Source organism: Lactuca virosa, chromosome 3 (genome assembly GCF_052849685.1).
Source record: "Lactuca virosa cultivar CGN04683 chromosome 3, Lactuca_virosa_CGN04683_v6, whole genome shotgun sequence".
NCBI classification, from domain to species: Eukaryota; Viridiplantae; Streptophyta; class Magnoliopsida; order Asterales; family Asteraceae; genus Lactuca; species Lactuca virosa.
In genome coordinates, this window is record NC_136428.1 from 312,085,269 (window position 1) to 312,157,357 (window position 72,089).

Below are 72,089 nucleotides of genomic sequence, written 5' to 3' on the forward strand. Positions count from 1 at the left end.
ATGTGGATTGTGTGTGGGGTATGATCTTTGGAACTCACTAAGCATTAGCTTATAGTTTGTGGATTTGTTTAAGGTACATCTGAGCCCAAGGGCAAGGGCAAGGCTTGATGTGAGTAGAGCAAATCTTAGGATGGCCTGGGATTTGAGATATGAGATAGTATGTGGTATATGATTTATTTTTGGAACGAATTAGAGTTAGTAGGTAGAGCCTTTGGGAAGGTACAGGTAGGTGTGGAAGGTAGTATTGGGCCTACTACTGAAAGCACAGGACATGTACCCGAACCAATGTTAGATCTATAATATCTAAGGAGGGCCTGTGTGAGAGAATCCTCTAATTATGTATCCTGATTATTATGATTCATGACATTTCAGTTTAGCATGGTGGTGAAATGATTTGGAGGAGGGGGATCATGATCAGGATCGGGATTTGGATCCGGGTCGGGCAGTGGCACTGAGCCCATTGATGACAGGTTGCGCGAGCTCATTGCAGCCGAAGTGACGAAGGGCATCCTTGACGCTACCCCAGTGATCTTTGGGACAGTCAAGGAGGGTATGATGGAGATTATGGAGGAGAGGCTCAGGTCATTCAGAGCCGAGATTGTTGTGGGCCAGGTCGGGACCCGAACTCCCTTGTTCTGGGAGTTCAATGCGTGCGTGGCGCCAAAGTTTTTCGGGGTCAAGGACCCCATTGTTAGCCGACGCAGGGTGGCGGATATTGAGAACGCCCAGCGCACAAGTTCTTGCCCTGATGCGGCAAAGGTGGGTTTTGCTTCATGTATACTGAGGGACACAGCCCGAGATTGGTGGGGAGAGGTGACCAGCCAGGTGGAGGCAACCGGTGTTGCTGAGATGACATGGGTCGAGTTTGTTCGGCGATTCGATGCGGAGTTTGCACCACCTATTGAGGTGCAACGGCTTGTGTAGGAGTTTAATGACCTTCAGCAGACTACCGAGACTGTGGCAGAGATCACCGCCAAGTTTCGGGAACGAGCTTTGTTGATCCCACAGTATGCTACGGATGAGGATATGAGGCGGACGAGATATCATTCCGTGCTAAGGGATGATATCCGGGAGTTTGTGAGCTTTACAGGGTGCAAAACCCTGAACGAGATGGTGGAGAAGGCCCGTGAGCGGGAAATGGAGTTGGACTTCCGCACCAAGCGGAAGCCTGAGCAGGCACAGACGGCAGTGGGTCATGCTAAAAAGCCTAAGACCTCGGATCCTTCCAGCAGGGGCCAGCAGGGCCGTGGCCGGTGTGACAAGTGCAGTAAACCGCACATTAGGGCTTGTCAGGCGGCAGGCTCGGGATGCTATGCATGTAGCCAATTGGGCCACGTGATCAGGGATTGCCCTATGAAGGGCTTGATTTGTTTTCACTACAACCTGACCAGCCACAAACGGGTCGATTGTCCGAAGTTGCAGGGAGGGGGTGGAGCAGTGGCGGTGCCTGCACCCGCCACACTGAGGATCACCGATGGCCGCCCTGCTAAGGCGGATGCTCCAGCAGTAAAGAGTCGCACCTTTCAGTTGACTACCGAGGAGGCTCGGGCAGAGCCAGAAATAGTGGTCGGTATGTATTTATTCTTTTCTACTCTATATTTATTTGCACTGCTTATGTGTACATTATGCTTATGTATAGGGACCTTTTTAGTCAATGGTATGTCAGCTCATGTTTTGTTCGATTCGGGAGCTACCTGATCATTCGTGTCTCTTGCGTTTAGCAAGAAGTTTCGGGATACATCAGGAACTTTGGATTCCCGGCTCGAGGTGGAGAATGTAGATAACTGCACTGTGAGTGCTGCGAGGGTGTATCGGGATTGTGTCCTGAATGTGCTTGGAGAGAGGTTTTGTGTTGATCTAGTCCTGATACCATTGCGAGGGCTGAAGGTGATTGCCGGGATGGATTGGTTAGGGGCCAATGGGGCCATGATTGATTGCGATCGCCAGTTAGTGAGGGTTCGAACCCCAAGTGGGGGAGAAATTGATATACATGGTGAGAGGGCCTCACAGGGGCCGACCCTCTGTTCGGATGCGAGGGCTAGGAGATTTCTGCAGCAGGGATGTATGGGATTTCTGGCTTATATCTCGGATACGAGGGTTGAGCCTACAACGGATGTGGATAGGGTGCCGGTTGTACAGGATTTTCGGGATGTATTTCCAGAGGAGTTGTCGGGAGTGCCTCTGGAGAGGCAAGTGGAGTTTTGCATTGATTGTCACACCCCCAAACCAAGGATGGCGGAAACGCCCGGGGGTGGGAATGACTTCATGTATGGTATCATAACAACGAGTATAATAGTGCTCATAGTAAAAACAACCATCATAAATATAATTGAAAAAGTTACACCATAGTATGAGCTTACATGTTTCAAAATCAATTACATTATGATGACAAAAATGTATAAATTGACGTCTTGCGTCCCATCCTCAAAAGCAGTTGGTTACCTGTTTCACTGGTTTCCTGAGAACACAAGTAGTTTTGAAAGAATGTCAACAATTAAGTTGGTGAGTTCATAAGCTTTTGGATGAAATGTTGGAAAAACCTTTGTTTGTAAATGTAAATGAATACTCAAGAAAAATCCAATATTTTCCTTATAAAATATTATGTAGCCTTAAATCCCAAGACCGAGAGTATGTGCGTATTTTGTACTTATAATGTGTTTGAAATGGTAATGTGTATCCAAGAAAAATCCAATATTTTCCTTATACAATGTCGTGTAGTCTTAAATCCCAAGACTGAGAGTATGCAGTTTTAGATAGATAAAACCCCTTTTTGTAAAGTAGCATTTTCCCGTAAACTTGAAATGCTGTTAACTCCCTATATGAGTCGTTATAACCATACTACAACTAGATGACCTGCTACAACGTTTCTCAGGCGTTAGAATTTGTTATGAATTTTGTCACCCGTAGATCTGCAGGTCCCGCTGTAGCTAGCAGCAAGGTGTGGGGTGTCAATCCCAATATAGATTTATATACAATTATCACGCTCTCCCTACAAGAGATTCTGGTTATAACTTACAGGAATTTTTAACCCGTACTTTAATAGTACAATTGGAGAATTGTCTCATAACTTACGTTAACGAGTTTACGTGTGGTTTGAGTATAAAACCTTTTTGAGTGGTGGAAATAAATCCCCTCTTTACGTAGTATGTTTAAAATGATAAAGGACTCTTATAATTCAATAAATCATTTCTGTCATTTAAATGTAACTCAATAGAAAACACATGTAAAAGATAGAGTCATCAATGATAGACACTTTGCTCAACATGTTACAAAGTGTAAGTAGTAAACTGTTAACTAGTTTTTAACCTTTCTACACTGTTTTAAAATGATCACAGAAAAATCATACGATGTCAAAAACTGAATCCGTAAACTCTGAGAGTTTTGTAAATGTATCTAGTTTATTTATAATATTTATTATGATTTTTAGAAGTCTCTAACTTGTGTGAAATTGTTCATATTCACAGACTGGTCCGAATTCATTTCTGAAGTGATAGGCAGTTTTGTAAAAATCACCATAAATTGTAGAAAAATCGTATGGAGATGTGCAAGTAGTCATTAGAAAGGTATAAACCTGAACTACTAGAATAGAAAAAAAAATTGAAAGATATTAAGTTTAAGATGGTCAAAACAGTCTGTGAATGGGACTCAACTTTTCTGATGAAAGCTGTTGTTTGAGCTTAGTTAAGTTTTTGATGTATTAACTTGTATTCCCCCCCCCCCCCCTCCCCCCTTAAAACTAGAAGAAAACATGAAAATGTAGGGGTATGAACTCACCTTGTGTGGTTCTCTGAGATGAATGTCGAAGGAAAGGAGTTTCCAAGTCAAGAACACTTGGAAGATGCTTGAAGGCTTGAAGATCTAGGAACAAATATGTCGATATTTGTGTAAGAATTCCATGATTTTAGTGAAGTAGTGTAGAATGTTTATGTGTGGGAAGGAAAAACTTACCAGCAATAGGGGAAGAACTTGTGACTCCTGGAGGAACTCGAGTTTTTAGAGAGAAGTATGAGAGGGTGTAAAAAGTGTGTCTTGGGAGGAGGAGAGTGGGGTTTTATAGGGAGGAGAGTGAGGGATTAGAGAGTACGTTGATGGAAGAGATTTGATAGAGGTATGGGGAGATCTCGATTTGACTAAGGTAAGGTGGGAATAGTGGCATGGAGTGGTCATGGAGTGGGTGGGTGGTTGGTGTCATAGATTATTGGCAAAGTCAACACTCCAAAGCCATACCTTGTACAAGATATTGTCAAAAGATATGATTTTCCCTCAAAGATATGATTAAATTATGGGTCTATGGAGTTTAATACATTAAAATATGGGTTTGGGTGAAAAATCCCCGTCAAAATCATGAAAAGCAGGCTTAAAAGATGAAACTAGTCGAAAACCGGGAAAAAGGAGCGAACTTGCGAGACCAGACCGAAGGTTCGGTCCCATAGAGTAAGAACCGAAGGTAGGTTCGGTCCTATAGCCTTGCACGCGAACTTGGTCATGAGGGAACCGAAAGTGAGTTGGAGTGAAATGGACCGAAATAGACCGAAAGGGCTTGTCCGGACCGAAAGTGAGTTCGGTTCCTAGGATCATGCGAAGGCAAGACATGTGAAACGAAAGTGGCTTCGGCCCGAAAGTCCGATCCGGACCGAAAGCAAATAGGAGCGAAGGTACCTGAAAGCGAAATGGACCGAAGGCTCGGTTCATTTCGGTCCTAAAGAGGTTTCGGTCCTGAGGCTGGTTTCGGTTCCTAAGAGGGGTTTCGGTTCTTTAAGATGTTTCGGTCCTCAAGAGGGTTCGGTCCTTTAAAAGGGTTCGGTTCTCATTAGAGTTTCAGTTCTCAAGAGGGTTCGGTTCCTTAAGGCTGTTTCTCCATTTATCTTCCCGTTTCGAGTTGTTTTCGAATAAATTAAGGGTCGGGATGCCCCAAGTGATTATAAAAAGTTGAAAGAGATTTTGAGAGAGATTTGGGAGAGATTTGGGAGAGAGAGAGAGAGAGAGAGATAGCGAGAGAGATTGAGAGAGACTTTGTCTGTGACCTTTGCGAGTGTTTAACTTCGAAACGCAAGGTTTGTAAACCCCGTTTTGCCTTGTCATGAGTGTTATACGCTCCTGTAAGGTATGTATTAATGTTCTATCGAGTAGTTACATCATTTTATTCTGATTAGGATCTAGGTTTTTTTTTCAACACGTGATATCCCAAAATGAAAACTTTCATTAAAATAGTGAGTTGTACAATAGTAAGCATAAGTAGACCCTAATATACGAAGGTTAATTGAGTTGACCGGTTTGACTTGTTGACTTCATTTGACTTTTACTTGACCAGAAATTGACGGTTATCACATCATCCCCCCATCAGAAGGAATTTTGTCCCGAAATTAGCGTTTCGATTGGGACTTCAGGCGTTGGGGAAAAGATGTGGGTGCTTTTGTTTCATCTGATCTTCGTGTTCCCAGGTGAACTCGGGTCCTCGTTTAGCGTTCCAACGGACCTTCACTATAGGGATGCGACTCTGTTTGATCTCTCGGTCCATAATTTCTACCGGTTCTTCTACGAAGTGGAGACTCTCGTTGACCTCAATTTCCTCGAGTGGGATCACAAGAGTCTCATCAGACAGACACTTCTTTAAGTTTGACATGTAGAAGGTCGGGTGTACGTTGTTATGTTCTTGGGGTAGTCGAAGTTTATATGCCACCGGGCCAATCCTGGCAAGGATTTTGAACGGCCCGATATACCTTGGATTTAGTTTACCACGTTTACCAAAGCGTATCGTTCCTTTCCATGGTGAGACCTTCAGTAGCACCCGGTCCCCAACCTGGAATTCCAAGGGTTTGTGTCGCTTATCGGCGTAGCTCTTTTGTCGATCTCGAGATGTTGTCAGTCTTTCTCGAATTTGAACAATCTTTTCCGTAGTTTCCCTTATGATTTCAGGGCCAGTGAGGGTGCTGTTAGGGACTTGCCCTTTTGCTAACTGTGTATCTCCCACTTCAGCCCAGCATAGTGGTGATCTGCACTTGCGGCCATAAAGGGCTTCAAATGGCGCGACCTTGATGCTAGTATGATAGCTGTTGTTATACGAGAATTCAATAAGTGGTAAGTGGGTATCCCACGCTTGAACGCAGTCAATAACACAAGCTCTTAGCATATCTTCCAAGGTTTGAATAGTTCTTTCACTCTGCCCGTCGGTTTGTGGATGGTAGGCCGTACTCATGTCTAGCCTGGTCCCTAGAGCTTTCTGTAAGGACTGCCAGAACCGTGAGGTGAATCTACTATCTCTGTCAAAGATAATGGATATCGGCACACCATGTAGTCATACTATCTCTTTGATGTACGTCCTAGTCAACTTTTCCATCTTGTCGGTCTCCTTTATTGGCAGGAAGTACGCGGATTTGGTCAATCTATCAATGATTACCCAAATGGTATCAAGACCACCCGTTGTCTTAGGCAGTTTGGTTATGAAGTCCATGGTTATTCGTTCCCACTTCCATTCGGGTATCGTAGGTGGCTGGAGTAGACCTGAGGGCTTTTGGTACTCTACCTTAACTTTGGTGCAAGTTAGACACTTGCTCACGTAGGTAGCGATCTCGGCTTTCATGTTCGGCCACCAGTAGATTTTCTTTAGGTCCAGGTACATCTTGTCCGGACCGGGATGTACGGAGTAGCGAGTTTTGTGCGCTTCGTTCAGTATGACGTCCCTGAACCCGCCGAATTTTGGTGTCCAAATTCGCTTCATGAGATAACGAGCTCCGTCGGCCTTGACTTCTAGATTCTTATCCATTCCCCTTAAAGCCTCACCTGCCACATTCTTAGGCTTCAAGGCTTCCAGCTGGGCTTCTTTGATTTGCATGGACAGGTGCGAATGGATTGTCATGGTTAATGATTTTACTCGGCGACCCGAGTATTCTTTTCAACTTAAGGCGTCAGCTACCACGTTGGCCTTGCCTGGGTGATAACGAATCTCACACTCGTAATCATTCAGTAATTCTACCCATCGTCTCTACCTCATGTTGAGCTCTTTTTGATTGAGGATGTGTTGAAGGCTTTTGTGGTCGGTAAAGATAGTACACTTTGTTCCGTAAAGGTAGTGCCTCCAGATTTTTAGGGTGAATACTATTGCTCCCAATTCAAGGTCATGTGTGGCGTAATTGATCTCGTGCGTTTTTAATTGCCTCGATGCGTAGGCAATGACCTTTCCTCATTGTATTAACACACATCCTAGGCCCTCGTTTGATGCGTCAGAGTAGACCACAAAGTCTTCGGTTCCCTCTGGCGGGGATAAAATCGGGGCGCTACACAGGGCCTGTTTTAAGTTTTGAAAGGCGGTTTCTTGTTTCTCTCCCCAGCTGAAAGTTACACTCTTTTGGGTTAGGGTGGTAAGTGGTTTGGAAATCTTGGAGAAGTTTTGGATGAACCTCCGGTAGTAGCCAGCGAGGCCTAAGAATTGGCGGATTTCTGTAGGCGTCTTTGGTGCTGACCAGTTCTCAATTGCCTTGATTTTGGAGGGATCCACGTGTATCCCTTTCTCGCTAACCACATGGCCGAGGAATTCCACTTCTCGGATCCAAAATTCACACCTCGAAAATTTTTCATATAATTTTTCCGCCCTTAGAGTCTCCAATACATGTCGTAGATGTTGGCTATGCTCTTCCTTACTCCTTGAATAGACTAGAATGTCATCTATGAAGACAATCACAAACTTGTCTAGGTAAGGCCGGCACACCCGGTTCATTAGATCCATGAACACTGCGGGTGCGTTTATTAACCCAAAGGGCATCACTACAAACTCGTAGTGACCGTACCGAGTTCTGAGCATCGTTTTGGGGACATCCTCCTCCTGAACCCGTAGTTGATAGTATCCCGATCTCAGATCGATCTTTGAGAAGTAAGATGCTCCTTGGAGTTGGTCAAATAGGTCGTCGATTCGGGGTAAAGGGTATCGGTTTTTGATGGTAAGCTTATTTAGCTCGCGGTAGTCGATGCACATGCGAAACGATCCATCCTTCTTTTTCACAAATAGAACTGGTGTTCCCCAAGGCAAGAAGTTGGGTCTAATAAACCCTTTGATCAGTAGTTCGTTTAGTTGGCTGGATAGTACTTTTAGGTCTCACTTATTAAAATACAATATCATCATATATTGAAAATCATATTTGAATATAGTTTAATATTGACTTTTTTTAAGTTTTTTTATTTTATCAATATATTTTTATTGTCTATCTTATAAACTCGTTGTTTCCACGGGTCTCAAACCTAATGTGCGTGTGCGTGTGTGTGTGTGTGTGTGTGTGTGTGTGTGTGTATATATATATATATATATATATATATATATATACGGCAAACTGCATCGTTTTTATTTAAGTAATCATGTGAAATCATTTATCAATCATTTCTGATATTATATTAATTCATAAAACCATTACGTCGTGTCTCAAAACATATCATCGGATAATAGTATTAATCAGAGTACAATCACAGAAAACTCTATGCGAAAATCATGCGTGAGTGTGATGTGTTGCTACCGCGCCGGCTCCTTCCTCTTCGCTGAAGAGGTACCTGAAACAAAACTGAAACTGTAAGCACGAAGCTTAGTGAGTTCCCACATCATACCACATACCATAACAACACATAACATACATACTGCCATGCATATCTGGGTGCCCGACCTACCCCTTCGGTCCTCTCGTCCGGTGACCTTGCCTAGCATATCCGGGTGCTAGCCTACCCCTTCGGTCCTCTCGACCGGTGACCATGCCTAGCATATCTGGGTGCTGACCTACCCCTTCGTCCCTCTCGACCGGTCTATCACACACAGTCACGTATTCATAATCTAACATAGCTGGGTACTAAACCACCCCTTCAGCCCTATCGGCCGGTAACTTGAGGACTATCTCCCCCCTACTACTACCATCATCACGTAACATCATATCATGCTAGCACATAAAAAATAACAGGTAGTATCAAACCTAGATGAATATCACAAAGACAATCATCTTACATACAACTCCTACTGGTGGGCCGGCATTATGGCCGTATACCCACCGCTACTAGAAGGTAACTCACCTCGATGTCGTGTACTGTCTGAACTGTCCTCGGCGCGAAGGTCGGCCCTCCTCGACTCCTTAATCCCTACACGACAACCTTCACGTCATCAAACTGAACATACAACCCACCCAGGGTCAATACCAAAACCAGGCAAGTCAACTTTGGTCAAAGTCAACGCCCAGTTGACCTGACTCGCCGAGTTGGTCTACCAACTCGTCGAGTCCATGCCCCAATAACTCGATCCAACCCCGTCACCACTCGTCAATCCTTGTGAGAACTCATCGAGTTCTCCTTCATTCAAACCATCAGGACTATCTTCATCCGATTCGCTGAGTTCTTCCTACAACTCGGCGAGTTCGTCTCCCTCATAAGAACGTGTCTAGTCTATGACTCGCCGAGTTGTATGAACAACTCGTCGAGTCCATCTTCAAAGGTTGGGATATTACCTTGGACTCGCCGAGTCTGTTCATACACTCGTCGAGTCCCATGATTCCCAGGTCCCTTTACGAGTCTAAACATTTACGGGACTTCCTTCCTGAACCACTAGTCCAACCACAGAAGGGATTTGGTGGTTAAAACACACCGACTCGCCGAGTCCCAAGAACGACTCGTCGAGTCCATCCATGACCATTACTATCCAGTCGATTTAAATGGGTCTTAACACCTCAAAACCATATATCTGGCTTCCTAATGTCCATTTTATACGTAAAGTTCCAAACTTGGTTCACATGCATGGGGTTTTTGGCTCAAAAATCCATAAAAGGTACTCTACAATGTGCATGGGGCTCTCATGGCCATAGAGTTGGCACCTTTATGCCATGATACTTCTCCAATGACTCAGATCTGAAAGTAGAACCCCATAAATCACCTTACAAATCCGAAAATGGCTTAGAAAGCCCTAAATGCACCCATAATCTAAGCTCTAAAGATGAACAACCAAATGGAAGACCAAAACATGGGAAATTTACCTTGATTGAGCTGAAGATGGAATAAGATCTCTGGATCTACAAGCCCCAACTCGAATTCCCAAGCTTCTTCCTTCCTTTCAAGCTTAACAAACCACCCAAAAGCACCAATAATGGCCTTAGATCACTCAAAGCGGCTAGGATTTCGATATGAGGTGTTCTGGGAGCATAAGGGACGATGGAGGCTGCAATAAGACGTTTAAATAGGGTGCAAACCCTCAAATTTAGGGTTTCACCCAAACAACACCTACTCGCCGAGTCAGTCCCCGACTCGTCGAGTAGGTCACTTAAACTTCCCGCAGATCCCGTCTCTACTCGACGAGTTGGGCCATCAACTCGTCGAGTCCCAGAGAAAATACATAAAATTCATAAATAAAATACATAACAGTAATCCGGTGTTACAAATCTCCCCCACTTATTTTAGACTTCGTCCTTTAAGTCGGCTGCTCGGTCCTGAAAAAGCTCTGAGTAATGCTCCATCATCTCGTCCTCCAGCTCCCACGTCCATTCTGAGCCCTTTCGGTGCTGCCATTGCACCTTCACCAGCTCGACCCTCTTGTTTATCAGATCCTTCGACTTCCGGTCGAGAATTTCTATTGGCCACTTGATGTAGTTCAGGCTGTCATCCACATGAATATCCTCCAAGGGTACAACTGCCGATTCGTCCACCAGGCACTTCCGTAACTGAGAGACGTGAAACGTTTATCTATCTAAAACTGCATACTCTCAGTCTTGGGATTTAAGACTACACGACATTGTATAAGGAAAATATTGGATTTTTCTTGGATACACATTACCATTTCAAACACATTATAAGTACAAAATACGTACATACTCTCGGTCTTGGGATTTAAGGCTACATAATATTTTATAAGGAAAATATTGGATTTTTCTTGAGTATTCATTTACATTTACAAACAAGGGTTTTTCCAACATTTCATCCAAAAGCTTATGAACTCACCAACTTAATTGTTGACATTCTTTCAAAACTACTTGTGTTCTCAGGAAACCAGTGAAACAGGTAACCAATTGCTTTTAAGGATGGGATGCAAGACGTCAATTTATACATTTTTGTCATCATAATGTAATTGATTTTGAAACATGTAAACTCATACTATGGTGTAACTTTTTCAATTATATTTATGATGGTTGTTTTTACTATGAGCACTATTATACTCGTTGTTATGATAATATACATGAAGTCATTCCCACCCCCGTACGTTTCTGTCATCCTTGGTTTGGGGGTGTGACAGTGATTTAGTGTCGGGTGTCGCACCGATAGCAAAGGCACCGTACCGGCTAGCACCGCCCGAGATGCAGGAGTTATCTACGCAGCTTCAGGAGCTGCTAGACCGAGGGTTTATTCGACCGAGCAGTTCCCTGTGGGGAGCTCCAATCTTGTTCGTGAAAAAGAAAGATGGATCACACAGGATGTGCATTGATTATTGAGAGCTGAACAAACTAACGGTGAAGAACCGTTATCCGTTACTGAGGAACGATGATTTAGTCGATCAACTGCAGGGCGCGTCTTGGTTATCCAAGATTGATCTTCGGTCGGGATACCACCAGATGAGGATTCGGGATAAGGATATACCGAAGACAACTTTCAAGACTCTATATGAGCACTATGAATTCGTGGTGATGCCATTTGGGCTCACCAATGCCCCAACAACGTTTATGGATCTCATGAACAGGGTGTGTAGACCAATGTTGGATCGGTCGGTGATCGTTTTTACTGATGATATTCAAGTCTATTCTAAGACCAGGGAGCAGCATGAGCAGCATCTGAGGGAGGTATTGGAGATCCTGAGGGCGGAGAGGCTGTATGCCAAGTTCTCCAAGTGTGATTTCTGGCTGAGGGAGGTATTGGAGATCCTGAGGGAGGAGAGGCAGTTGAAGCCTCATGAGGCAAATTACCCCACTCACGACCTGGAATTGGGGGCAGTGGTATTTGCCCTCAAGATTTGCAGGCACTACTTGTATGGATTGCGGTGCACCATCTATACTGATCACAAGAGTTTGAAGTATTTGATGGATCAGCAGAACCTCAACATGCGACATAGGAGGTGGTTGGACGTACTGAAGGACTATGATTGTGAGATCCTATATCATCCAGGGAAGGCCAACGCGGTGGCCGATGCTTTGAGTCGCAAGGCGGCAGGTCCCCCGGTTGGGAACGTTTGTTTGAGGATGACCGTGATCTCTCCATTGTTGGATATGATCAAGGAGGCACATGTCTAGGGGGTGAAGAAGGAGAATTGGAAGATAGAGCGTATTCAGGGACGGTATCCTTTGTTTGTTAAGGATAGTCATGGCCTTCTGACACAGTGTGGCCGGATGTGGGTACCGGTGACTGGAGGAGTGAGACAGAAGATATTGGAGGAGGCACACAAGTCCAAGTTCTCTATACATCCGTGGGCTACGAAAATTTATAGAGATTTGAGACTGAGTTACTGGTGGCCCTGCATGAAGCGGGAGATCGCCTGGTTTGTGGAGCGGTGCCTGACCTGTAGGAAGGTCAAGGCCGAGCATCAGCGGCCTCATGGCAAGGTTCACCCATTACCCATTCCTATATGGAAATGGGAAGAGATCACTATGGACTTCATCACGAAGTTACCGAGGACGGCGAAGGGTGTGGACGCCATATGGGTGATTGTAGACAGACTGACGAAGAGTGCCCATTTTATTCTGATATCTGAGAGTATATCTGCTGAGAAGTTGGCGGATATTTATGTACGAGAGTTGGTGGCTAGACATGGGGTACCAGTATTGGTAGTCTCTGACAGGGATGTTCGGTTTACATCGAGATTCTGGAAGAAGTTCCACGAGCAACTGGGCATTCAGCTGCATTTTAGTACGGCGTACAACCCCCAGACTGATGGCCAGAGTGAGAAGACGATCTAGACACTTGAGTATATGCTTCGTGCATGTGTGTTGGACTTTGGAGGGAATTGGGATACGTACCTCCTACTGGCAGAGTTTTCATATAATAACAGTTACCACGCCAGTATCGACCGACCCCGATTTGAGATGTTGTATGGTAGGAGATGCAGGACCCGGTTTGTTGGGGCGAGGTTGGATACCGGGTCATGGGGAGCACTGAAGTAGTGCTCAAGACTACCAGGTTGATTCAGCAGGTGCGCAACCGGCTGCGGGTCGCGCAGAGCCGTCAGAAAAGTTATGCTGACCTGCGGCGATCGGATGTAACAACGTAAATTTTCAAAACAGTTTTTCATTTTTCAAACACAACATGTCTCATAAGGTAATCTCAAAACTCAAAATGTGTCACATGTTATCACAGTAAAACATATCCCAGGATCTCAAATACATAATACTCTATCAATGTGTACAAATCATGTCGGCGCCTTCCCGTGATCCTCGCTAGTACCTCAAACACATATCACATAACACGGTAAGCATAAATGCTTAGTGAGTTCCCCAAAATACCACATACGTCATTCGAGGCTATAACTCGGTACGACCCTCCGGTCGATGTGTCTCAGCGGGACCCTCCAGTCCCGTAGCTCGTTGGACCCTCCAGTCCGGTCTAGCTCATTGGACCCTTCGGCCTGGTCTAAATCGTTGGACCCTCCGGTCCGGGCTAAATCGTTGAACCCTCCGGTCCGGTCTATATAAAACATAGCATACATATAACACAATGCACATAATCTCAATCATACACATAACACATAAGACCCTCCGGTCTGCACATAAATACCACTCTAGGTAATGTATGGTGAGAAGACTCACCTCGTATGATGTCTAGTAAACTCTCGTGCTCGATATCCTCGATCTAGCCTCCGCCTATTAAATGATAATATCTCTAATCAATACTCTTTTATATTCTCATATCTAAAGAATGGGTAGAAGACCCTTCTACCCCTCCATTCATTAATCTTAGTCATCAGTCGCGATCCTAGTCGACGAGTTTAGGCGTCAACTCGTCGAGTCCCTCTTCTTGACTCAAAAATAAATACTTAAATTATGATACCTGGAAATCCGGATGTTACATCGGATCTTGAGTTCCAGGTGGGGGGCTTTGTGTTACTGAAAGTGTCACTATGGAAGGGGATCATCAGGTTTCGAAAGAGGGGAAAGTTGGGACCACGATATATAGGCTCGTTTAGGATTATGGCCCGGGTGGGCAAGGTGACATATTGCTTGGATCTGCCGGATGAGCTTCGCCAAATTCATAACACCTTCTATGTGTCATAGAATCGGAAGTGTGTCACTGACGAGGCTGCAATCGTTTCTCTGGACTGCATTGAGAGGCTAGTTGCAATCTTAGATAGGATGACCAAGGTTCTTCAAAATAAGGAAGTGAAGCTGGTAAAGGTGTAGTGGCAGCACCGCAGGGGCTCCAAATGGACTTGGGAGCCGGAGGACGAGATGCGAGACCACTACCCGGATTTGTTTGGACCAGCAGACATCGAGGACGAAGTCTAGTTCAATTGGGGGAGACTTATAACACTTGTTCCAAGTATTGATTAATTTTTATAATGTTTAGGGTTTTGTGCATGGACTCGGCGAGTTAGGGTACTCCAACTCGTCGAGTAGAGACTGTTAGGGGACACGGGGTTTGGGTCCTACTCGACGAGTCGGAAGGCCCCGACTCGACGAGTAGGAGCTGTAAAGAGAAACCCTAATTTTTAGGTTTGCACCCTATTTAAAGAACTTAATGCGCCTCTTGTGGCCTCCCTTATCACCCTAATAGCCAGAGAAAACCCTAGATCGACCTTGAACCTTCTTGAGTGATAGAAAGAGCTTTTGTGAGAAATTTTGGGGTATTTGTGAAGGATTCTAGAGCTTGAAGAGGAAGGAACAAGGAGAGAAGCAGTAGATCCGGCATCTACTCTGTTTTTTCTATCATCTTGAGGTATAAAGTCATCACCTTGATCTCTAGTTGATTAGATCCGCTTTCTTGGAAGTAAAGGAAAATATTTGGTGCAAAATGGAGTCAAACTCGGATCTGGACTTATCACAAGGATATGGTTCCAGATCTGGACCTCTCTAGGTCCCCAATGACATAAAGTTGCTCACTTTATGCAGCCTAGCCCCTTTCTATGCACAAAAACCTTGTAAGAAGCCTAGTTTTGAGGTTACGGCCTTGTAGGGCCTTGCATGCACGTAAAGTCTGCAACTTTACGTGGAATGTGCACTAAGGGGGTTTAGATCTGTATTTTGGGACCTTAGATCCCACTAAAAAGGGTTGAACTTGGAAATGACTGAAGGAACTCATCGAGTCCCTTAGCTGAATCGAGGAGTCGGGGTTGGGTCTGCCTGTTTATGGGTTTCTGGATGAGTGTAGTGAAGGATTAGGGTTTTAGTCTGACCAAACATTAGTTTTCTGGACATATGATGAACTCAATGAGTCACTAGGGTGACTCGGCGAGTTGATGTGGGATTCAGTGGAATGGACTCGGGAGGAACTCGGCGAGTTACAAAGGTATCTCGGCAAGTTAACGAGTCATACAGGAACCCGACGAGTTGTTGAATGCACTCAACGAGTTGAGGCCAACATGGACTGTTGACCTTGACTGTTGACCTTGACTTTGACCAGGGTTGACTTTGAGGGTAATTATGGGACTATAACAAGTTATTCACATGTTGGTTATAGGCAGTTGAGGAGGAGCAGTGTGTGGGATACATCTGACCTTAGTTATTCAGCTCAGCACTCAAGAGGTGAGTCTCCTCACCATACCAATGGGTCTAAGGCACCAAGGCCAGCCCATTTTATGATATGGGGTATCCTGGTTGAGGTAGTATTATGTGGCATGTTAGTTGGTATGAGCTAGGAAGTATGCTAGTAGTATATATCAGATGATTGTATGGAAGACCATGGGAGATCCCATGGCACTTGGATGTAAGACCATGTGGACAGCCCATGGCATGTAGGTGTAAGACTATGTGGGGAGCCGATGGCATCCTGGAGTAAGACCCTGGGGATGAGCCCAAGGCATCCCTATTTGTTGTATGCATGGCTTATGTGATATATATGTAGCTTCTATAGCTAATATGATATGTGTTATGTGGATTGTGTGTGGGGTATGCTTTGGGGAACTCACTAAGCATTAGCTTACATTTTGTGGATTTGTTTAAGGTACATCTGAGCCCAAGGGCAAGGGCAAGGCTTGATGGCGCGACGTGCACTCTCTCTCATGCGTTTTATGGGACACTCTGATGTTTAGACATAATTTGAAAACAATTGTATTGAGATTTCATGATTTATGGAAAAGTGTTTGACTATTTAAAAATAAAAATTTTCTTTTGAAAAATTGGGTTATTACACTATGCATCAGATCTCTCTTGCTTAGGTATCCTTTATCACAAAAGATTTCCGATCAAATCATCCAATTTGAAAAACTTGTGTAATCGGCATATAACTTGGTTATAGAAATCGCGAAGACACCCCGGTCATCAAAAGACAACACTGAGCGGTTAGGTATCATTTATCCCACTAGTGCATACAAGAGATGTGCGAGTGTTCTTCAAAAGGATTACATAGATTTGAGGTTTGTAAAAAGGGTATTTATATGTTTTATAATTCTAGTTTAAAAGCATATGATATCATGGTTATTACATGTATATAATAAACCATGGTATTTATTTTCAAAAGAAAATCACTTTTAAAGGCTCTATATAAAAAGCTAGTTTTTATATAATTTGACGCAATTCAATTCTAATAACCGGTATTAACTTTGAGTGCATTTGAACATTATATATCTTTAATAAAACTTCATTTTATTACTTATATATTTGGAGTTTGAATAAGTTACAAAAATCATCATTTTAAAACTTATAATGGAGTATTTCAAAATTTGTCGTTATTAACGATTTTATAAAACTGGGTTTATTTTTAAAATAATAACTTGTTACATCTTATGTCCAATTTTGAAAACCCAAACTCCATGTGATGTTTATTTTGTTCATAATTATTTTAGCATGTGAATAACTAGTTTATCAACCACACATAATAATTGCATAAAATAAACAACACAAAAGATGCATAAAATGATATGTGCATAAACATAACCAACTAATGACATTTTTGTGTGAGCCAACACAAAAAATGTCAAGTCCATTCCTAAAGGGACATTTAAGGGGACCAAAAAACTTCTTGTAATGTTGTTGATCAAGAAGCTCCCACTTGAGTAAACACCAATTGCTTGCAAAGGATTGGAAAAATTTCTTGAAGACTGAAATTCAGCAAATGTCGCTAAAAGTCTAACAACTCTTTGTAAACAGCATTAGTGACACTTTTAAAAAAATGTCACTGAAAATCCGACACACCTTTTAGACTCGAAAATTTCTCTTTTGTCTTCAAAAAAAGGTTCCAACTTCATCTCTTGTTACATTTTTGTACAAATAAATTAATTCTAAAAACTAATCTATTACTTAAAAAAAATAAACTAAGAAAACTAATCTATTAAATTTACTACATACCATATGAATAAATAAATTATTACAACCATTTTTATAAAAACAACCAATACAACAACACAACAAACACAATGGTCATTGGCTAGTTTATGCACATCATATACATCAACATACACATAAAACAACATTTGTTTTTCTAAGACAACTTTAAATGACAAAAGATGCATGAAACTTAAACAAGTTATCTATATTCTCCAAAAACTAAGATTTCCAAAAATCAAAAAATCTAACCAAACTTGCAAGGTGGCAACAGAAGACTTGCAAGGTGATACCAATTATTGGGTTTTAGCTCAAAAATAATTTCATAAACTAGAAAAATATGGCAACAGAAGACTTCAAATTTTGAACATAACATAACATTTTATACCCATCAAGGATCTCCTTGCAAGTTATAGAAAGATTAAAACACCAACCATAGAAAGGATGAAGAAATAACAACCTTTGTTGTTCTTTGGGTCCTCTTGGGAAGCTTGGAAGTTGATGAAGAGTGTGGAACCTTTGAGACACCAACAATGAATCAACTTGATGTAGATGCTATTCCATAAACTCTTAAACCTTTAAGCTTTAAGTTCATAACCAATATGAACTTAAAGAGGGCATGAAAATGCAAGTAATCTTCAAGAAGAGATGAAGAAGAAGAAGAAGAAGAAGAAGAAGAAGAAGAAGAAGAAGAAGAAGAAGAGAGAGAGAGAGAGAGAGAGAGAGAGAGAGAGAGAGAAACCTCCTCTAAGGAGGTTACGGTTTTGGGAAGCAAGAATGAAGCCCCAAATTCAAGAGTGGAAGTCTCATATTGTCACACCCCCGAACCAGACGGCGGAAACGTCTGAGGGCTCGCGTGACTATCAATTGAAATATCATCACAATGAATATACATGAAACATAACACATTCATCACCAAACATTACATAGTACAACTGGTATTGTTCACATCAAGTACATTGCCATAGATTACATAAATCCAAAGTATTAATAGCACGATGAGTGGCATTACATAAAATAAATCCATACACACTTGAAAATCCTCTTGATTATCGATTACCTGAGAATACAAGTTATTTTGAAAACGGTCAACATATATAATGTTGGTGAGTTCATATGCATGTTTGAATAAAAGTCTTTGTATCATTTGTAAAACCCAGAAAATCCGATATTTTCTATAAAAAAAAGTCTGAAAAATGATGTGAAAATTGAGTATAAATGCATGTGTGAATTTCATAGTAGTAACATATAGGAATGCAACTCAAATTTCTTTGCATTCTTTCTGTTGTAAGTAAGTGGTATTTGAATAATAGTATTTCCCCAGAAAATCCGATATTTTCTGATTTATAAAAATGTCATGGCCTTTGCACTGTAGAAATGTTTTGTATCATTATGAATTACGAGTTATTAATTTTCCGTAATGTCTTAATGGGAATGGATCTCTATATGAGTCGTTATAACCATACATGATAGTGACTGATTTGCCTGTCTTGGCATTTTTCCAAACGTCGGATTTTCGATCAAGGTTTTGTCACCCTAGACTGGCCTAGTCTAACTGTAGCGAACAGCTCAGGTGTGGGGGAGTCACCCCCGTATAGATCTATACACAAACTTTCGCTCTCCCTCCAGGAGACTCTGATTATAACTACAAGCTACGACCATACACTTAGTGGTGTCAACCGACACGTCTCACTAGATCCCATTTGTCTCCACATGAATTTGTATAATGTTATATGTATTTAGAAGTTCGAACACTAGATAATGTATGAAATGACAAGATAAGGCCCAACAAACATGAAAAATAGGCAACTATGGCCCATTAGACATGTAAGTTATTTTCAGGCTAAATTAGCATGTAAATGGTCCACTAAGGCCCAATAGCATGTAAATGCTAAATTAGGCCCATTTAGCATGAAATTGGGTCACTGAGGCCCAACAGACATGTGATGAATACATTGGGCCCAATAAACATGTAATTGGATCACGAAGGCCCAATAAACATGTATAGCAAATACTAGGCCCAATAATCGCACCATTGTTGTATTTCGTTTAATCGAATTATTTATCAGTAGCGTTATAAAAAGTCCAATGTTTTGTTATAATGATATTTTTAGTTTGATACATCAAAATTCTATAATTTGAACCAGTATTTATTAAAAATTACACTTGAGGTCCCTTGAGAACTAATTTGAACATTTAAGGGCTTATTTTACATAAAATGTCATTTTGGTCTATTTTAAATTAAAAATAACATTTTAGTCCATAAATTTATAAAAATCTATATTTTCGCCCCAAATGTTTAGTGATTGACGGGTTTGGCCCAAAAATATATATAATGACATTTTCAGTCCATTTTGGCAGAAATTGACAATTTCAACCCTTATTTGCATAAAATAACATTTTCGGCCCAATTTTTATAAAATTAACATTTTTGGTCCAAATCTTGAGATAGTATCATTTTCAGCCCCTAATCTCGTTTATTCTCATTTTGGGCTCGATTTTTGATTAAATAACATTTTAATCCCCAAAAATTGATATTTTTGCAATTTGAGCCCAATAGGCCGTGAGGCCCACATTAAGGCCCAAAATACCAAATTTTACACTTTTAACCCTTAGAAAAATATGGTTGTTATACAAACTCATTTTTAAGTTAATAATACCCTTTTAGCCCCTATACAACCGTAGGTGTCACTCTTGACCCCAAACCTTTGTTTATTTGCCAAAAATTATCCTTATAAAGATTTTGTTTGGTTTTTCACAACTTAGGCATTTATAACACTTTTAACTTTGTAGTATAGTGTCTAGAGTGTTTTTGTTTGTGATTCTCACTTATTTTTGTTAGAGTTTTATAGATCCATCGAGTTTAACACAAAAACACAACAAAAGCAAAAAAAAATCACACATAACATGCATAAATACATAGATCTACACATAAATACTTGTATTCTCCCCCAAAAACAAGTGAAAACCGAAAACAAGGGGGTATGAACTCACCTTTCTTGTTTGATCTCGATTTGAAGAAAAATTGGAAGAGGTTTCGGCTCTAGCAAGCCTTCCTTGGATAGATCTCGAGCTTATGGGGTTTTCTAAGAGTGTGATCACCAAAAATGTTTAGGAGAAGTGTTCTTAACATAAGAATGAAGTTATATAACATGGATATGTAGGTACTTACCAAATAAAGATGATTTTTGGTGGAAATCTCCTTGAACAACCCTAGATCTTCGAAAATTTGGAGAAGAGAGGAGGTTTTCTAGAGAGAGTGTTCTTGAAAGATTTTTGAAAGAAAATGAGGTGGTGAGGGTGAGGTTCGGCCGAGAAGAAGAAGAGAGAGGAGAGACGGAGTAAGGTGATGTGCATGGAGATCCACCATGCAATAAAGAGGTGGCTAACTCTCATTAATCCTCTAATTTCCTTTTATTTTTCTTTTCTTTTACTCATTGGGCCGAGAATGGGCTAAAGAGAAAGGAGGTGGATTAACTTGGCCCATTTCTAGCCTTGGTTCGAAATTATGAGGCCTACTAATTACTTTTCGGCCCATTAGGCTCATTAGATGGTCCACGGCCCATTTGAAAGAAGAAAGGGAGTTTATGGCCCATTAGGGCAAATTAATTCATTTATGGCCCAATAAGGCCCATTAGGGTTAGAATGAATCATTCTAGGCCCAAATGGTCTAAAATGTTATAGATTTATGAATTGGGTCCATTTAGAATCCAAATAGGGTTTCTAATTCCAATGTAGTTGAATTGAATGATTATTGGTCCATTAGGCCCAATAAAGAAATCCTAGTCTATAATGAACTTGAACCAGGGTCTCTAGGGTTTTCAACTCCCCAATTGACTATTTGATACTTTGTGTAGAGTTTTAAACTTCACTTGTGAATCTTGATTAAGTTTGTGGTCATAGAATAAACATAGTGTATGATATCAAGTTAATATTACAAGTATTATCATAGATGACGTTTACATGATCACATAATTTCCTGGCAAAAATGCCAGTTGTGACACATATTTATATTGTCTTAAAGTGAAGTCTTTAACCATTAGGTCCTTCCACTTTAGACAAGCATGTCCCTAAAGCTTACATGTCTCTCATGCTTCATTTCTTTTGAATAAACAAATGGGAAAGTCATCCCTCCTTTTAAGATATAAAAAGAAGTCAAACTTTTATAAAAACTCACAAGCTTTTTTATAAGTTATAAAGTTTGACTTTTGGCTAAAAGACAAAAGTCTTTCTAGTCCAAAATAATGTACATGAGTTATAAATCATACCGTATGATATATATTATGTTACTTGCTAATGAAAATTATTATTTCCATGAAATAAATAATTTCCAATTTAATTATAAGAGTTTATTGAATATTTATTAAAATCAATTTTAATAAACAATCAATTATATCAAGTTGTTGTTAGTGTGGCCCATTAGTATCATATGTTAATTAGCAACACCACTTTAATATGACTCTTGAGCATAATAGACTTTTCATATTGAACAGTTGAATAGAAGGTGTAATAAAAAAGTTGTGGATTTTTTAAGAATTGACTGAATATATGTATTCTCTTTCCCACTTGGCAATTTATTCAACTCTCCATGGGTTTAATGCATTAGATATGAGCTTAGTATATATTTAATGAAAAGGCGTAATCCAAGATTATGGGAAGTATTTGTTTGTAACACACTTCAAGATACATGAAAATCTATATTTTTTTCAATATTAGAAAATATATAAAAATAAAATTGCATCATGTCTTAGACTTATACAAATTACCATTATCATTTCTAATTAAAACTCATGCCTACCTAGCTCTCTCATTAGTCATTCCATACCATTTAAACATGCATTCCAAACCACACTCTAACTACCATAAATTAAATCCTTACAAAAATCAAAGAAACAAAACCAAAAAAAAAAAAAAACAAACCCCATTTATTCCTTCTTCAACCTCTACATTCGCTTCTGCCTCTTTTCATTCCTCTCATGAATCACGCTGATGAATTTAGCCAACTTTTCCATCACACGGACATCCATGCTTCTTTCACATATCAAGAAAAATGCCGCATGCATTTCTTTGACAGATGATTTCATGCTAGTGGCGCATTGAACCATCTCGTCCTTCTCTTCGTATTCCTTGTAAGTATTAACGATCATGGACCGGATATGAGCTTTCAGTTCGAGATCATTCTTGATGACGTTCTCAATGATTTGAGAAGAACTTCTTTATCTACAGTGTCGGGTTGGGCAGCCCTTATCATTTGATTTGTTAATTACCTGGATATGTGATGATCATACTTTTAAAATAAAGTTATATAAAACAATATGAAAGTGCAGAATAAAAAGGATATTTTGATCATATATATATATATATATATATATATATATATATATATATATATATATATATATATATACACACCCTATGCATATGATTGTATTGAAGTTGTTATTCTCCCGATGTTGGGTTGAGGCATACGATTTTGGGTTGAGGCATTGAAGTTTCAACATTATACTTCAAATTTGTATTATTTTATTGCAGTACTTTTAAGTCTCATTTATTAAAATACAATATTATCATATATTGAAAATCATATTTCAATATAGTTTAATATTGTCTTTTTTTTTAATTTTCTTAATATATATATATATATATATATATATATATATATATATATATATATATATATATAACACCCTATGTATATGATTGCATTGAAGTTTCAACATTATACTTCAAATTTGTACTATTTTACTGCAGTACTTTTAAGTCTCATTTATTAAAATACAATATCATCATATATTGAAAATCATATTTCAATATAGTTTAATATTGACTTCTTCTTTTTTAATTTTCTTATTTTATCAATCTATAATCTATATATATATATATATATATATATATATACATATATATATATATATATATATATATATATATATGATTTCATTGAAGTTGTTATTCTCACGATGTTGGGTTGAGGCATACGATTTTGGGTTGAGGCATTGAAGTTTCAACATTATACTTCAAATTTGTACTATTTTATTATAGTACTTTTAGGTCTCACTTATTAAAATACAATATCATCATATATTGAAAATCATATTTGAATATAGTTTAATATTGACTTTTTTTAAGTTTTTTTATTTTATCAATCTATTTTTATTGTCTATCTTATAAACTCGTTGTTTCCACTGGTCTCGAACCTAATGTGCGTGTGCGTGTGTGTGTGTGTGTGTGTGTGTGTGTGTGTATATATATATATATATATATATATATATATATACGGCAAACTGCAATAACGTCCCTACATATTGTTCTCATAGTCGATTTAGTCCCTATATATATTTTTTTATTCAACTAAGTCTCAAATACCGGTAATCGTATTCAATTTAACCCTTTGACCAGGTCAACAGGTCATCCAACTTTCAAAAATTACATTTTTGTCCCAGTTTTCAAAATTTATTACAAATTTGGTGCAAAATTTACACTTTTGGCCTAGATTTTAAATTTTGTTACAAATTTGGTCCAAACTTTACCCTTTTTGCCCAAATTTTAGAATTTTATCATGAATTCATCCTAACTTTAGTTTTATTTACAACTTTTTTTTCTCAAATAATTGTTTCTAAAATGTTTTTTCTTTATAAAATCATATTTATACAAAAAAAACGTATTTTCACAGAAAAATCTTATATTTTCTATATAAAAACTTTTTTTAAAAAGTTTTTTGTATATGAAATAACTAGTTATAAAAATAGGTATTTATTAAGTATATAAATATATACAGATCCGTTTTTATAAAAAAATATATACCAAAACGTATTTTACAAAAAAAAATGTATACAAACACCAATTTTATCTATATTTTTTTTTATAAAATCGTGTTTGTTTACATTTTTTATAAAAACATGTTTTAATAGTTTTTTATATAATACGTGTTTATATACATTTCATAAAATATATACAAATACGATTTTATAAAATATATACAAACACGTATTATATAAAAAATTATTCAAACACGTTTTTATAAAATGTATACAAACACGATTTTATGAAATGTATACAAACACGTATTATATAAAAAACTATTCAAACACGTTTTTATAAAAAAATATAAACAAACACGATTTTATAAAAAAAATATAGATACACACCTATTTGTGTGTATATATATAAAGGTGATAGGTGTTTGTATACATTTTTTTTTTTGTAAAATACGTTTTTTCTATACATTTTTTCATAAAAACGGATTTGTATATATTTATATACTTAATAAATACTTATTTTTATAACTAGATATTTCATATACAAAAAACTTTTTAAAATTTTTTTTATATAGAAAATATAAGATTTTTATGTGAAAATACGTTTTTTTTGTATAAATATGATTTTATAAGGAAAAAACATATTAGAAACAATTTTTTGAGAAAAAAATTTGTTAAAAAAACTAAAGTTAGGATGAATTCATAATAAAATTCTAAAATTTGGGCAAAAAGGGCAAAGTTTGGACCAAATTTGTAACAAAATTTAAAATCTGGGCCAAAAGTGTAAAATTTAGACCAAATTTGTAATAAATTTTGAAATCTAGGCCAAAAATGTAATTTTTAAAAGTTTGATGACCTGTTGACCGGGTCAAAGGGTTAAATTGAATGCGATTACCGGTATTTGGGACTGAATTGAATAAAAAAATATAGGGATTAAATCGATTATGAGACCAATATATAGGGACTTTATTGCAGTTTTCCCTATATATATATATATATATATATATATATATATATATATATATATATGTGTGTGTGTGTGTGTGTGTATTAGAAGAGGTGGCTTATGAACAGTACTCCGTTGAGTCGGGTACTGTTCATCATCTTAGGGCTATCATCGGTTTCTTCAAGACACGTGTATTCTTCTCATTTACCATCGCTTCCTTCGCCTATTGTTTTCTTCCATTTAAACATCGAAGCTTCTCTCGCATCTACCCCAGTTTGGGATTAAACTGTAAACTGACCTAAGATATTGAAATTTTATGAAGATTTTCCAAAAATATAAATTGTTAATTAGACCATACAATGCAACTAGAAAAATACATAAAACTATAAATAAAAATCTTTAACAAAGAAACATATATTGTGATGGCACACCATGATGCAAATCAACGTTTTGTAAGCAATACTCCATTTTTCACATTCAATATTAACAACATATGCATATTATATATAAATTTACTCCTTCAAATTGTATCCTGGTAGATACTACGTAAGTACTACATCTCGTGAGTTCTTAATTCGCTTAGCAACATTTTATAAGTCACTCGACGTAGTCTCACACGTTGCGTAGGTTTGCAATCATATAGTTAAAATGGTCATTATGAAATTTTAAAATTTTAAAATTTAACCTTGTTTTTTGGTCAGTATATGTATAATCCTAATTTACAAAATAAAAATTATACATACATATATATATATATATATATATATATATATATGCTTAGGTTATTTTGTTTCTACTAACTATTGTGTGCCAGAATGCACAGATCTGGACCATCGGATGGAATATAATCAAAGGTCATGATCTGAGGGTCTATGATATTACAATTGACAGCATGTACCATATAATCACACAAATTTTAGTAAAAGGGTATTTTGGACAATTAACTACAATTATAAAAGGAAATTTTCGAATTTTTAGGGATAATTAATTCTCCTAATTTTAAAAACTTGAATTTTTTTTAATTAATTCAATTTTAATTCTAACGTAATTTGTAAAAATAATCGATTTTATTCTGTCAGAATACTTTTTTATTAGAATGATGTTCTTTCAGAATTTTATTCTATTAGAATATTATTGAGAAATAACAAAATTATTGAATGCGATGTTGAAAAATAATAACATTCTAATATATTCTTATACATCGAACTTAAATACAAATTCATACATATTCTTACAACCTAAAAGCCTTATACATTGTAATATAATTATACATATTCTAAAAGAATATCAACAAAAATGAATAAAATTCTTAAAAAATAACAACATTCTGCTAGAATACTCTCGTTCTCCTTGTTTTCTTCATTTTCCACATCAATGGCAGCCCCTTCAAAACCGAAATAAAAAAAAAACATGATCAACTTTAAAATATTATAACTTTCAGTATATTCTAAAAGAATAATGTCACACCCCCGAACCAGACGGCGGAAACGTCCGAGGGCTCGCGTGACTTAAATTGAAATATCATCACAATGGATATACAAGAAACATAACACATTCATCACCAAACATTACATAGTACAACTGACATTGTGTACATCAAGTACATGGTTTACATTACATGATTCCAAAATATAAAGTGTTTGGTGATTAGCAACTACAAAAGAAACTTTCAACACACTGGATGCTTCCTCGTTCTAACGATTACCTGAGAATACAAGTTATTTTGAAAACGCTCAACATATATAATGTTGGTGAGTTCATAAGTATGTTTGATGTAAAATAGTTTATGTCGTTCGTAAAACCCAGAAAATCCGATATTTTCTGTAATAAGACTTTTCATGAAAATGTTGTGATGATCCTGTAAGTATATGCGTGAATGATTTCAAAACGTGTATAAATGAGAAGTTTTGCATTATAGCTTTTGAAAGTATAAGTGAGTAAGATTGGTTTCCCCGGAAAACCCGATGTTTTCCGATAAAATATTATGATTGTTTTGTATTATTGTATCGCCACAACGAATGAATATGATTTCCCCTGATTACTTAGATGGTATTGGATCTCTATGTGAGTCGTTATAACCATCCATGATAATGACTAGTTCGTCGGTCTTGGCATTCTAATGAACACCGGAATTGATCTTAAGATTTTGTCACCCTAGACTGGCCGAGTCTAACTGTAGCGAACAGCTTAGGTGTGGGGGAGTCATCCCCGTATAGATCTATACACAAACTCTCGCTCTCCCTCCAGGAGACTTTGATTACAACTACAGACCACGACCGACACCTATTGGTGTCGCCCGTTATTACTCACTTAATCCAAATGAATTTGATTAACCATGATTAATGACCTGATTTTAGTTTACTTGAAGTGAAGGTAAGCCTAACAGACTAGGAGAAGATGACTACTAGGCCCTACTAATTACGTATGTTATTTAAGGCTATCGAGTATACGAAAGGCACGTTGGCCCATTTCGCATAAGATTTATTTGGACCTTACTAGCAATGTTAATGGGCCACTGAGGCCCAATAGCACGTAAAAGCCATTGAGGGTCCCTTAAGCATGTAGTTGGGTCACAATAGGCTCAATAACATGTATTATTTACGTTGGGCCCAAAAGTCATGTTAATGGGTCACGAAGGCCCAATAAGCATGATTAGAATCTCTCAAGCCCAACAATTAGAATGTTTACTTGTTTTGTATAGTATTAGTGTAGCGAAGTTGTTTAATCGATATGTCGTAATAATCACCAGTTTGTTTTATAACGATTCATAGATTTATAAAAATAGTTATTTTTCTATTTAAAACCCATAAGTTATAAAGTTTTGTATATTTTGACCCAATTATTTTATTATTAACATAATTGACTAAAAGTATTAGTTTGACCAATTCAGCCCCTTATTTTGGTAAAGTTGGCAATTTTTAGCCCTTTTTATGAAAAATGACATATTAGGTCCTTGAACTATTTTTCTTGACATTTTTGACCTAAACACTTAATTAAATGATGTTTTAAGCCCAAAATTTTATTTAGGACAGTTTCAGCCCCTTAGTTAAAAGATTTGCATTTAAATCTACACTTTTCGCAATTTTTACAGTTTTTACCCAAAATCCAAAATCTTTGCATTTTTAGTCCCTTTTGATAAATAAGGCCATTTTAACCCCTGAAATAGGTTTATTTACGTTTATAGCCCCTGTTTTGAGAAAACTTTCCATTTCAGCCCCTGAAATTTGATTTTTCGCATTTTTGGGCCTAAATAGCCGAAAAGCCCAAATTTTAGCCCATTAGGCTAAAATTTACATTTTTAGTCCTTTAAAAAGCCTAATATTTATAAAAACTCTTATTTTAGCTGTTTTGACCTTTTGATCCTTGTAGAAACCGTGAATGACATCTTTTTCCCCATCTTTTGTTTATTTATCAAAAATGGTCCAATAACAAATTTTTATGTTGTAGTGTGTTATTTTAAAGCTTGTATAGTAGTTTATCTTGACATGTTAAGTGAAATATGACCTAGATCACATATTTTTCCTTCTTGAACTATAGATCTCGAAATATCTTTCATTTTTAGCACATATTTACCACAAAAACACAAGAAATCACACATAACATACAAATACACATAGATCTTCACATTTTACTTGTATTCTCCCCCATAAATCATATGAAAACCGAAAATAGAGGGGTATGAACTCACCTGCTTTGATGTTCACGGTTTTGAAGAAGAAATGATGAAAATGATGAGATCTTTCGGCCTAACAAGCTTCTTTAGAAGTCCTTGGGCTTAGATTGCTTCTAAGGAGTATGATCATGAATTTGAATGAATTAAAAGATGATTTTTGATGATATATAGAAGTTAAACTTTGGATTTAAGTAAAAACTTACCAAAGATTTGTGTTATGAGTGAAAGATCTTCTTGGCATGTAAGCAAGTCTCGAAATTTTGAATGAATAATGGAGATGTTCTTGAGAGAATTTGATAGTATTGGAATGGAGTTTGGTATGTGTGTGTGTGTTACTACCTTCGGCCATAGATAAGAAGAGAAGGAGAAGAGAGAGATAGGTGAAGGGATGGATGCATGGAGATATGTGAAATTGCATGGAAGTCCAATATGTAATAAGGAGGTGGCTAACCCTCCTTAATTCCCTTAATTTCCCTTTTTTTTGTTTTCTACTTGGGCCGAGAGAGAGAGAAAGAGAGAGAGAGAAGGAAGAGAATGGCTTGGGCCTTTTGTGCTTGAGTCCATAATATGATGCCCAATTTGATAATTTTCGGCCCATTGGGCCTTTAGAGTACTTCACGGCCCAAATCTTACATAAAAGAATGGATTTGAGTCCATTAAAGCTAACTGGATTTGTTATGGCTCAATAAGGCCCATTAAAGATAAACTAGTCCATTTTAGGCTTATAAAGCCCAAAAAGGTTAAGTCTCATGAGAGTGGGTCCAATGAGAGCCCATTTAAGAGTTCTAAGCCCAAAATAGTCAAATTGGAAGCTTATTGGCCCATTAGGCCCAATAAGGAAATCCTAGTCCATATTGGACTTAAACCGGGATTTTTAGGGTTTCCAATCTTTTGTTGACCATTTGAAGTCTTTGTATGGTCCCAACAATGGATGCGACATCACATTCCATGATCTTGAAATTCAAGTTGATCAAACTCTTTTTCTTGATCTTGAAATCAACACCGGTTACAAATATAAAGGATCATATACCAAAGCATTATAAACAAATTAAAAACATGTAACAAAGAACTTCCATTTCTATCACCTAAAAAACAAACATACAATCGGTTAAAGATATTCCAATCAAGCCCAATGTACCAAACACAATCTAAGGGATTATACTACACGGTAATCTATGTGAGCACAATATCATTTAGTCAATGAAATTATACACTTCAAGTTCAAGTTTTGTCCCCAAATACGCCTTTAAACATGTAAAAAAACAACATATAATTAATTTCACCTAAATAAAAAACACTTAAATTAATTTCCCCAAATACGCCAAGTATGTTTTTACCTATGTTTGTCAGTGAACATTTTAGGCTTGCGAAACCATTTTCCCCCAGCAGCCTAGGTGTGTCAAGCACGGTGAGTAGAAACATAAGAAAACAATAACCAAACTATAAAACCACTTATCAGTAACCAATCAATCAACCATTGATTACAGGTCCAGATGTTTATCTTCCCATCTATCATTTCTTTCTTCATAACACCAGCTAAACCTACAACAAAACATGGAAAAATAGAATTTACCAATATGCCCCCATCTAGATATAACCATCAATTCTCTGCATTTAACATTACATTTTCTAATTATTCTAAAACTTTTGCAAAATTCAGTCATTGGCTCATCAGAGGAGTATAGCCATCTCCAGGTTCCAATCTGAAAGCATATTTTAGTGTAAGAATGAACATTATTGTTTGAAATTCCAAACTATTATAAACAACTAACACCAAACATATAATGCTTATCTTATTTAACAAACAAAATCCCTTTTAAAAAAAGAACCTGATCGGCAAATGACATCTCTGCAATGTGAAAATGCTCTTCAACGGGTAGCAAATATCATTTTTGTTGTTATAAAATAAAACTTTCGTGCTTCAAGTAACGTGCATTTTTATTGGTAATCATCACTTTCTTGCTTCCATAAAATTCAACTCCATGAACACCCTTCAAGTACAGTGTGATTCCATATAATATTAAATTTCAGATGTCGATCTTTGATTTACCAAGTCGTATTCTAGATCTTCTGGAAGGTGTCATCGGTTTAGCAGGGCAAGGTAGACAAACTAAATAGTAAAATGAGACATATCAGGAGGAGTCATGACACAACAAATATTTCAGAAAGCTTAAACTTATTCAAAAAACTATGAAAACATCAAATTTCATTATAAATCCAAACAGATTCATTAAAACCTGAATTCAAAAATTGATACTTTACTATCATAATAATCCTTGTATGAAACTCTATTAGAAGAAATCTAAAGAGCAGCAACAAAGAATCGACATAATGAAAACATCAAAGATGGATTAAAGTCTCATACCGTTTATGGGATGCATGGCTATCAAAATAAATGGAATCTAATTTGATGATGATATAAAAATATCATTACAGAACGAAAAAAAAAAACAAAAAGATGTCCAAACCTTGAATCAAATGGAGTTTCATGATGAGTAAATTGAAGGAAAACCTAGGAGGACTGAAAAACAAAACATAACCACACCTGATGCCAGATAGATGACTGGAGAAGAGAAAGGAGTTCAGATGATAATCGTATCTAAAAAAAATTAGGGTTAAAAATTGTGGGATTACCTTCAACAAATCGAATAATAAATAGGGAATTGACGAATAATCATTGGAATGGATTATCTTCATAATGCTAATTTAGTCAAGATTTTCGATGAGTACTCCCTGATAGGTTGAATGTGAATGATAAGTAGAAACTTTATACTGATTTCGTGTACATGTAATCGACAGTGTTATATGAAGTAGGGGCAAAAATGGAATTTAACATTGAAGGGAAATCGGTGTTGTAAGTGCAACGTGGCAAATACAAATCTTTTATTAAGAAGGTATATATATAGGCTTAGGTTATTCTATTTTAACTAATTATTGTGTTATTGTATGCATCAATGTAGGCCAATCATTTTACTTATTTTAAGAAAGTGATTTACCTATATTATTAAATAAAAGAAAAATAGAATAATGCCATTTAATTAAATGAAGGATAATATTGTACATTTGCATTGCCTTAAAATTAGGAAACCCAAATTTAAAAAAAGAAATTTACATATTTTAATGGATCTTTGATTATCTTAATTTTTGAATTTTGATTTTTTTTAAATTAATTTAGTTTAAATAATTCTAACATGATTTTTAATCATACCCGATTTTATTCTGACAGAATGACATCCTTTTTATAATGATATTCTATGAAAATGCAAGTCATAAATTAATAAAGAGTCTTACTTCTCGCAGAATAAACAAATTTTTAGATACAAGTTAAATTTTTTCTATCACATCCTTGCAAAAAAAACTTTATATTTTATTCTATAATAATGAAACACTACCTAATAACAAACAAATATAATATGTAGATTATTCTATTGGAATATACTATTACATATACTCTTATCATTCTATTATAGATTAATCTAACAGAATATGACAATGAGTAGTGCATTTTTGTGGAAGATCGGTGACCATTGAGGATTGTTCATGTCTATCCCACACACATTCATCCAACCTTCGGGCCATTGATCATCATGTACTTCATTCATTCTATGAGAACAACTGTCATGAAATTGAATTATGTAAGAATACAACTATGTGAGAATGCTTTTATACAACAAAAATAAAACAAATTTTATGTTCTTCAAGAATTTGAACATCAAGTTCTCTTTCAGGCATTTCTACAAACACCTGGTGTGCAATATTCTCATAGAATTATTTTTGTGTTCTTCCATATGTATCCACGGTTCTTTAAGCACGCTAATGATCCCTTCATTTCAAAAGGACAAAATCACATACAGTTAATTAGTTGAAACCCAACCACAAATTAATTAGATTAATTAATATATCTTACATTGAAGGTGTCTTTCCCGACGGAATCGTAGACTACTTCCAGCCCTTTGCCTGGTGTTATCTCCATAACTCGATCCACAAAGTTCTCTTCTTTGTAAAGAATCACATGGTGAAGCTTAATACCTCCAGGTGTTCAAAAATTTACCAGCTTGTTCAACTCAAATGTGTGAATTGATCCATTCAGCCCTTTAGAAGCTTTATTTATATGAATACCAACCTTCTTGAGAAACACATCCTTTCCTTGAGAAACACTGGTAAAATAGTTTGTGAAAAAGGGCATCTTTTTAATCACAAGATTGTCATTCAATTTGAGTTGAAAAGGATAGACTTTGATGTATCTTGAATTGAGATTTATCTACCACTCATTCATCAATAATGAAGTTACAAAGATTAAGAATAGGATGTTTTGAAAATGGAGACCCCAATTCTAACCGTAATTTAACAAATCAACAATTGAAAACGTTTGAAATGGGGAACCAAATAAGAAAGCATACATATCTCAATTCAAATTATTGAACACCAACGTAAAAAAGCCAAAAAAAATCAACAATCAACTGATTCATTGAGAAAGAAGAAGAAGAAAATGTACCTAATGCTAAGAAGAAGGTTAAAACTGTAGGAAAAACTAAAGAAATCTTTGATTTTTAAAACCAAATTTCCAAATGAAAAACCAGAAATCTATGAAGACGAAGGAAGAAGATGAGATGGATATGTGTAAAACTTCAATTTTGAATCAGCTGCTAAGAGGTTTCTCTAAAGAACTTCAATTGTATGTTATGATCAAAAGATGCGGAGATGGTTGTGGTGGATTCTTGATCGAGAGTGTGAACAGGGGCGTACAACGTTGAATAGAATGAGAGAGCGAGAGCAAGTTGGGGAAAAATGGAGATGAAGGCTTTTGTTCCTAATCCTTCACATATTTCTTTAGGACGAATTAGCAGATTCTAATGGATGTTTGGACCAAGTTATACTAGAAGCTTAATACCTCCAGGTGTTCAAAAAATTACCAACTTGTTCAGCTCAACTGTGACATCCATCTTCTTTCGCCTGCACAGCCTTCTCCTTGGTCGACACCGTTCCGATGACGGTGGCTCCAATCGCATTTGCCCATTGACAAACCAAAGATCCTACGCCACCTGCCGCCGCATGTACGAGGATCGTATGTCCAGGTTCAACCTATAAGGAAGAAGACGTGATGATCAGTAAGGAAGAAAGGGAGAACATCGATTACCACCACCAAGACCACCTCTGTTCGATGCTTGATCGCTCGATTCTTCCCTCTCCCGATCTATGAAGAAGACGATGAAGGGCAACCCCACAAAGGGTCGCTGGTGTCGATTTGTTCAATTTAGGGTTTTCAGAATCGGGTTTTAGATAAAGAGGGAAACGAGATTTAAACTGGAGAGATACCATGATTATAGGGATTATTTTTAGAAGTATTTAAACAAATTACTAAATTACCCTTATTTATTTATTTAATTATTTAATTTTTTATTTAATTTTGAATGGCCCACATTTATGCATACAATAACACAATACTTAGTTAAAATACCTGAACCTATATATATATATATATATATATATATATATATATATATATATATATATATATATATATATATAATACATAAAACCACACCTCGCTAGTAATTTGAAAACTTGTGATTCTGATCTTGATTCACGGATGTATGTTTTCTCAACGTTACAGTATCCACATTCACGACATCGTTGATGTATGCATATGTTACAAAAAAACCATGATATCTTACAAAATGATCTAAAATGCTATTATCAACACTTACCATACCTAGACGGAATAAGGATTACTTAATTGTATTAATGTCATTTATTGGCGAGTCGCAAAAAACTATGAGTACATTGGTGCGAAAGTGAGACTTCAATCGATTTACGCGGGAAAGCACGGATTAATGTCGAAGAGGACCGTTTGTCTCCAATCACGAGTCGTGAGGTATGGTTCAAATGCCGAAAATCAAGAAACTAGCAAACATATATGCTCGGATGGACCCTGTTCACATAATGCCCAAAAAAATTGAAATTCCATACTACCAACATGATCATCATTTTATAATAAAAGATTGATCGTGAGATGCATAGGGTTTAAAAAAAAAGAGTTTTTTAGTGAGCAAGTCATTGTTGTATACGGAATATCAACCGAGTACCAAAATGGCATAAAAATGCCATAAATGAGCTTAATATGGATTTGTTTTGTTGTATTTCCCCTCCTTCAGCAGTGCTGATTTGTACGGTACAAACTAATCCTGCGTAATAGAAACATATGCCAACCGCTGGCTTGCTCTTTATCTGTAACCAGAATCTTGATCGGAGTGATCTGACCAAAACTTCTTCCTTCTCTTCTACGCCAAATAATAACTTCGATCGCCATCGCCATCGCCGTCGCCGTCCAACTGTTATCATCACCACCCACCCTGCTAATTTCTTCCTCTTACGCTACCAATCAAACCCTCTTTTTCTCTCTCTCGGTTGAAATTTATTAGAACCCTTTTTAGTCGTTTCTATCACATTTCTCCCACCCTGTTTATATACTCATCTGGTGCGAATCAGTAACATCGGATTTAAGGTACTCATATGTTAGTATTCGTGCGTGTATGTGTGTGTGTATTGAACTAGTTCTTATCCCCACCCCTCTTCTTCCCCCATTGATGTTTTTTAGTTATACCAAGTGTATATGTATTGCCCAAACTATAGTACTGCCAGTTGACCGACTATATATGAGGACATTGTTTTCCTAATGGTTAAATGGTGATTGGATTTATATTTTTGAGCTTTGTGGATTAAGGATCTTCGGCTTAATCTATATGTTGTGGCGCTACAATTTTTTAGTTTTTATTCCTGGTTTTTTGTAGTCGATTTCGTAGTCATCTTTTAATTTCATATCTAGGATTTGACATTAACCTTTTGATCCGAGTAAGAAATTTGAGAGAAGTGCAGTTGGTTGTGCTATAATGTTCGTCGGCATATAGTTATTCAAAAACGGCATCTGTGAACTAGATCGCACAATGAGATGCTTATATCCGTTTGGTGCATTGACGTTTCTCACTATTTAAATCCCATCGACGAAATCATTTAGAGATTCAAGTCATCTTCTTTAGGGTATGCAGGATCATACCCTAGCCCCAAGGGCTTAGCACAGTTGGTTCCATGGTGGTATTTTGCAAAATTGATCAAGTGTTTTGAGTCTCAACAGCCATAGTGTACCTGATCTACATCTCACATGATGCTCTCTCTTGGGGGCATTGTGGGAGGGATCCTTTTGCAGAAATTTAAAAGAAGTCGAGGAAGGATTACAAGAGAGCTTGATTGAAATATAGAATCTCCATATGATCTTCCAAGCATTAAGATTTGTAGAATGCTGTGTCCTGAATTAGCTCATTTGCTTATGCGCCTCTTGTCCTTAGTCCTTAGTTATGACTTAATGGGGAAAGCCTCGTTTCCTTTACTTTCTCTTTATTAAGTCGTTCATTCTGCATTAAGTCAAAAAGAAACACCCAATATAGCTAGCTTACTGGATTAACTCATGTCCCCATAAGTCAAAAAGAAACAACATCTTAGTTGAGGTATTACATGGATTTGGGCAATTCAGGTGTCTAAGTTTTTTCTTGATAAAAAAATTGGATTTTGTTTTTGTTAATATAATCATTTTATTTCAAAGTAAAAGACATATTATATTATATGAAATCATCATGTCCAGGAGGAGGTGTAGTGTGATGGAGACAAGATCTATCTTGTAACTAAACAGAAGTGGTTCAAGTGAAGATGGCAGTTTCTAAGAAGACAGCTTTGGCATTCAAGTCCTACCAGAACCATGCTCAGGTCCTGGTTAAAACCTACCTTTTAGCAGATGCATTTATGCCCTACACCTCTGTCCTAGGTGGCATATTTGCTACTAAAATGGTATGTTTAATCTTTCCCTTTTTTCCTTTATTTGTTCATTATAGCAACTTGCTTTCGTTTCCTTTTTTGTAAACCATCGTAATTTCAATTTTTTTCTTATCAAGAGTCGAGACATTCTACTTTGAAAAATCTACTTAATTATAGCAGGCAAAATTGGTTTCTATAATTGGGTTGATTTTTCAAAGTAGAATGTTGTAATAATAGGAAGAATTGAAAGCAAGATGCTGTAATAAGCACATATGAATATATCTTGCATTTAACCCAAATAATTACTATATGTTTATTTTTCCATCAAGTTATGGGTTGTTGTCTAAGCCTTGAGAAGATTATTATGTACAGGTTTATGATCTTACACAGTTGATAAGCACTTTTTACTTCAGAACCTATGCTGGCCTTACAAAAATTCAGCGGATTGAATGGAACAACAGGTAAATGCAAATGACGTGAATGCCCTTCTTTTGATTCTATCTTTAGTTATGTCTTTTCTCCTTTTGGATTGATAATTATTTGTTCCACTTCCAGGGGTATGTCGTCTGTTCATGCCATCTTCATTACAGCAATGTCTTTGTACTTTGTGTTCTGGTCAGATCTTTATTCTGATCACTATACTGTGGGTCCTGTTACTTTCAGGAGCTCACCACTCTCCACATTTGCATTAGGGGTAAGTCTTAATAATTTCAATCTGTTAAATCAATATGAATCTGAATAGTTTGTTGATTGTAAATTTATATAATTGAATATTATGTCGAGGGTATTTTAATGAAAATAGGATAATGGAATTGAATTCTTTCGACCCTCCCCTATGAAACAAATTTTAAAATTAAAAATTCAAGGGCATGAATATGATGTGTTTGGCAATTCGAATGTCTGCTGTGGTTTCTTAATCTTTGAGCAATGTAACGTATGTGGTCCCTCTCAATATTTCAATTATTATTATTATTATTCTTTTTTTCACAGGTTTCTGTTGGCTACTTCCTATCAGACCTTGGAATGATCATTTGGCTATATCCTTCTTTGGGTGGATTAGAATATGTAAGTTGATGATGAAGGATGAATCGGTTGATTAAAACATTATATGCTATTTCCTTTTCTGTTTGCATCAAATCTGTGATCTTTCTTCTCCAAATGGAAACAAAAACCACCTCCAATTTGAACAAAAGCTTTCAGTCTAGATTGTTTTGTCCTATTATGTGAGAAATTTTGGGTGTATATTCAAATCCAGTTTATGTTAGTGATGCTAAATTTTAATGGTGGAATTTAGGTTGTTCATCACACACTTTCAGCAATTGCAGTAGGATATGCCATGTTTACAGGAGAAGGGCAGCTTTACACATTCATGGTCCTTATATCTGAGTTAACAACACCGGAGATCAACTTGAGATGGTATATGTATATATGATGTTGTTTTACGTATATACCCCTCATGCTAATTTAATCTTTTAATGGTGTTAGGTACCTAGATACAGCTGGTTTAAAGAAGTCGAGTGCATATCTGATTAATGGTGTGGTCATATTCTTTGCCTGGATGGTGAGCATTAAAATGCCTTGTTAAATGCATGAAATAGCAACCTACTTTAATGCTTTCATTTCATCCGATTATAGTCTTGTACTTTGAAAAATCTGTTATCCAAATACATATAGTTGCCAGATTTTTCAATCTACAATATTTTAATAAGGAAAAAATAAAAAATGAAACTATAATCGGATAGAATTATCAAAGTACAATACCTTAATAAGGAAAAATTGAAAATACAATGTCGTAGTAGAGAAAAATAGAAGTAGGATGCTATGATGAACAAATAACATTCTTGTTTTTTTGCATCTTCTTCTTCTTCTTCTTCTTCTAACTCTAATAAATAAAGATCTTTTTGCCACATGTCATTTTGTGGTTATTTTAAATTAATTTTTGTCCACATGTCATTTTTTGGTTTGTTTTTTTTTTTCCATTTTATTAAATTCCACATAATATTTACATGTAATAAATTGTAATAAATAAATGGATATCAATTTCATTAATGGGTTTACCTTCTAATTTCAAAATTCCTAAATTAAAGTCCCATTAATTTCCTTTGTTTATTTGTCTAAGTTGTTTGTTTAAATTTAAAAGAGAAAAAAAACACTTCAATTTTAATAATTCAATATTTGTCTAATAAATTCAAATTTCTCAAATATTTAGACTTTTATATTTAACTTAATAAACCCATGTAATAATACATGGGTCTCACAACTAGTTTAGCCATTAAATGACTTACAGCCTTGGGGAAGATGACATACACATGCCAATCAAAAGTGCTACTTATTTTCCAAATTGTATTTTTGCCTCAAGTTTCACTTTTTTTGGTGACTTTTGAAGGGGCATTTCAAACATATATGACTTGAATCTATGCGTGTGGTACTTACTTTTTTGCAATTATTGATGCAGGTGGCCAGAATTTTGCTGTTTGTTTATATGTTTTACCATGTGTATTTGCACTACCATCAGGTAAATTTATAGCATCCTACTTTTTATTATTCAACCACGTTAAAGTTGTGGATTCTTTATGGTGCCAATTTTGATGTAAAAGATAGGATTAAATGCAAGAAATAGCAACTTACTACCATATTTTTGCTTATTATAGCATCCTACTTTGAAACATCTATCCAGTAATAGCTAGATCATCCAAAATACAAGGCAATTTTCACTGCTATAATTGGGTAGATTTTTCAAACTACAATGTGCTAATAACAACATTTTGGTAGTACAATGCTTTAGTTGGATACACTCGAAAAAAGTGGATATACAAATACAATACTGTAATTTAAGAGATACATGAGTATATAGAGTTTCCATAACAAAAGTATAGCTTTTTAACTGAAACCATATTTTTTTTCTGAATTGTGAAAACATTGAGAAGGGATCTAGATGCATCAAATAGGGTTTCTTTGAAGGGTTAAACACAAGAAATAGCAATGTTTATATAACATCCTAATTTTATCTCTTCCTGTTATGTTACTGTATCTGGGTAGATTTTTCAAAGTACAATTGAAAGTACACTGCGGTAATAGAAAAAAGAAAGTAGAATCCTATAGCAAACAAATAAAAGTAGCAAAAAGTTTTCTTGAAACTATATATTTTTTTTATGAAGGGATCTTAAGGTAACCAATTGGGTTTCTTTAAAGGGTTAATTGCATCTTACTTTGAAAAATCAATCCAATGGTAACAATGTCATCCAACTGTCACTACTAAACTATATAATTGGGTAGGTTTTTCAAAATATATTGTCCTAATAAGAAAAAAGTTGAGAGTAGATTTTTTTTTTCAAAATAAGAAAAAAAAAAACACAAATAAGTGAAGGTAGGTTTGGTATTTGTTTGTTGCATTTAGGAGTGATGATGATTGATGAGTATGGTGGCAGGTGATTGAGATGCATCCGATCGGGTTTCTTTTGGTGTTTACGGTTCCATCGGTGCTTGGAGCCATGAACTTGATGTGGTTCGGGAAGATTATAAAGGGGATGATGAAGACTTTGGCAAAGAGGCAGTAATTTTCAAATTATCATGTCAACTTGATTGCTGTATAAAAAAAATTGCTAGAAGAAGCAGAGAGAGTGAGAGAAATAGCAAGGTAGTGTGTTGTAAATCATCTGGTTAAAAATGTTGCTGCGTTTCTTTCAAGTTTTTGGTAACGAACACAAATTGCAAAAGGAGGAGGAGGAGGGTGTGTGGATATCTTAAATCTGTTTCGATATACTTTTGATATTTTGATTTAACATACATTATATTTATCATACGGCTAAATGCAACAAACAACCTACTCTTACTCTTATTTATTTATTGTTTATTACAACATTTTGCAGTATTGTTTCTTCATTTTTTTTGTTATCTTTTGAAGAATTTCATATTAATAGTCATATAAAATTTTTTTATTTTATTTTTATGAAATCATGGTTTGATGAGTTGAGTTTGAGAACCTCCAACCGACCAATACGCGTAGGACAAATGTCTTCCAACGGACACGTATTTCTTATTAGGCTAAGGGGAGTGGTAACACTCCTAGCACCTTGCCACATTAGCTTTTGAGTGTCATCTTATTTTTCTCCATTTAGCATCTAATCTTAGCATTTGGTAGGGAGTGGTAACACTCTTAGCATTTGGTAAAATATTAAATAAAAAAATGTTTTTTTTTATTTAAATCAAATTGCAATCCAGCAAATTCCCTTTCCACCAATCACATTGCACAACTCATTTCTCTCTTTTCTCGCCAAGATTGCAACGAGTCGGAGGTAGCGAGCCCCCTAGCGAGCGTTAGGGGGTGGTGTTCTAGCGTGTTTGGCAACCCGAGGTAACGAGCCCACTCCGTTTAGTCTTAAAGTAAAATGGTATATAGCCAAAATTTGATGCGTTATAATTGCGTACAACAATTTTGGGGTTCTACTTTTATAACCACCCCTTCTATGGCGATTTTTTACAGCAAAAGAATGTACGGAGATGATATCGCTGGTGAGGATGAGGGGCTTTGTCTGAGTGTGCAGTGGCAGGGCAGACGCATGATTATATAGTAGGGTGGCACGAAAAATTTAAGTAGTGTCACGATAGTAGAAAAAAATCAAATTTCTTTTGCATTGCGTATACAGAAGTCAGGATTGTCGGTGGCACTATGGGATACCATATAGAACCACCCCTGTGTAGTATTTGCCACGGGTGAGGAAGAAAACACGATACAATTATTGCCTATTTGTAGTAATTATGATATATTGATTTTTGTCAAGTAAGTAATGGTATGAATGTATTGTGTGTATGACACATAGGTCAATGATGCATAGTAGCATCCAATATATGTTTTTAAGGTATGTATCTTTATAATAATGCAATAATATAGAATACTATGTGTAATTGACTAGTTAGTCAATGTCTATATAAGGATTGTTGATCCCATGAAATAAAAGAGAACAAAAATCTATGAAATGAGCTTACTCTCAAATTTGTGTGTTGAAGTTCCTAACTTCTGAATAGCAGATCACCTACCCTAAAATTTTTATCCAAATAATACCATCCAAGAATTCGACAAGCAGACAAATATCATATAATTCGAAGATCACGATCAAGTACCCTCTTATATATCATATAATTCGAAGATCACGATTAGGTACCCTCTTATTTATCATTTTTAATACTTTATAATTTTTATTTTTTATTATTATTTTGAGAAGTTATTGTATTTTAAATGCCATTATGGGACACCATATAGAACCATCCCCGTAGTGTTGTAGTGGTTGTCATAAGTGAGGAAAGGCATCAATTGGGGAAGGGGGGGGGGGGGGTAAGGGAGGTGTATGCCAGTGGATCTTGTAAACCCCGATTCCAGTTTTAGGGGAATTGTATAAATGAGTAATCGATCCATAGAAAACCGAAACAAACAGAAAGTGAGAATCATGAAGAAGACATGGGTTGTGGACAGGTGGGTTATCCTCCGGATTTCAAATAACTTTATATCAAAATAATAATAATAATAATAATAATAATAATAATAATAATATTAATAATAATAAACAACTACAATAATAATAAAGGTTTTTATATGTATGAATCACTTAGGGCCGTTTGATAGTTATTGATTGAGTACTGAGTCAGATGTCTGATGACTGAGTTCATATCTAACTGAAACTATGTTGTTTGAATATAGATCTTATTGGTTATCCTGAATAATAAAAATGACCATTTTACCCTTATATTTGCAACACATTATGTATCACATTACTTTTCATATTTTTATTTTTTATTAATTTTTTATTTAGCTTTTACCAATTAGGTTTTTTTACCAATTAATTTCTTATAAATATCAATCTTATCAATTTCTTTCTTAATTTATTTAACATTTTATTTATTATTTATTATTAATAAAGCATTGTTTTGAACAGAAACAAAACACGTTGACTTCAAGCCCCACCACCTAAACAATCTCTCTACTTTTATATTTTCTCACCTTTAAAATATGGAAACCTAAACCATAAAAATCATATGCCGACAATATACACCGTCAGTCTTCATATCCTCTGTTTTCTACCCTTACTCCCGTCATGGTATACATCTTATATTATGCATTTGAGATTAGACTACAGGATATATCGATCTCACTATCATACAAAAAATGTTATCACCTCAACGAAACATCAACACAGTTTCTCCACCACTTATATGCAGTGGCTGATGTAGTGTAGAAACAGTGGGGTCTATGACCCCACTTGAAAGTAGGACCCATCTTATATATTAGGAAAAAAATTGTTCTTTTAAATTTGTGCAGATGCCCCTCTCTTGGCACCCACTTGACCATCTTCTCTTATGTAAATGTGTGCTCTAATGGATATATTTTTATCAAATTTCAGTTTTCACCACTAGATGTTTTTCATTTCTTTTGAAAAACCCATCAAAAACTCCGTCTACTTTTATAATTCTTAAGAAAACACGTCAATTTGTTGCTTTCTTCTTGCTGCCACCATTGCCGGAGGAATGCTACAGTTGTTGCCTGAGGGATCTCCGGCCACCGTCGCCGGAAGGGACTATTGTTAGTTATAGGGTGGACCCCGGTTGATATTTATCCTGGATCAACCACTCCTTATATGGTAGGTACTCACCACTCTACTCTACTATGTGTTATATGAGAGAGAGAGAGAGAGAGAGAGAGAGAGAGAGAGAGAGAGAGAGAGAGAGGGAATGAATGATAAGTCATGGGTGAGGTTACGTTTGACCACCTCAAATCACCGCCATATCATATGTATGTCCTGTATACCTCACATCTAAAATATCTCTTACAACAACTTTGAAATCAAACTCAAATCTTCGTTAGCTGAGCTCGAACATAAAGGTCCAATGATCTATCCAATGAGTTCAGCAGCTGGTTTACAACCCTATAATGAACTAATTATAGTTTATTTGACTAGAACTACAAGAAAAAAAAAATCAAATAATTTATGTAATCTGAGCCATAGTTAAGGGCTAGTTTTGTAACATTTTCCTGTTTAACTCGGCTATAACTTTCTGAATCTTATCCCTTTCCTCTCTAAAGTGCAGAAATGACCACCACTGTCCCCTTCTCTCTTCTGTCTCCTACACCCATCAAATGCTCCTCCTCCGTGTCCTCCTCCTCCTCCCCACCACCACCATCCCACCTGCACCACCGCACCATCAATATAGCATCTTCATCCTTTTCCAAATCCAGTAACCACCACCTGTTGAAACACAAAGAACAACTCAACATAAGCAGAAGAGAAGCCATTGGATTTGGGCTATGTCTCAAGTTTCTGGATGCCGTTGTATCGCCTCAACCGGCCTCCGCTGCACCAGAATCGACCACTGCTACACCATGCGAGTTCACGGTGGCTGATTCCGGCCTTGCCTTTTGCGATAAACTTGTGGGATATGGCCCTCAGCCTGAAAAAGGTCAACTCATCAAGGTCGAATCAACTCCTTTCCCCAATCTATCGATCCTGTAAAACCAAATCAAGCTAATTGATACCACCACTGCTACTGAAACAGGCACATTATGTAGGCAAACTTGAAAACGGAAAGGTGTTCGACAGCAGCTACAATCGAGGGAAACCTCTTACGTTTCGTATCGGCGTTGGTGAGGTAACAAAACCCACAACTTATATGCTTTAATTTGGTTCCGAGATCCTCAAAAACTCTAGATTTGAAAATTGAAATAGGTGATTAAGGGATGGGATCAAGGAATTCTAGGCGGCGATGGAGTTCCTCCTATGCTTGCTGGTATGAAAATCACTTTAATTCATAAAATCTCATACAATTGATCGATTGAATGAATGAATGTTGATTGATCAAATATTCAAAATAGGAGGAAAACGGACGTTGAAGCTTCCCTCACAACTTGGATATGGCATGCGAGGAGCTGGTTGTAAAGGAGGTAAACACACTTACCCACACACACCAACAAAATTATAATCAAAAGGGGGCTATTCTCTCATTTTATTTATTTGTGTAATTTTGTTTCCTACATATATATTTTTTAATAATCTCTTCTGTTATTTAAAAAACTTTTTGCAATTTAAAAATCGAGCAAATTGTAGCACAAAGACTTATTATGCTTTGAATATTCTAATTTTGTTTTGTATTATAACATTGTATTAAATTTTTTTTTTATAAAGACATTATACTTTGAAATTACTAAATTTGTATATTGGACTTTCAACTCTTTTTCTTGTTAGCTATTGGAGAAATCTAATTGTTTTGTATTTGAATGAATAATGATATTACTATAAATGAATATACTTTTTAAAATACAATGATGCAATAGAAGAAATGAAAAGAAGATGTTAATAAATAAAAGTAGGTTGTTATTTCTTTCATATAACTCTAACGAAAGCAGTGAAACTTAGCATGTTCCAAATGGTGCATTTGCAGGTTCTTGCATCATTCCACCGGATTCAGTTCTCTTGTTTGACGTCGAGTTTATTGGCAAGGCATAATTTTTAGTTTTTTTGCCCAATTTCATGTAACACTTAATATTTTTGCCATTATAGCCCATAAAGATCACAATATTGTTATCATTTATCAATGTAGCCATTTTCAACTGCAAGAGACAAGTTTTCTTCTCTCTTACTATTTTACTATGTCTGTAAAGATTAAGATGTAAATCAAGTACACAACAAGTTATTGTATGTATGTATGTATGCATATAAATATGATTTGTTCATATAATACGAAAAATCAGTTAATACAAAGTACCAACGTTTAAAACGTTCAATCCTACGGGATGTCTCTCTGGATCACACTTAAAATCTCAACTCTACTAACAAAATGCATCCTATAACACATACTAAAAAAACCGAATCACATCACAATCTATAAACTTTAACAATTGGAAATGGAAATTGTGGGTTTTATATTTAAGTTTTGACTTGTCACAATAGCCGGCTGAGTGATTTGATGACCAATTTCAAGTTTTTCCTGGTAGCTTCATCACCCGTGAATCCCAAAATGTCGGAGCTTATACTCTGAAAATGCCAAAATATTATCAAGAATTACAAGTCAAGAAACTTGGAACGAAAGAAAAAAAAAAAAGTTTAAATACATACCTCAATGTTCTTCAAAGTAAATACAAGGGTATATATGGACTTCTGAATCAACTCTGTGTTCTCCGGAGTCATAATTGACGAATGCGCCTTTCTGCAAAATCAAAAATGGAAAATATCAATGTTAACTGAAAATTTTTTTATTCTTTCAGCGATATATATATATATATATATATATATATATATATATATATATATATATATATATATATATATATATATATATATATATATATATGAAGTAAGTGCAGTGCCTCAAATCCTCTGATGCTTGAGTGAGACTTTTTGTTAAACTTTCGACTTCCTGCAGCAAGCCACTTTCACGAACCTCCGCCAGCATAGGTTGAACATCCTCTGCCATGGCCTGGATCTGTGGTGCAATCATTACAATACAAAAACAAACATTATAACCAAACTTTTTGAAAAATTTCCCATGATTTTTTTCAGATATTACTTAACCATCATTCATCATCATTTACTCGTTAAAATGTTCAAGATTTCAAAGTTGACATAACTAAGTAGCCTACTCGATGAAGATTTCACATCTAAAGGGCTTAAATGTCTTTTATACTTTTTGCTGATCTAAACCAATTTTCTTTCCAAGGGGGAAAAATAATTTTTTAATGGATCACAACCCACAGATTTGTTAAATCTTATATGTGCATCTTTAAAGTGAACGCATTTGCAGCAACTTGAAGAACCAACATCAGATAATCTGGTTGTTTCGACACTAACTAAATAAATAAATAAATAATCATAAACAGTTTTTGCCAAACACTTGAAACAGGATCACTTTCGATGCAAATCCAAACACAACCTCACATGACACATGTAGATGTTTGCCAATTAGTGAGAGAATCTAATACTCCCTCCAGTGTTCTTGACTTGGCACAAACTTCAAACAAGATGTTTGCCTACTGAATATTGATTAAAAGGTCTAAAGATATCTTATGAACCACAATTATAGTTACTAATTTCATGTAAGGTTTACAATAATGGGCAGAAAACTTTCCGAAACAAGGAAATGTTTTTTTTTGGTACAACTTTAAGAGGAAATTGTTGGCATTATTTTAAGGATAGAGATTGGAGGGAGTATATATTAAAGAACGAATGCAATGCTATTATTCTTCTTATGTGCCCACCAACAAGCTATTCATCAAATGAAAGTGTGGACACTAAGAGGCATTTCGTTTGTATAATGTTTTGGAAGGAACTGGAATTTGTTGGATTTTGAATCTAAAATAATTGAGTTCTGTCAAGCTTTTGCAATGTACTTGTGAAAGGTTAAAGGGTATTTGAGTATTTTTTACAAAGGCTATATGCAAGAAAAAAAGCAATGTACTTTCATATGTTTGTGTATTGTAGCATTTCTTATTATAGTATCGAAATTGCTTTGTATTTGGACGAGATCGCTATAATTTGGTAGACTTTTCAACACACAATGTTGTAAGTTGTAACAAAAAGAAATAAAAGTAGGATGCTATAGTAAACAAATCAATGGAACTACATTGTTTTCCCTAGCATTTAATTATTCTAATAGTGAGAAAATGCAGGGAATTGAATTCCATAGGTTCCAGGATGAAAAAGATTTTGTGAATTTCAACCCAATTCAAATCATTACTCATTTGAAACCAAAAAAAAAAAAAAACTGGATTTGAATTCCAGTTCCCACAAAATTCAGCAAACCAAACGCCAAAATGAGCAAACACTTAGATCAACCTTAAGATCATCTTTGGCTTGTGGATTTCAGCAGAATCAGGAGGAATTGGAATGTGAGATTCCATTTCATAAAGCGTTTGGCTGGCAAATGAATGGGGATTAAATTCCATTCCCTTTTCATCAGGATTAAAAAGACCAAAGTCTCCTTACAAACTACAATGCCAACCAAACCCCTTACAGATTTTCAATTCCTTCAAACTCCAATTTCCATTCTTTTAAAAGTATTCAATCAGAAAAAGGTTACCAAATGAAATCAAACCTTCAAAAGCAATGGTCTTGCTTCTTCGATAACAGCAGCAGCTCTTTCCGCCAATGCATAAGTGTTAGCAACACCGATTTGTTCTACTTCCCTTCCAAGACGTGTAAAAATCCCAACTAATGCATCCAAGCTTACACCTTGGTCTCCTTTTAACTTTTGTCTGTCACACAAGATCAAGCCTTCTTTAGCACAATCTGGGTCCAGAGGCCCAAAAGAAGGTGTAGGAATTGGATCTCGAGGAGTAATATCAATCATGGTTTCCATCAAAAGCCCCGACTGATTCACCTCAATCAACGAATTTCTAGGTATAATTGTTTTATCATCCTCAACCTACAATTACACAATCAACAATCAATCAATAGACCTCAAAATCTTTCACTAGAAGATCAAGTGACAATGCAACTAACCTCTACGACCGCTTCGATACTTTTCAAAGAAGGATTAACACGGATAACGTTACCAACAGTAACCCCTCTGATCCGAACTTGAGTACCAGTGGAAATCCCACAAGCCTGAGAAAATTCGAATACAGCTAGATACTTTTTGAACCTGGACTTCAACTGGAAAGCTCTTAACCAAATTAAACTAAGTGCAAGTAACACAGTGCCGGACACCAAGAACAACCCAACTCCGCCTTCCCAAATGCTTCGCCTACCGAACCCAAAATCGCTGAGAGGGCGCAACGTTTGTTTCCAGATATTCCGGGGAACGTCTAGGACAACTGCAAGTGGGTTCTTCTTATTGCTTTCTAAAGACGATGACGATGAGGGTTGTTGGCTGTTTTCTGTATCGTGAGATGCGGCTTTTACAGTAAGTGAACGCCGTTTTGGGGGTGGTGAAGGGAATGTATTTAGGGCAATTAAACGGGATTTGGGGGAGACCCATTGTGCAGCTAGCATCGTAGTAGGGCAAATTGGAATGTTTGCTATAGAATTGCCGACCATCTTTTGTAATGATCAATGAAACGGGGGAGAATGGATGTAGAAAAGAAGGGAGTAGGAGGAGATAGAAGAGGAAGTACTAAGCAAATGGTATTTCGGGATACTCTTTTCTTTTGCTCTTCCCCATCATGTCGCTACTAACATCTCAACAAACAATATTTCAATTATACCACGCCTACTTATCACAAAAGGCAATACTTCCCATTTACTTGATAAAAAGTGTTATTTAAACTCCTCTTGTAAAAGAGACTTGTCTTCGAGGCTACAAATCACGAAATGTGTTGGGTGCCTCATATCAATAAGAGTAGTTTGTCAATCGACTAATACTTTAACGACGATGGTATCTTTCTTTCTAATAATAGGATCGTATTTGGTTAAATTAGGAGTTGGTCATGTTAAGCCAAAGATGGAAATCCTTGAACAAGATGTTGGCTAATGTTAACTTGTTCTTTTTTGTACAAAAACATGGAAAACGATGTGGACTTTTGCCCCTTTTGATAACTTGAGCATCAAGGCTATTTGTCCCACTTTTGCAACATCACACCAAGAGTAGCTATATGATTATATGGTAAGGGTTGCAACATTTTGTCAATAGTTCCCCAAAAGTAGCTATGTGATTATATCGTTCGAGGTTGACAAATGATAACTTTTCAAACTAGTTAAAGTTTTGAAAAGAGTTGAATTTTGGGATTACGACAATCCAGACATTGGCATTTTGTGTTTGAACTTTCGTTGACGTTTGTTTTCAAATATTGCATGCCTGCAACCTTAGAGACTCTCAAGGATATAGAATATCAATCGTAATAAAATTATCAAGGATGTAGAATATCACTCATAGTAAAATTTCCACACTAATATGTGTAGAAAGAGGTTGTATACAAATATTTCAAAATTTAAATATAATTCTAATTAATAAACTTTTTACGATAAATATATGTATGATGGTTGCATAACAAATTGGTTTAAAACAAGTTTCTATATGCTCTCAGCTGTAAGGCGGCCGCGGCTCCGATTCGTGGTATATGCTTAATGATGACAGTGATTACTCCGTTGCTGGAACGGATCCGGGAGACACATGTTGAGGCTATGAAGGAAGAGCGCCGGAAGTGTGAGAAGATAGTGAGTCAGGTGGCTTCCTTCGATTATGATAGCCCGGGACTGTTAACTTTGCATTGGAGGGTCTGGGTTCCGCATTGGGGCAGGGTGCGCCAAGTTATGATGGAGGAGGGTCACAAGTCGAGATTCTCCTTTCATCCCGGGGCGACAAAGGTGTATAGGGATCTTCGCCCTGATTACTAGTGGCCCTGCATGAAGCAGGATATAACATGGTTTGTGGAGCGGTGCTTGACTTGCAGGAAAGTCAAGGCCGAGCATCAGCGACGTCACGACAAGATGCAGCCGTTGGAGATTCCCGTATGGAAATGGGAAGACATTACGATGGATTTTATCACGAAGCTTCCCAGGACAGCACGCAGAGTGGATTCTATTTGGGTCATTGTGGATCGATTGACCACGAGCACGCACTTCATCCCGATCCAGGAGAGTATTTCTGCAGAGAATTTAGCCGAGATTTATGTTCGTGAGGTGGTGGCATGTCATGGGGTGCTGGTGTCGGTGGTCTCCGACCGAGATGTTCGTTTTACTTCCAGGTTTTAGAAGCGGTTTCATGACGAGATGGGCACTCGTCTCCATTTCAGTACATTTTTTCATCCGTAGACCGATGGGCAGAGTGAGCGGACGATTCAGAATCTTGAGGATATGATGCGTGCGTGCATGTTAGATTTTGGTGGGAGTTGGGATACGTATCTTCCGTTAGCGGAATTTTCGTATAACAACAGCTATCACGCTACCATTAATCGACCTCCTTTCGAGATGCTCTACGGGAGGAAATGTAGGACCCCGATTTGTTGGGGTGAGGTCGTTCAGCGAGTCATCGGGAGTACCGAGGTGGTACTCAAGACTACCGAGATGATTCAGCAGGTTTGGAGCAGGTTCTAGACAACCCAGAGTCGGCAGAAGAGCTATGCCGACAAGCACCGGTCATATTTGGAGTTCCAGGTGGGAGATATGGTTATCCTGAAGGTGTCACCTTGGAAAGGTGTCATCCGGTTCAGAAAGCGGGGCAAGCTGGGCCCCAGATATATCGGTCCCTTCAGGGTTTTGGCTCGGGTGGGCCGGGTTGCGTATCGTCTAGATCTTCTGGCCTAGCTCAACCAGATTCATAGCACATTCCATGTCTCTCAGTTGCGGAAGTGTTTGTGGATGATTCCGCAGTTGTACCCTTGGAGGATAATCAGGTGGATGACCGCCTGAATTATGTTGAGAAACCAGTGGCAATATTAGATCGGAAGACAAAAACCTTGAGGAACAAGGTAGCGGAGCTAGTGAAGGTGCAATGGCTGCATCGCAAGGGGTCGGAGTGGACTTGGGAGCCCGAGGAGGAGATGAGGGAACATTACCCAGGATTGTTCGAGACGGCGAACTTCGAGGACGAAGTCTGATTCAAGTGGGGGAGAATTGTCACGCCTGGTTTCTAGTATATTTTATTTCCAATTATTTCATTTTTCCTGGAGGACTCATCGAGTTGAAAGCCTCAACTAGATGTGTTGAAGTTGTTTTGGCCGCGAAGTTTAATGAGTCAACTTGACGAGTTGAGGTGCCTCAACTCGGCGAGTTGGCAGCATGGGAGGAAACCCTAATTTTAGGGTTTTTCACCCTATTTAAACACCTTAAGTCCCAAGTGTTGGCCTCATTTCTAGCCTCCATAGCCCCTAACCCTAATCTCGAAACCCTAGAGTCACCTTGAGTGTTGTGAGCTTATTGTAGGTGTGTTTTGGTGTGTTTTAAGTTCATTGAAGGAAGAGAAGCTTGGTGCAAGGTGGTGATTCAAGCAGGAGCCTTCAGATCTTGATTCTTTGCACCATTTCCAGCATATTTTGGGTATAAAGTTCTAACCTTGCTTAATATTTGATTAGATCTCTTTTTGGGTTAGTTTAGATGCTTTTAGTCATGTTTGGGTGGTTGATGGGGTTGTAGTGTTGGGTAGAGTGTCTAAGTCCATAACTATATCTGGTATGTACTTGACCCGACCCGACATGGTCCATTTGGGTTGCATGACATTGCAATACTTGGATAGACCAAATTGAGAGAAAGGACATTTAAGGTTTATTAATATATTATAACTCTAATATATTAATAATATTATTTAATTAGTATTGATCAAAGAATTAATTTGGAATTAATTAAGTGATCAAAAAGAGACTAATTAAATATATGGGGTTGATTGTGTAAATCATCTATTCTTGTATAGTGGGCTAATGATCCATGGTTTGTATGGATTGGGTTAAAACCCATAAAGTGCTCCATGGATAGTCCATGAAGGTTACAAACCCATGGATCATGGAATATGGAAAGCCATGACAATTACGGTTTACATGGTGTAACCCTACTTGTGCTACAACTATATAAAGGCCCCTAGTCTAGCAAAATCGGTACTACTTGTACAAGTAAGAGGGCAATTCAATTTTGAGGTTAAGTGAAACTTCTCTCAAGGTTATTCCAAGTGTTGTAGTGTTGTGTGAGACATTTGAGGCATCACACTTGAGGTGCTAGGCTCACAAGGTTCTCAAGGAATCCAAACTACAAAAGGTATGTTCTTCTTCTAGCATTTATGTTTAAAAGTTCCCCATGCTATGCTAGATAGGTAAAGAACCTTGGAAAATCAAATTTGCATGTATCATAGTAAAACATAGATCCAAGGTTTCTAGGGTTGCATGTACACCATAGGAATGTTAGAATGCTCAAAACCCTTCAGTGGTATCAGAGCCTAGGCTTGTTTATTTGATACTTGATGCAAACTTGTTGAAAAAACTCAGCTTTCTGCATTCTGCAGCATGAAATCGCCGAGCCCATGGGGGGACTCGACGAGTCCATGAGTAAATTCATCCTACTCGTCGAGTAGGTTCGTGCACTCGACGAGTAGGAGCCCCTGAATGTAGATTTTCGAGTTTGGCTGCTGGAAATGGACTAGAAACATTACCCTAAACTGTTTTGGTGTTATAAAACTTGTTTTAGATGGTGTAATGGTTATGCTAATCTATTTTCAATGGCTATTATCAAATTTTCAAGTTTTATATGGTTTATTTATGATTCTTGAAATTGTTGATATGAACATTCATGAACTTATGAGTTTAGAAGATCATATGAATTATTTGTAACTTGCTTGTTAGTTTAATTCTTGATCATTATGTGTTTTAATGGAATCCATAATTTGTCCTCAAGTTATGGATTACCAAAAGTCATTCTTATTAAAGTCCATTATTAAACACATAGGTTACATAAAATGAAAAGTCTCTCATTTTATTAAACCATTAACTCATAGGTTATGAAAGATGGAAAGTTTTGAAAGTTACAAAACTTGCCCTCAAGTTTTGGAACATATAAAGTCTCTTTAAAAACTTTAGTTCCAACCCCTAGAATTTTAAAAGTTAAAATTCAACCCTTATACTTTATAATATTGTAAGTTAATAATATATATATATATATATATATATATATATATATATATATATATATATATATATATATATATATATAAGAACAAGTCGTTTTACCGTTAGTAGGCCTCATTCACGAAGCCGGTCTATAAGGGGGTATAAGGTTGTTGCCTATAAAATGGCAGCTTAATGGGTGTCCACTCTCACCCACCGCTTCCTTAACTGGTGGAAGATCGTTAGCCGAACGGGTAGGACAAGGACTTTAAATCCTCATTCAAAGTATGATGGAATATAAAGTAACTAAATGCTTTATAAAATTCTCAATCTTAGTTACTGTAGGAAAATGTGAATAAGGTGTTAACCCATGAAATTACACTTTGCACTTTGATTAAGTCGTTAGTGGAGCGTGTGTGGTTAACCGGCACACTAACCTGGACTTAACAATGTAGGTAAAGGGTAACTTAATGTTTATCATAGTATCGATGGAGCGCGTGTGGTTAACCGGCACATCGATTGAGGGGTAAATATTAAGGGTACCAAGTAATTTGCATGGTTACTTCACACCTTATTTTGTGATCCTCGGCATCCCAGTCACAAAACCTGAATGGCACACTCGAGATTGAAACATGCCATTGAAAAGTTCAATGAATCTCAAAGAATCTAGGAGTTTCAAAACCAATTAAAACCTAATAATTTATTTCGTTTTTCATGGTGGAAATTGGTGAATCGTCATTCACCTACCTTCAAATATTTTATAGCTTGGATTACGGCATCCCTCTTCTAAGTTATAAAATATTGTGTTGGGTCCTAGCCTTAATATTACATTTAGGTGTCTTATTAAGGACTATCTTTATATCTAAACTAAACTTGTCTTTCTTCTTTTCAGATGTCTTCCAACAATGCTGCTTCTGGCTCAAACCGTACTGGCTCCTTCTCTCTCATGAACCTTGTGGGAGAGTCATCTTTGATGGATCCAACTTTATGGATTGGATCAGGAACATCAGGATGGTCACTCGGTATGAGGACAAGGAATATGTCCTCGACAAGGAGCTTAAGGAACTCGATGAGTCATCTGGTACTCCTGAGGAGATCGCTGAATACCAGGCACATGAGAGAGATGCTACCAAAGTGTCATGTATCATGTTGGCCACTATGACAGCCGAGCTCCAAAAGTACTATGAGGACTACTATCATTTTGAGATGCACCAGTATTTGATGGACCGCTACCATCAGAGTGCTCGTCAAGAGCGATATGAAATCATCTCCTCTATGATAACAACCAGGATGAAGGATGGTGAACCCATCACGGGCCACATGCAGAAAATGCAAAGGTATGTGGACCGTTTGCTGAAACTGAATGTGAACTTCCCAGAGGAGTTGGAAATTGATATCATTTTGCACTCCCTACCTTCGTGTTATGATCAATTCCGCATGACATAGCACATGAACAAGGAGGAAGTTACACTCAGCAAACTTCAAGGACTTTTGAAGACCGCAGAAAGTGGTCTTAAGGGTAAGTCGGTTGTTACCACTCCTACTCCTACCGCGGCCCCTGTCTTGGCAATCGGTCAAGGCAAATGAAAGAGAGGAAGAGCCCTTCGAAGGGTACCAAGGGAAAGTCTCTTGATGACTCCTCTTCAAGTGGAACCAAGAAAGGTTTCATCACTCCTTCTGCTAACCCTAAAGAGGCTGAATGCTTCTATTGCCATGAAAAGTCGCACTGGAAGCGAAACTGCCCAAAGTACCAGCAAGATGTTAAGGATGGGAAAGTAAAACCCAACCATGCAGGTATTTACACTATATTGTCTAATAACTCACCCTATTCTAATTCTTGGAGTTTATTCTTTATTGCTAAGTAGTGGGTTAACATTAGATTTGAATAAATGTTGTTATTCTCTTGAAATGGCAAGAAATATTATTTCCTTTCATGGTTTGTACAAACAAGGTTTTACCTTTTCATTTGATAATGATAGTGGTGGTATTAATGCTTTCTTTAATAATGTTCTTTATTTTAAAGCATTTCCTTGTGATGGTGTGTATGAAACTGTGTCGGTTGTAGATAACCTAGGAAATAATGTATTGTGTATTGATTCTTCCTCTAGTTTGGATAAAGCATCATTATGGCATTGTCGTCTTGGACATGTAAGCAAGATACGCATAGGCCAACTCCAAAAGGATGGAGTCTTGGAGTCATTTGACCTAAAGTCAGATGATAGTTGTGAATCTTGTTTACTTGGGAAAATGACAAAGTCACCCTTCACTGGTACCTGTGCTAGGGGTGAAGGTTTGTTGGATCTTGTACACACTGATGTGTGTGGACCCTTCAAAACCGCCACAAGAGATGCTAAGCGCTTCTATGTGAATTTTACTGATGATTTTAGTAGATATGGATATGTCTACTTAATCAAGCATAAGTCAGAGACCTTTGAAAGATTCAAAGAGTTCAAACAAGAAGTGGAGAATCAGTTGGGCAGGAACATTAAGATGCTTCGATCCGATCGAGGTGGTGAGTATCTTAGTATAGAGTTCCTTGACTATCTTAAGGAATGTGGGATTATCTCATAATTGACACCTCCCAGGACACCACAGTTGAATGGTGTGGCTGAAAGGCGCAATCGAACCTTGTTGGATATGGTTCGTTCCATGATGAGTCGAGCTTCGCTACCAATCTCATTTTAGGGGTATGCCTTAGAGACTGCCGCCCATATCCTTAATCTAGTCCCTACCAAAAAGGTTGCCAAAACACCTCATGAGATGTGGACTGGAAAAGTTCCCAATCTAGACCACATCAAGATTTGGGGTTGCGAGGCTTTGTGAGGCGTGAGTCTCACGATAAGCTCGAACCTCGAAATGAGAGGTGTATTTTCATCGGCTACCCACAAAGATCCTTTGGTTACCTCTTCTGCAGACCCAGTGATAATATGGTCTTTGTAGCAAGGATATGAGTCTTTCGAGAGAGAGAGAGAGAGAGTTCATAAGCCAAGGAAACAGTGGGAGGAAAATTGACCTTGAAGAAATTCAAGAGTCAAGTGGCGAAGGAACCTCAAACCCTAGCAATCAACCTGAGGAGGAAACTCCTGTTGATCTGACAGAAGAGTCTGTACCTCTGAGGCGTTCCATGAGAGTTAGGAATGCACCTGAGCATTACTATGATTTCCATATTACTGCTGAAGGTGATACACTTATCAGTGATAGCACACTGGTAAGTCTGGATGAACCTAACAGCTACACGGAAGCCATGGAAGGCCCTGAGGCTGCTAAATGGAAAGAGGCTATGGACAACGAGATACAGTCCATGTATGACAATCAAGTTTGGAACTTGGTTGACAATGTACCAGGTCGCAAGACAGTCGGGTGCAAATAGATCTTCAAGAAGAAGACCGACATGGATGGTAATGTACACACTTATAAGGCGCGAGTGGTTGCAAAGGGCTTTTCTCAAACTCCGAGAGTTGATTATGATGAGACCTTTTCATCAGTAGCAAAGATTAAGTCTATTAGGGTTATGCTAGCCATCGCTGCATTTCATGACTATGAAATATGGCAAATGGATGTCAAAACTGCTTTCCTTAATGGAAAGTTGGCTGAGGATGTTTACATGAGTCAGCCAGAGGGTTTTGTCAGTGTAGAGTACCCCAATAGAGTGTGTAAGTGTAAGGGTCGAATTTAGTTGTAATATGTCGAAGTCTTTTGTACCCTTCAAATGTTTGTTAAGTTTATTTACTAAGGTGTATTTCGTACGAAGCTTAAGTGTCAATGCCTTAGTATGTTTTGTATGCTTTCACTGTTCCTATAAATATGGAACTTTACTAGAGTTAGATAAGAGTACTTTATAGAACCTGTCTATTTTTCTCTGTAAACGTTGAAAGCATAAATGAGCAGAAACCAGATCTTATTTACATCGTTTGTTTAATCTGCATTCGTTTTACTCTGATTTTGATTAATACTTGATTCCACGATTCATCAGTTGGTATCAGAGCAGGAATCACAACCCGTGATATGATTTTCACGTCGTTTCAAAAGCTTTTTTGAATCAATTTTGGTTCAAAAAGTTTTCGCGCTTTTTGAAGTGAAAATTCGTTCTAGATCGTTAGTTGTAATTCGATTCTACAATTGAATTGTTGAATCGAGTGTTCTGTTTGTAATCTCAATTCAATTCAGCTATTTGCTTTCAAATTTTCATTGAATTCTCAAAAATCTCAAAAATTAACATCCGTACATCAATGGCGAACTTGAATCTCAATTCAATGACTTCTTTCTCTCATCTGCTCGGATATTCTACTAAGATTCTGATGCTTATTCCTGAATACTATGATCAATGGGCTGATCGCATGCAGGATTACCTAAATGGACTCGATGAAGAGTTGTGGTCTTGCATCTCTGGAAATATCATTCCTCCTGCAAATGTTCAACCAATTGGATCATCTTCTGGAACTTCTAGTGTTGAAAATCAATCTGATCGTTTGAAGAAACTGGAGAAAAGATGCATGAGAGAATTGCGAGGTGCATTGCCTCCAGTTGTGTACAACTATGTTAGGAGTTGTACCACTGCCAAAGAGATCTGGAATAATCTGAAAGAGAAGTTTCAAGGAAGCGAGAAGACTAAAATCAATTCTGTTAAGCAATGTTTGGTGGAGCTGAAGGATTTCAGACAAAAGGAGGTTGAAACAATTGAAGTTTATTATGATCGTCTGAATGAGTTGATTTATCGCTGTAATCGTTATGGAATCACTAGGACAGCGATGGAATTCAATCTCATTTTCGTAATGGGTCTTCGTAAAGAATGGAGAAGCGTGAGTATGATGGTGAAGAATCAGTAGAGTTTCGATACTTCAACTCTCAATGATTTGTACAATCAATTGAAAACTCATGAAAGTGAGGTGAATGAAATGGCCGAGGAGTCGAAGCTCAGTCTGGGAGGTCCGTTAGGACTTGTCTCCAAAGTATATGAGAAAGAAACATTCGAAAAAGATGATTCTGAGGAGGAAGAAGGTTTTATAATGAATTCGGACGATGAGGCAATAGCTTTTTACTCAAACAATCGTGTCAAAAAGTTTTTCAAGAGCCGTTTAATCCGAAGTTCAAGCAAAATGAGGGAAAAGGAGGTTTTGTGAGTAAAGCTGTTGGTGAGGAGAAGAAGAAGTTTGAGAAGAATGATGCAAAAGTTACTGAGGTGAAGAATGAGAAAAAGTTAAAAGGAGATTCGGGGGTGGATTGTCACTACTGCAATGGAGCAAATCATTTATTGAATGATTGTATACTTCGTAAGAAAGACGAAAAGAAGAACAAAGTCAAGGATGAAGCGTACTATGTCGAGAGGCTGGAGGAGGTTAGGGCTAAAGCTAAGAATTTGTCTTTGGTGGCAAAAGGAGAGCAGGAAGAAGATGTCACTTATCAAATCTGGTCTTCGGGATCAGATGATGATGAAATGCGTAACCCAACGCATGGTGCTATGTATGCGAAGTATGCAGAAGATTCGGATGAAGAGGAGAATAAGGTGACAGGATGATTCTTCGTAACAAAATCTGCTGACAAGTCTCCAATGACAACAAAGGTACGTTCTATTCTTGAATCTTTTAATATTCCAATAAGTGCTTATGACTCTGAATTAGTATCTTTTGATGAAACAGTTACTTATTTTGACTCAATTGTTGTGTCTGCTAGCAATGAGGCTAAGAAATTGTCAATGCAGTTGTTAGAGACCTAGAAGCGTTTAGATTCGAAAATAAGTAAAGTTGAGTGTTTAGAATTACAAATCACAAACATCATGTGCGATAGAGATTCTTTAACTAGTGATGTAAAACTTCTGTTAGCACAACGTAATATCTACTGTAATACTGCTAAACGACTCTATGGAAAATTAACTGATTTACATCATTCGTGTGAAATAAGCAAAGAGCAACATAGAAAATTATTGCCTTTTCTAGCTTTTGAGAGAGAGAAGGTTGATAATATTTCGTATGATTGTGAGAAAACTATTGCTGAGTTTGACAAAATCCCAGATGATAGATATGCATATGGAATTGTCAAAATTAATGAATGTCTGGATACGAATGCATTAGTTGATATAGTGAATGATACTTTATCTAAATCAGAACAAATCAAAATTTTGAAAAAGACTGAGAATTCGACATCTGATTCTCAATCTAATTTTGCCGATATTGAAGATAACTCTGACAATATTAGCGAAATTAGTGATATTGAGGATGTTGATTGTTCTCAGTTGTCTGTCATTAATGTCGCATCAAAATCTAAAGGAAAAGAAAAACTTAAGGATTTGGAAGTTAAGATTGACACTGACAAACCTTCTACTTCGAAAGATTGTGATTTTGTGGATATCCGAGATAGTCAAACGGATAGCAGTGATGATGAAAATGATGATGACAATTCAGATAAAAATGTCTCATCAAACAAAGATTCGACAGAAAAAGAAATTCCTCGTGTTGTTGTTGATCAAGTATTTGGGGACACTGAAAATTTCGACAAAGTGTTGTCTGAAAAAGGAGCCCATTATTTGGAAACAAATCAAGTGGTGTATCCTAATTTCAAGTGTACTGATGATGTTGTCTTTCCAAATCAAGTGTTTGTTACTACTGGAAATGTTGAGAACATTAAACCAGAATTCAACAAAATGGTCGAAGATGACAACAAGATGACAACAGACGAAGGATTCTTTTCAAATCAAAGCACAGTCGAAAATACCTTAACAAAGAATTCGTATGTTTTTCAAAGACAAAAGTCACAACGCAAATGGGTTGAAAAATCGAAAATTGTGAAAGAAGTTACAAAATAAGTGGTTGTGGAAAATGAAACTGTTGTCAAATTAAATTCCAAAGAATTTAAAGAACAAATTGACAAATTTTCAAAAGAAAATGCAATTTCAAAAAGAAAAGCTCGAAAGAAGATTTTTTGGCAAACCGTGGAGTTACGAAAGCAACAAAATGGTTTGTCATTAAAAACAACTGAAAACACAAAGTCTAAATTTGTTGAAAACAAGTTTTCAAATTCACCAATTCATTCAGATCAAAAGAAAAATCCCGCTCAAACAAATAAAACTAAATCTGAATATCATGCAAAAACAAATTCTTCGAAAGTTTCAAACTCATCATTTTCCAAAGATAACAAAACCAAATCAACGAGTGTTCAAAATCAATCAACAACACAACGATTTTCTTCTAATCAACAAACAAGGTTTTCTCAACAACAAAAATCTCAAAATCGATTTTCTCAAAACATAAGTGTTGGAAACAATGATGGAAGTCGATACACAATGGCATTTCGACCGAAATCAAATGTTGATTTCATCCCACAAAAACCGAATTTTCCAAATCCAGCAGGGAAACAAACCTTCAAAGTTTCGTACACAAAAGGGTTGTCTCGTGACAAAAACATTGATCACTGGCTTGAAGGAAAAGGACGAATGTATCAATCAAGGAAATACTCTCAACAACAAATTCACGAAGCTTATGAGAAGTATGTGAGTGCTTCGTCAAATGCAAGCTCATCTTCAAAAGATTCGAACGTTTCGGTAAAAACTTGGCAACCAGTTTCGAAAGAAAATCTTTTTCATACTCAATCTAAAAAGACGAAGGCATGTGTCAGTGACAATCCCAAACTAACAAAAACTTATGTTTCTGTTCCTTTACCAAGTGATGTTGACTTAATTGATAGTCTCAAAAATAAAGTTTGTGATTGGGTTAAAGGTTCTACATTTCATTCTGTTTTCAAAGCTAATTTCCAAGGACCCAAAAAGCGTTGGGTACCTAAATATTTTAATTGAATGCAGGTGCTATGTGACGAGCAATATGATGAGAAATGGTATATCGATAGTGGTTGCTCACGTCACATGACTGGACGAAAGGAAAATTTAAGAGATTTTCGAAGCTTGGAAAATGCAGGGGTTGTAAAGTTCGGCAACAATCACAAATGTCAGGTGAAAGGATATGTCAAAGTCACGAATGGAAAGTTCACTGTTAATCGTGTTGCTTATGTACAAGGTCTTCAACATAACTTGATAAGTGTTTCACAACTTGTTGTGGGCACTGGCAATCAAGTGTTGTTTAACGAAGAAGGTAGCATCATTTCGAATGTCGAAACTAACGAAGTTTTGCTCAAGTCCAAACGACATGGTGACATGTTTACTCTTGTTATCAAACCAATCATTGGCAAACCTTTAGTGTGCTTACTTTCTAAAGCTTCATCAGACATCAGCTGGCTATGGCATCGTCGATTATCACATTTAAATTTTCGCAATTTAAATAAGTTGGTACTTGATGATCTTGTTCGAGGCTTACCAGTTTTAAAATTTGACAATGATACCTTATGTGCAGCTTGTGAACAAGGAAAACAGCATAGGAAAGGTCATCCAATTGTGATAGATTCGAAAATTGTGGAACCGTTGGAACTTCTTCATATTGACCTCTGTGGACCATCAACTGTTGAAACTCTTAACAAGAAACGGTACATTTTGGTTATTGTTGATGATTTTTCTCGATTCACTTGGGTGTATTTTCTCAGGTTAAAATCTGAAGTCGCTCAAACAATGATTGATTTTATCAAGAAAATTGAGATGAGTTTGAAAAAGAATGTTCGAAAAATCAAGAGTGATAATGGCTCTGAGTTCAAAAACAAAATGTTGGATTCGTACTTAATTGAGAAAGGAATTTCACATAACTTTTCGTCTCCATATACACCACTACAAAATGGTGTAGTTGAACGAAGAAATAGATCACTTTGTGAAGCAGCAAGAACTATGTTGACATATGCGAATCTTCCACAGTATCTATGGGCCGAAGCGGTGTCAACAACATGTTTTACTCATAATCGTTCTTTTATTCATCGCCGTTTTAACATCACTCCGTATGAAATAATCAATAACCGAAAACCAAATGTTAAATTCTTTCATGTGTTTGGCTGTAGGTGCTTTATCATGAATCTCAAGGATAATCTTTCGAAATTTCAAGCAAAAGCTGACGAATGAATTTTCTTGGGATATTCACACAATTCAGTGGCATACAGAGTGTTAAACAAGCGCACACGCAAAGTCGAATAGACATTTAATCTTACTTTTGATGATCATTATGTTAGACAAGTTGAAAAACAATTCGAAGAAAAGCCAATTATTAATGAATCTGAGATTGTGAATTCATCTGATTTTGATTATGATTTAATTTTTGGTATTCCTGACAGGGTTGTGGATGCTGAAGTTCGTGCAAATGATAACCATCAATCTGAATTGTCGAAGCATATTGAGGACTTACAATTCCCTCAAACTATTGACGATGTTAATTCAATAACGAATTCTCCAGGAGTTGGCGAAAGTATGCATGATAATCCAGTGGCGTGCGAGCACTTGGATTCGAATACTCTGGTTGAGGGGGAGCATTCTTTCGAGGAGGAGACTGGGAGAATGAATGAAGTTGTTGAGGGGGAGCATCTTGCTGAGGGGGAGCATCAGAATGATAATTCTGTCGAAAGTAGACATGATGATGACGATATGATAAGTCTTGATCAAAATGATGAATTTCACGAATTAAATGATAATCTTTCTGTTGCAGGATCTGAAAATGAAGAGATGTACGAAGATGCACCTTTAGAATTTGATCCAGCATATCCACCATTAGAGAAATGGACAAAAACTCATCCGAAAGATCAAGTCATTGGAAATCCTAATGATGGAGTGTTAACAAGAGCTCAGATTTGTGCAAAGAATGAGGTATTAAATACTCATCAAGAAATTTGCATGTTCAATGTTTTCATATCTAAAATTGAACCAAAGACAGTTAAGGTTGCAATGGAACACTCAGATTGGGTTGTTGCAATGCAATCTGAACTGGCTGAATTCGAAAGAAACAAGGTTTGGAGATTAATTCCTAAACCTGAAAATGTTTCGATTGTTGGGTTAAAATGGATTTTCAAAAACAAAACCGACAAATATGGAAATATGGTACGAAATAAAGCACGATTAGTTGTAAAAGGATATTCGCAACAAAAAGGTATTGATTATGAAGAAACCTTTTCCCCTGTTGCAAGACTCGAGGCTGTTCGAATATTCTTAGCATATGCAGCTCATAAGGATTTTGATGTCTATCAAATGGATGTGAAATGTGCCTTTCTCAATGGAGAACTCGAAGAAACTGTTTACGTTGAACAACCTCCAGGTTTCGTAAATGAAATGCATCCTGATCATGTATATATTTTAGATAAAGCTGTATATGGGTTAAAACAAGCACCAAGAGCATGGTATGAAACTCTTACCAGTTTCTTAAAACAATCGAAATTTAAACAAGGATCAGTTGACCCCACGTTATTTCGAAAGAAAGTTGGGAATCATCTGATGCTTGTTCAAATTTATGTCGATGATATTATTTTTGGCTCTACTGACCTTGCTTTATCTAATGAATTTGAAAATTTGATGAAAAGCCAATTCGAAATGAGCATGATGGGTAAAATCAATAATTTTCTTGGCCTAAACATTTGTCAAAACAGAGAAGGCATTTTCATCAATCAGGAAAAATATACAAGGAATTTGCTCGAAAAGTTTGGATTGACAAATAGCACGAAGCTAAAAGTACCAATGGCAGTTGGCACAAGGCTAACACCTTCGTTAGAAACGCCTGCGGTTGATCTTACTTTATACAGGAGCATGATAGGTTCATTGCTTTATCTTACTGCAAGTAGACCTGATATCATGTTTTCTGTATGTAATTGTGCTAGGTATCAAGCAAATCCTCGAGAACCACATTTAACAACTGTGAAGAATATCTTTCGTTATCTCAAGGGAACAATTTCGTTAGGATTGTGGTATCCTTCGAAAACAGGATTTTTCATTCAGGCATTTTCAGATGCAGATCTAGGAGGGTTTACTTTGGATCGAAAAAGTACAAGTGGTGGTTGTCAATTTTTGGATGGAAAGTTGGTTAGTTGGCAGTCGAAGAAGCGAACGTGTGTTTCGATTTCTACTGCTGAAGCCAAATATGTTGCAGCTGCTGCTTGTACATCACAAATTATTTGGATCCAAAGTCAGTTGAGAGATTATGCTGTGAATATGAAAAAGATTCCATTGTACTGTGATTCTCAAAGTGCTATATGCATTTGTCATAATCCAGTACAACATTCGAAAACAAAACATATAGCTCTTCGTTATCACTTTATCAAAGATCATGTGGAAGATGGAAACATTGAAGTTCATTTTGTAAAAACAACTGATCAGCTTGCTGATTTTTTTACAAAAGCTTTGGATGAAAAATCATTTGTTCGAATTTTGACAGGTTTGGGAATGATTGAAGCGAGTTCTGTTCCAGGAAGGATTTCGAATGTATATCAAAGGAGTGCTATACAAATGTGTCGATTCAGAGGCAATAAGACGTCATACAACGGTTACTGTTCATAGTCAACGCTTCAACACGCTTCGAATTCGACAATTTGCATGTTGGTTGTGTGATTTTCGTTCGTTTGTCAAAATTTCGTAAGGTTGTCAAAATTTCGTTAGTTTGCCAAAATTTCGTAAGGATGGCAAATTGTAGTTTGTTTACAAATTTTCGTATGTTTGTAAAAATGTTTTTCGTAAGTTTGTATCTTAGTTTTATTTTCGAAAAATCAAAAACTCCAAAAAGATTTTATTTTCGTTTTGTTGTTTTCTTTTCGAAAAATTAAAAATTCCAAAAAGATTTTTTTTGTTAATTGTTTTCTTTTTCGAAAAATTCACAAAAACACAAAAATATTTTCTTTCTGTTAGAAAAATCAAAAATATCAAAAAGATTTTTGTTATTTTCTTTGTTTTTTTTTCGTTGTGCAGATTACACGAAATTTTTTTCAAGGGTCATGCTTGCGTTTCTATGGGAAGGTAAACTTTCGACAACTATGTACTAGTTAGACTGTCCCTAGAAGCATGCTGCAGCATGTTGACCCAAGCCTCTGTAGACTCAATGTGTGTTTACGAAAGCCTTAATGAAAATTTTCATACGAAAATTTCTTCCGAAGTCAGGCTTATATTCACATTAGTCGAATGAGCTACCTTACTCTTCTCAAATGAGTTAAGAGTTGTCTGTTTGGTCCAGTCATAACAGAGGTACAAGTGTTTTCGTGAACCAATCTTTTTCATCACCAAATTTCTTACACTTGCACACACGAAGACATATGTCCAAGAGATCTTTGATTCGACCCATCAAGATTTAGATATATCAAAATTCTGTGTTAATGATCTGACATCGTGAGGCCGTGATGAAAGTGAAACCCAACTTTCTATCTTCGTAAGTAATTGACGGGGAACTATGTTCCAGTTTTGATGAAACATTTGTTTCAGTACCACTTTTTGAAACTCCAAATCATATTCATTTCTTATGAGTAATCTTGATCAAACTATCGAAGCCCACGATGTTTGTTACCCAACAGGATTCAGTATCAATTCTTTCATGAATATGATTTCCGTGTGAGTTTCATTTGCTTTCAAAGTTACTATCAACATAATTCAAAGCATACTTGTCACTGACTACACTGGTCAAACAAGTAATTTCCGTTACAATTACTCACCTTATGTTTAGGTTGATATGTAACAAAATTATAAACCACCCGATAAGCCTAACAAAAGAAGCCCTTCGATACTTCTCTATAAGTATTCGATTGTAATTCATGGGAACATACACAAGCAGTTGATTATCTCTCTTGATAATTAATGAAGCAACGTTTGCCCGGGGTTTATCTGCTTTTGTGTCGAATTTTTTTTTTGACATCACAGATCCAAATTTTCGTTAATTTGCTTCTTATCTTTTCTTTGGCACACTGCACACACGAAATCCTTGAGGTTCTGAGTAATACCAACTCAGGCTGATGATTTCGATAGTCTAGCAAATGACTTCGTCTCTAAGCCCAAAGATGAAAGAGCTTAACCTCCATCCGAAGGTTGGTAACGGTTACTATTCTTTGAGGTGACTCGAACAGACTGTCTGATGAGACGTTTTGTATTCAGTCCTGGTTTCAAGGTGGTGTGACAGTTACTTTTTGACGCATGGTAACTTTATTGGCAGACTAGTGCGATTTTCAAGGTGCCACGTCAGATCTCAATTAATGCCTATCCCGCGTTCAATTCAAAATTCAGGGTTACATATAAAAAGGGTATTTACGGGTTCTTTGTCTCTTTAACCTCACAAAAGAAAAAAAAATACCCAAATTATCTCTGTTCTTCAAAGCTTCAAAACCCTAATCATGGCTGGTGTTGATTCTGCTTCTCGAACAACCGAAGACATCACTTCTCAACCAATAATGAAGATTCAAAGCACCAATTATCAAGTGGAAGGGGATGTGTCTCTATATCCTGAAGAGTTGAAGATGTTAATCGTCGCATTGAAGAGTTCTGTTCTTTTGAAGGCGATGTTCAACTCGTTTGCAGTTCCTCTCTCTTGGCTTTCACATGCAGGATCCACTGCTACGTATAGCAAAGCAATGAATATCATCACTTTTCAACTGGTGAATGACAAGAAAATCTGTTTGTCTAAGAAGATCTTTTGCTAGATTCTTGATATTCCCAATTCTCAACTTGTTACTGATCTCACTTATGCACAAGTTGTTCACATGTTTAATGAGATGGGTCATCAACCCCCACTCACGAAGATTAGTGATTTCAAGAAGTCAGCTCTTCCAACTGTTTGGAATTTCTTGTTCGGAATTTTTCTTCAATGCTTGACTGGTCGAAGTGTTGGATTAGACAAAGGTCGCATGGAGGTTTATGCGATGGTGGCAGGATTGTACTATGATCTTTCAGTCGACTACTCTACACAGTTGTGGAAGGAATTCCAAAAGAGTGTCGAAAACACGAATGTGGTTCAAGGCATTTCGTGTGCTAGGTATTGGAGTTTGATCCTTGGTTATTTTTATGAAAAAGAAGGAATTGTAGTACCTGCTGATGAAGAAAGAGCAGAGTTTATGAAGTATCACTTCCCAAAGGAAGTTTCTGATGATATGGAAGTGTTCACACACATTGCCAGGATTCCTGATGCAATGCTAAAGAGGGTTGAGCCAACAAATTCGGTGTTGGTTGAGTACTTGAAAACAATCAATCCTGATGTTGAGACTGGAAAGTTATTGTCGAAAGAAGAGGCTGGTCCTTCGAAGAAACCAAAACGTTCTAAGAAAGATGCAAAGGCTACACCTGAGAATCCAGTGCACGAAACTAAGAAGTCTCCTGAGAAGCATGTGCACGAATCCAAGCAGTCCCCAAAGAAGCCTGAGAAGCCAGAAGTAAATGTTTCGACTGTTGTAATCAAGCCAGTGGAACCTGTTGATGATACTCTAGTTAAGGAGAAAATTCCTTCAAAATCTGGTGTTTTTCGAAGATTAAAAAAGAGGACTCGGGGTTCAAGAAAATCTTCAGATGGTTCGTTCAAATCTTCTCCTTCAAATGTTCGTAAACCACAACTTTCTCATCAAGGAGTAATTTTTCGTGAGGTTCCAGCTCCAGTTTCACCTTTGTCAAAGAAACGTAGAGCTGAAGACGTGGCTATACACATTTCGAAGAAGAAGAAAAGGCAACGAAAGTTAGTTATACAAGAGGAGTCGTCCGAAGAAGAGATAGTTCCTGAAACACCAGAAACAATTATTTTTCAATCTCTATCTACTCCTGAGAAGACTACTGTCATACCACCCGAAGTTTCGTTAACTGAATCACATACTGAGGAGGTTCGAACTTCAGGCATTTTTACACACGTATCTGATACGGTTGTAAATGTCAATATGGGTGAAGGAGAGTCTAACAAAGAAGTTGGTGCTACAACTCAAGGTATTCCTGCATCTTCGATAAAGGATACTTTCGTTTCATTAGCTCCTTTTATTGTTCCGAATACTACAAATTCACCTACCTTTGAAAACATTCTCCATCAATGGATTGAAACAAGCCCCTCGCAGATGGAATCTTTGTTTCGATGAGAAAGGCAAAGAGTTTGGCTTTTCGAGGAGTGAAGATGAGTCCTGTGTATATGTCAAGGCTAGTGGGAGTATAGTTAGTTTTTTGGTATTGTATGTGGATGACATACTACTCATAGGAAATGACATCCCAACTCTGCAGGAAGTGAAGTCCTGGCTTGGGAAGTGTTTCGCTATGAAGGACCTTGGAGAAGCTGCCTATATCCTAGGGATAAGGATTTTGAGAGACAGGAGTAAAAGACTAATTGAGCTTAGTCAGAGTACCTACTTGGATAAGGTGCTGAATAGGTTCAGCATGCAGAATTCCAAGAAAGGAGAATTGCCTATCCAGAGTAACGCCAGACTGAGTAAGACTCAGAGCCCGAGTACAGAGGCTAAGATAGCTGAGATGAGTCGAGTACCTTATGCTTCGACTGTAGGCTCGATCATGTATGCTATTACTTGTACTCGTCCTAATGTGGCCTTTGCATTGAGCATGGTCAACAGATATCAGGGGAACCCTGGCAAGGCTCACTGGACTGCGGTAAAGAACATTCTCAAGTACCTGCGGAGGACTAAGGACTGGGTCCTTACCCTCGGTGGGACTGATGACTTGAGAGTAGTAGGGTATAGTGATGCTAGCTTTCAGACTGATAGTGATAATTTCCGCTCTCAGTCAGGCTGGGTCTTTACCCTAAACGGAGGAGCAATTTCTTGGAAAAGTTCCAAGCAGGAGACAGTGGCTGATTCAACTTGCGAATCAGAGTATATAGCGGCAAGCGAGGCAGCAAAGGAGGCTATATGGCTAAAGAACTTCATTGGAGACCTTGGAGTTGTACCAGCTATAAAGGAGCCGATAGAGATTTTATGTGATAGTGAAAGTGCAGTTGCCTTAGCCAAGGAACCAAGGGATCACGGGAGATCCAGACACATCGACAGAAAATACCATTTCATCAGACATCGAATAGAAGAAGGACTACTCGTGGCAAAGAGGGTATCATCGGATAAGAACCCGGCAGATCCCCTCACAAAGGGACTGAGCAGGGTTAAGCATCTCCAACATGCGAGGCGCATAGGGCTGAATGATGATATTAGTTTTAGTAGTTAGATAGCTTTGAAATGTGTAAAGTGTAATTGAGATTTGATGATGAATAAAAGTTGTGTTTATTTATGAGTAAAGTGTTGCTATCTTTTGTCAATCGTTTACTATCGTTTCATTTTGCATGTTTTGACTTCCAGAATAATTATGTTATTGTATCTCATATTATTCAAATTCTCCACAGTCGGTCATATGTAGGAAGTAGATATGAATCAAGGCTGTCATGAGTTGGCTTGTAGATGTTCAAGGTACTGGACATAGCAAAGTGTTGCTACAACGCTCATGAGTGCTCATAAGTTCTGAGTATTGGATTCAACCCACGCTCGCTGGTTTCACTTCATGGAATTTATCTCGAGTGATCGCGAGACGGTAATATCATATAAGTCTTCAAACCTAGAGATATGACTTGTTGCCTATGAGTTCGTTATACATTGATTGTACGAAAACGCATCGGTAACTCGATGTTATGAAACATGTCTTTGTGTATGATTCAACAAGTAGTAGAACAAGCATATGAGTCGAAGTTTATCTGTTCCTTCTTGGATTAGAAGCGATATCTGGGCCCCTCGATGATTTTGTGTTGACCCATGTACCGGGCCCGGTCAGAACTAAGTTGATGTGTTCAATTAAGTTCTATGTCAAACAAATCGAAAATCGGGAAACAAACTGCTGGACAATAAGTAAGACATTGTTCCATGTATTTTTCCGACTGATATCTAGAACAGAGGATTATATGATCACTTATCTTAAATGGCGTATCATCATCATCATCTCAGTTCCGCGAGACCTTGAAAGAGCTACGTTTGCTGATCGGTTCCTGAAGTCATACAGGCAGTTATAGTTATTAGACTTATCCAAGTGGGAGATTGTTGGATATAGCGCCGATCAGGGGTATCTATATGAGGATGACCGTGGTGGCTCCGCTGTTGGAGCTGATCCGAGAGGCCCAACAGGAGGCGATGAAGGAGGAACACCGGAAGAGCGAGCGTATTGTGGGTCAGGTTTCCTCCTTCGACTATGATAGCGGAGGGCTGTTGACCCTTCACCGTAGGGTGTGGGTCCCCTATCATGGAGGCGTGCGTCAGATATTGATGGAGGAGGCGCACAAATCCAAGTTTTCTATTCATCCCGGGGCGACGCAGATGTATAGGGATCTTCGTCTGGACTATTGGTGGCCCTGCATGAAGCGGCACGTATCATGGTATGTGGAGCAGTGCTTGACCTGCAGGAAGGTCAAGGCCGAGAACTAGAGGCCACACGGCAAGATGCAACCGTTGGATATTCCCATGTGGAAATGGGAAGATATTACCATGGACTTCATAACCAAACTTCCCAGGACCGCGCGGGGAGTGGATTCCATATGGGTCATTGTGGATCGGTTGACCAAGAGCACCCATTTTATACCAATCCAGGAGAGTATATCGGCCAAGAAGCTGGCCGGCATTTACATTCGAGAGGTGGTGGCTTGGCATGGAGTGCCAGTCTCCGTGATTTCCGACAGGGATGTGCGGTTTACTTCCAGGTTCTGGAAGAAGTTCCACGACGAGTTGGGTACTCGTCTGCACTTTATCACTGTATTTCACCCGCAGACGGATGGTCAAAGTGAGCGGACCATCCAGACTTTGGAAGATATGCTGCGGGCGTGTGTGCTAGATTTCAGTGGTAGCCGAGATACTTACCTCCCATTGGCTGAATTCTCCTACAACAACAGCTACCACGCGGGTATCGATCATCCTCCCTTTGAGATGTTATACGGGAGGAAGTGCAGGACCCCGATATGTTGGGGGTGAGGTTGGCCAGAGGGTCATGGGGAGCACCGAAGTGGTGCTCAAGACGACAGAAAGAATTCAGCAGGTCAGAAGCAGGCTTCAGACTGCGCAGAGTCGGCAGAAAAGCTATGCCGACAAGCGCCGTTCAGATCTGGAGTTTCAGGTCGGGGATATGGTTCTCCTGAAGGTGTCGCCTTGGAAAGGCGTCATCCGATTCAGGAAGCGGGGCAAGCTGAGCCCCAGGTATATCGGGCCTTTCAGGGTTTTGGCCCGGGTGGGCAAGGTGGCATATTGGCTGGATCTGCCAACGGAACTGAGTCAGATCCACGGCACTTTCCACGTCTCCCAGCTGCGAAGGTGTCTGGTAGACGACTCGGCTGTGGTGCCCCTGGAGGATATACAGGTTGATGGCAGCCTGAACTACATTGAGCAGCCCGTGGCGATCCTCGACCGAAAGTCGAAGGATCTGAGGAACAAGAAGGTCGAGCTGGTGAAGGTGTAGTGGTAGCACCGGAAGGGCTCGGAGTGGACGTGGGAGCCGGTGGACGAGATGATGGAGCATTATCCAGAGCTTTTTCAGGACCGAGCAGCAGACTTCGAGGACGAAGTCTAAGATAAGTGGGGGAGATTTGTAGCACCCGGTTCCTGATATGAATTTCATTCAAGTATTATTCATTTTTTTTGCCTAGAACTCGGCGAGTTGATGGCCAACTCGACGAGTAGGAGCGACTTGGACCCGGGAGTTTAATGACCTACTCGATGAGTCTGCATCCAGACTCGACGAGTAGTCCCTGACTGGACAAAACCCTAATCTAAGGGATTGCACCCTATTTAAGCATCTCATTCAGCCTCCCTTCGTCCCTATTGCTCTCAGAACTCTCCATATCAAACCCTAATCGTTTGTGTAAAGATCTAAGGCCTTTATGGTGGTTTTTGGTATTTTGGAACTTAAGAAGGAAGAGAAAGGCTTGAGGAATCAAGAGGAGGCCAGAGGAGTTCGGGTTTGTGCACCCTCTGCAGTTCTTTAGAGGTATAAAGCTGATACCTTGCTCTTTCATGTTTTAGATCCCTTTTTGGGGTGATTTAGGGCTTTTAGGAGCCATTCTTGGTGACCAATCATGAGTGCAAGCATGGTTGGGGGCTAAGACTTCAGATCCAAGGTCTTTGAGGGGTTGCAAGGCAGAAAGGGGCTGATTTTGGAGTCTTAGAGAGCCCCATGCAC

The 72,089-nt window shown here is 37.4% G+C and overlaps 3 protein-coding genes and 1 long non-coding RNA gene across 4 annotated transcripts; 2 read left to right on the plus strand and 2 right to left on the minus strand.

The window, feature by feature from the left end:
* Nucleotides 1–32,320: 32,320 nt before the first annotated feature.
* On the minus strand, nt 32,321–33,997 carry LOC145163032 (uncharacterized). Its single transcript, XR_013739522.1, has 3 exons — nt 33,938–33,997; nt 32,693–33,867; nt 32,321–32,608 (listed from the first exon to the last, which is right to left on the minus strand). It is a non-coding gene; the product is annotated as an uncharacterized LOC145163032 (long non-coding RNA).
* A 1,021-nt stretch (nt 33,998–35,018) lies between these two features.
* LOC145167325 (uncharacterized) lies at nt 35,019–40,452 on the plus strand. Its single transcript, XM_079086504.1, has 9 exons — nt 35,019–35,290; nt 36,422–36,624; nt 36,964–37,052; nt 37,147–37,285; nt 37,582–37,656; nt 37,886–38,007; nt 38,077–38,152; nt 39,047–39,106; nt 40,020–40,452. Exons 2-9 carry the CDS (start codon nt 36,487–36,489, stop codon nt 40,146–40,148), a joined length of 828 nt encoding a protein of 275 aa, XP_078942630.1. The 5' UTR covers nt 35,019–35,290; nt 36,422–36,486; the 3' UTR covers nt 40,149–40,452.
* Nucleotides 40,453–43,648: 3,196 nt separating this feature from the next.
* LOC145167327 (peptidyl-prolyl cis-trans isomerase FKBP13, chloroplastic-like) lies at nt 43,649–45,275 on the plus strand. Its single transcript, XM_079086506.1, has 5 exons — nt 43,649–44,054; nt 44,137–44,229; nt 44,307–44,367; nt 44,453–44,521; nt 45,019–45,275. The coding sequence occupies exons 1-5, from the start codon at nt 43,674–43,676 to the stop codon at nt 45,081–45,083; spliced, it is 669 nt and encodes a 222-aa protein (XP_078942632.1). The 5' UTR covers nt 43,649–43,673; the 3' UTR covers nt 45,084–45,275.
* Nucleotides 45,276–45,287: 12 nt separating this feature from the next.
* ABCI15 (trigalactosyldiacylglycerol2) lies at nt 45,288–48,761 on the minus strand. The gene is made up of 5 exons (XM_079086505.1): nt 48,075–48,761; nt 47,668–47,997; nt 45,944–46,059; nt 45,693–45,783; nt 45,288–45,611 (listed from the first exon to the last, which is right to left on the minus strand). The coding sequence occupies exons 1-5, from the start codon at nt 48,609–48,611 to the stop codon at nt 45,519–45,521; spliced, it is 1,167 nt and encodes a 388-aa protein (XP_078942631.1). The 5' UTR covers nt 48,612–48,761; the 3' UTR covers nt 45,288–45,518.
* Nucleotides 48,762–72,089: the final 23,328 nt, after the last annotated feature.

Coding starts and splice junctions, on each gene's coding strand:
- LOC145167325 (XM_079086504.1), top strand. CDS start 36,487: ATGGCAGTTTCTAAGAAGACAGCTTTGGCATTCAAGTCCTACCAGAAC. Junction 37,286..37,581: donor TCTCCACATTTGCATTAGGG/GTAAGTCTTAAT, acceptor TTTTTTTCACAG/GTTTCTGTTGGCTACTTCCT. Junction 39,107..40,019: donor TGTATTTGCACTACCATCAG/GTAAATTTATAG, acceptor GTATGGTGGCAG/GTGATTGAGATGCATCCGAT.
- ABCI15 (XM_079086505.1), bottom strand. CDS start 48,611: ATGGTCGGCAATTCTATAGCAAACATTCCAATTTGCCCTACTACGATG. Junction 47,998..48,074: donor GTATCGAAGCGGTCGTAGAG/GTTAGTTGCATT, acceptor GTGTAATTGTAG/GTTGAGGATGATAAAACAAT. Junction 46,060..47,667: donor CAAGACCATTGCTTTTGAAG/GTTTGATTTCAT, acceptor ATTGCACCACAG/ATCCAGGCCATGGCAGAGGA.
- LOC145167327 (XM_079086506.1), top strand. CDS start 43,674: ATGACCACCACTGTCCCCTTCTCTCTTCTGTCTCCTACACCCATCAAA. Junction 44,230..44,306: donor TTCGTATCGGCGTTGGTGAG/GTAACAAAACCC, acceptor AAATTGAAATAG/GTGATTAAGGGATGGGATCA. Junction 44,368..44,452: donor AGTTCCTCCTATGCTTGCTG/GTATGAAAATCA, acceptor TATTCAAAATAG/GAGGAAAACGGACGTTGAAG.